General features: G+C 31.0%; 5 protein-coding genes across 6 annotated transcripts in view; 3 read left to right on the top strand and 2 right to left on the bottom strand.

The window, feature by feature from the left end:
• Nucleotides 1–11198: 11198 nt before the first annotated feature.
• LOC113871646 lies at nt 11199–11879 on the bottom strand. The gene has a single exon (XM_027508744.1). It carries the CDS (start codon nt 11877–11879, stop codon nt 11199–11201), a length of 681 nt encoding a protein of 226 aa, XP_027364545.1.
• A 15643-nt stretch (nt 11880–27522) lies between these two features.
• On the top strand, nt 27523–29775 carry LOC113872506 (E3 ubiquitin-protein ligase ATL6). The gene has a single exon (XM_027510107.1). It carries the CDS (start codon nt 27798–27800, stop codon nt 28896–28898), a length of 1101 nt encoding a protein of 366 aa, XP_027365908.1. The 5' UTR covers nt 27523–27797; the 3' UTR covers nt 28899–29775.
• Nucleotides 29776–50713: 20938 nt separating this feature from the next.
• On the top strand, nt 50714–54660 carry LOC113872647 (DNA excision repair protein ERCC-1). The gene is made up of 9 exons (XM_027510352.1): nt 50714–50979; nt 51064–51205; nt 51319–51422; nt 51894–51993; nt 52134–52210; nt 52655–52754; nt 52895–52966; nt 53063–53131; nt 53555–54660. The coding sequence occupies exons 1-9, from the start codon at nt 50777–50779 to the stop codon at nt 53885–53887; spliced, it is 1200 nt and encodes a 399-aa protein (XP_027366153.1). The 5' UTR covers nt 50714–50776; the 3' UTR covers nt 53888–54660.
• A 1172-nt stretch (nt 54661–55832) lies between these two features.
• Nucleotides 55833–58952, bottom strand: LOC113873214 (probable serine/threonine-protein kinase PBL21). Its single transcript, XM_027511252.1, has 6 exons — nt 58637–58952; nt 58143–58387; nt 57067–57452; nt 56669–56801; nt 56371–56460; nt 55833–56247 (listed from the first exon to the last, which is right to left on the bottom strand). The coding sequence occupies exons 1-6, from the start codon at nt 58950–58952 to the stop codon at nt 56086–56088; spliced, it is 1332 nt and encodes a 443-aa protein (XP_027367053.1). The 3' UTR covers nt 55833–56085.
• Nucleotides 58953–69365: 10413 nt separating this feature from the next.
• The window catches only part of LOC113870934 (heavy metal-associated isoprenylated plant protein 34), a 2741-nt gene continuing 700 nt past the window's right edge, over nt 69366–71406 (top strand). The window contains exons 1-4 of one of the 2 annotated variants that reach the window (XM_027507509.1): nt 69366–69740; nt 69877–69952; nt 70249–71238; nt 71278–71406. The exon at nt 71278–71406 is cut by the window's right edge and continues 700 nt beyond it. In XM_027507509.1, coding sequence (XP_027363310.1) covers nt 69711–69740; nt 69877–69952; nt 70249–71238; nt 71278–71406 — 1225 coding nt within the window. In that variant the 5' untranslated portion in view covers nt 69366–69710. Of the gene's footprint in view, nt 69741–69876; nt 69953–70248 lie in introns of both variants that reach the window. The other variant, XM_027507508.1, reaches the window with a different exon arrangement.

Here is a 71406-nt window from a genome sequence, read left to right as displayed (position 1 = left end):
CATGATTATGAATTTTTCTCCGTTAAAAAGGAAGTATATGTGTGATATATGTGCACAACTTAGCTTTATTGAAGTGAGAGTGATGAGCTTGAGAAATGATTGTCGAGATGTACCTTGATTGAAAAGACTTGTAATTGTAAATAGTGGTTAGATTGCACTTGTTATAGACATAGAACAAATAGGGTGGGATGAATTTTCTCCAAGAGATTGTAAAGTACCAGGTCCTGGTAATTGACTAAGCATAACTAACTTGTGTTGCAAGCACTAAGTAACATTGTTGAACTATCACAACAACCGCCCTAACGCATATCATGGTTGATTTAAATATGTATAGTTAGAAGTGACCACACAATTGATAATATGTGCATAGTAAATATGAAATTCCTTGGAGATTGATGTTCCATATGACATTGTCAAGATTGTAGGCACAAAACTTCCAATCGATCAACCACCAGAACATAAAGTTAATAGTGAAAAATTAATTAATTACTCCATAGAGAAATTAAAAAAATATATACAAAGACTTAATATGATTGAGTTATTACTTAAGCATAAGATAGTATATTATTATTATTATTATTATTATTATTATTATTATTCCTTTGTAAAATAGTTTGAGTTGAATATATTCTCCCTTTCTATTTTATTGTGTTCTTTATATATTTATGAGAATAAGATGAACTTTGAAGGCTTAGTGCTACGGTGTATTTCCTATATTTGCATAATCATTATCAAAGAATGGTAGAACAAAAATGGATAGGTAGTCACGATAGACATCTCTAGATTGTCATGCCTTATCCTATCCTCCAAGTGGTAGAAGCCCCTATCCATCCATGCACAATGTATATCAAGCTCACTTATCCTTGCCACTAAGGAAGCAATATCTTGGCCCACTAATGACGAGGCTTGTTATTTCCCGCCCCTAAAAGATTTAGGCTAATTTGTAGGTGTGGTCCATTGGGAGCTATTGTTGACACCTCTTACCTTTTTCCTCACCCTAGAGATAGTTAAATTGATGGAGGCAAGAGACAAAAAAGACTTTACAAGAGTATTTGTTTCATTATGCTTGATGACTAAACCAGTTGATTGTGCCAATGCAGTAATCAAGGAAGGGTAGTGAAAACTTTGTTGACTTCTTGGGATATGTCTCATGTGGTCATTAATAACAGCCCCAACATTTACCTCTGATTGATTCAAAATATAGTATAATAAAAGGCAAGGTTCTTTGGAAAAGGTATAAATATGAGAATATGGACGAATATAAGACATAGCTATCATGGCCCAAGCTCAAGCTAAATTAGAGAGAGAAATGTTCTTGAGATTCTACAAAATGGTGTGATTAGGGTCGTTTTCATAAAATATTCACTCCATTCCTTCTCTACCAATGTCACGGAGAACATTATCCCAGTTAGGAGGGTATATTGAGCATGGCCTTGTAAGCATAGTCTTCAACTGGTGGAGGTTTATGGTGTTCATTGATTATTTCAGGTTGTAACCATATTTATTTTTCCCACAAAAAGATCTTGCCACTTAGGGCTTCAGCCTCTCCTTCCATAAGCATGTTAGCATAGAACTCTCAAACCAATGGCACACAACTCAACAATGCATTTTTTGCTATAAAGGGAAACATTATACTGCTATTCAAAATACAAGTGAATAAATTTTATTTTCTTGGTAACAGAAGTGGGCTCAGTTAACCTATTGCTTCTTTTGTGTGCCATGGTTGAATGTAACAAAATACCAAGATTTTTTTTGCTTTCAAGTATAACCTTAAATCACATAACCTTTTGTTAATCTAACCAATCTCAATCCAAATATTTACTTGCTTCTTATTTTCATGTTAGGTCTTACTGATAGGGAGAGAATGAGTTGAATGTAAAAGAGAAAGGATATTTGAAAATGGTGGTGGGTTATGGCGATGAAGGAGTTGGGTATGGAGATGAAAAGAAGAAGAATGGTGGAGGGATGGGTGATAAGTGTTTGATTTGGGTGGGAGAAAAATGGTGAGTTGGAGTAAGAAATGAAGGGAATGGTGAAAAATGGAGTCACACCATATTTGGCTAAAAGAGCTTTAAACTATTTATTGCACAAATGTGTTCCTCCATCATTGATTATGGCCCTTGGTGTACCAAACCTGGAAAAAATGTTCTTCCTGAGAAACTTGGTAACTACCTTAGCATCATTGGTGGGAAATGCATCTGCCTCCACCCATTTGGATTCATAATCCACTACAACCTAGATATATTTCTATCCATAAGAAAGGAATGGCCCTATGAAGTCTAAGCTCAAAATATAAAAAAGCTCATACCCAAGGATGTTGTTTAGGGGAATTTCATCTCATCTAGAAATGTTCTTAGTCCTTTAGCATTAGTCACACCTCTTGACAAACTCGTGCACATCTTTGAACATTGAGGGCCAAAGAAATCCACATTGTTGTACTTTGATAGTTGTTCCTGTTGCACCAAAATGACCTCTAACTAGCAAAGTGTGGTAGTGATAAAAGATGTTATTAGCCTCCCCATGAGATACACATCTCCTGATTACTTATCTACACAATGCCTATAAAGAAATAGATACTCACATAAGTAATACTTGAGATCTGAGAAGAACTTCTTTTCCTAGGCATAGGAAAGGCCTTCTGGTATGTTCTTCTTCACTAAGTAGTTTGCAAAATATGCAAACCTTGGAGTTTAATTCATAGCCAATAAATCTTCATCTGGAAAAGCCTCTTGAATGTCTTCTTTCTCAGTTTCAAAAGGATAAACCAACCTAGAAAGATGGTATGCCACCACATTTTTAGCACCCTTCTTGTTATGTATCTCTAAATCAAACTCTTAAAAGAATAATATCTATCTGATCAACCGAGGCTTTGCTTCTTTTTTAGCAATTAAGTACTTCAATGTTGCATTGTCTGTATAGACAATTACTTTTGCACCAAGCAAATAAGAACTAAATTTGTCAAAAGCAAACACAACAACTAATAAATCATTTTCAATTATAGCATAATTAAGTTGCACATCATTTAAAGTTATACTTGCATAGTAAATAACATGCAAAATTTTGTTCTTTCTTTATCTTAGTATTGCACCTATTGCAAAATCACTTGCATCACACATAAGTTCAAAAAGCAACTTCCAATTTGGGGCCACAAGAATAAGTGTTGTAATTAGTTTTTTCTTTAAAGTTTTATAGGCATGCAAACAAGTATCATTAAAATAAAAAAGGACATCTCTAACAAGCAAGTTGCTAAGAGGTTTAAAAATTTTAGAAAAGTCCTTTATGAATTGTCTATAAAATCTTACATGACCTAGAAAAGTTCTTCCCTCCTTTATGACTGAAGGTGGTGGAAGCTTTTCAATTAGCTCAATCTTGACTTTATCAACTTCAATGCCTTTGGCAAAAATTTTATGTCCAAGGCTATGCCTGATAATGATTGTTGAATCGCTACCAAAACAACTAAATTTTTTCTAAGAATTTTGAAGTACATAGTTCAACCTAGGTCAATTCACAGAGACACATAGTTAGTTAAATTCAATTTCAAGATTTTAATAATGGAAAAAAAGTTTGGAGATTTTGTAAATTTTGAATCAATTGAATTAAAATTCTAAACATAATTAACTTGATGAAAAACATAATAGAAATTAACAATCCACAGATTCACAGGTGCATGAAATTCTTATTATCATGATATCTCAAGATTTTAATCAGAGTTTGAATAGTTGTCTGATCCAATCATTAATTCAATTGAATAACCTAATTGAACTAGATTCTGAATTAAGTCAAATTATCATTTAATCTAATCTGCAATTCATTATCAAATCAAAACATCAATCAAATCCTAATTTGAATTCTAATTTACAGAAGAGTTAATCATGATTATGAATCACAAATATGAGATTAGAGAATAAGAGAGAAAACTCTCAACGATTGGAAGAAAACTCAAACTGAATTTACATAATCTAAATTTCGTGGATTGAATGAGAGGCTTATCCTTCCATTGAAGCATTATCCATGAGCATGAATGAGAAGAAGATGATAATTCAAAAAGTGGAAAAACAAGGATTCAATGAGAAGTTTTAGAGTCAAATCTAAAAATTCAAAAATAAAATGGCTAAACCTCCAATTCAAAGCCTTAATAGTGTGTTTATAGGTTTTGATTAAAGTAAACTAAACGACCTTAATTTGGGGTTCAATTGTAACTAAAAGCCCAAATATGAATGTTCAATTACAATGGTCAAAATGTAATCACTTATACAAAATTCAATACATCTACCTCAACTTCTAAAAAAATATAAAAAATAAAAAACAAATCCAAATTCAGAATCTAGATATGCATTTTAAAGCCCTAAATGTGTAGAATACAATGCAACTAGGATAAGCCCAAAATGATATCTAAAGAAAAATTTATGGCCAAATGAGTAAACAAAGGTAAGAATAGCCAAAAATATGAAATCAATCGTAGAGAAAAACACAAAAACAAAATTAAACCATAAGAGTGTGAACACTCAATTTTATTCGAGGTATATTTTTATCAAATTTTGCTTTGTCTGATTGGTTATTATCATATTTGCTTATATTTTGATTATTACTATTATTATTTTTTTAAGTTTAATTGGAAAATAAAAATGAAAAATAAAAAATAAATCAAATCCAACAATATTTTAAATTAGATGGTATTAAGTAATAATATAATAAGGAAATTAAAAAAGGAAAATATTTGTATGACAAAACAGTGCCTTGTTGTTGTGCTTCCACTGCCTGTAAGCCCTAAATTGAGGCTAGAATTGTGGAAATTGCCAACAATGGTTGGAGAGTTACAATAGAAATATAACAATATTGTATACAAATAGAAAGGGGAAGGGGGCTAAAGAAAAGGGAGAGTGGGAAGTCGAACAAGAGATTTTTTTTTTTAAAAAAAGAAACACACGCTAAGAGAAAGAAATAACTCTAGTATGGGGAAACATTCATAATTGATTACTAGAAGCATTCATGAAGTAGAAACAAAAGAAGGAGAAAGTGGACCTCCACTGAAAACAATCATCAACTCATTGACTCCAGTAATGTTTGCATTCCTTTACTTGGTATATCATGATTTATGAATTTTAAGTTTTGTAAAATGTATCTGAAATGCATTCACATGTTGCAATTAAGTTATATAATCAACTTTTCATCCTTAATTGTCATATTATTTTTATCATGATTATTTTATTTTTTGTGCATCACTATGAATAATTCTAAAGCAAATGATTTCACTGTACTCCTGATAAATCCATATTTTACCAATATTTTACCTTAGTTTTAATACATTTGATAAAGAAAACATGTTAGAAAAAGCTGAAAATTCATAAAAATAATAGAATATTCAAAATCTTTTCTAAATACATAATTGTTTAGATTTTATGAATTTTCTATGTAGAAATTAATGATTCAATCCTATTTTTGTAGGAAATTCTGAGCTAAATTCATAAGGCTGGAAGATCAAGAGAAAGATAGAAGAAAAGTAGCAAAAATTGGAATTAAGGAACAAGGTCTGGTGAAGCAAGAGTTGGGCGTTATCACTTTTGTTCACAAAAGTGATTGTTCTAGAGCCTAATATTGAAGGATAACCTGTGCGTTATCACTATCGCTGATGATAGTGATCGTTCCAGAAGCCTCTAGGAAAGCAAGCTGAGCGTTATCACTTTTGTTCACAAAAGTGATTGTTCCAGAGAGTCTTCCATCACTGAAAGTTGCGCGTGTCTCCTATTGTTCATGAAAGTGAACATATGTAGACCACGAACCTCTACGTTGCTACTTTTATGAAGAATAGTGATCGTTCTAGTCATAAAGATTATCAGAAAGGCCTCTGCGTGGCTATTATAGTGAAAAATAGTGACCACGCCAGAAAGGTGAGAATTCTATAAATATGAGTTAGCTTAAATCTATTGGGATCTTTCGTTCATTTTTACTTTCCATTCATTTTCTGGTGTTGAGAGAGTCTGAGAGAGAGATTGGGGACGAACATCAAGCTTCAAATCTTGAGGAATCGGATTGAAGATTGGCGTGAAGATGCTTCTTCGTTCATCTTTTTCTTCTCTTTCTTTCTCTTTTCATTTTGTAATGGTTGCTTAAACTCTTTGTAGTTAGGGATTGTGGATCTAAAATGGAAGTTTTGAATTGATTTTGGATCTAAACTTTGAGTATTTGATTGGATTGAGTAGTTGATTCTGTTAATCAAGCAGTTATTGAATAGAAATTTGATTTTCTAATCACAGAGGAACTTTTATCAATAAAAGTTGAACTTGTTTCTCAAATCTAAATCAATTACCAAGATTATTGATTTCTTAGGCATAAGACATCTTGATCTTACAATCTTTTGGTTTCTAATGCTTAATGCAACATTTAATTGAACTAGATCTAAGGAATTAGAATGATTGAATTGAATGTTAGATTCATTGAGTTAAGGAATTAACCTTTGATTAATATATCGTGAAACTGATTGTCATTCCATCTAAATACTTGAAAGTTCAGAACTTTATTGAATCAACACTGAAGTTTTGGTGAAACAAGTCCCTAACTATGTTTTCTACATCTATTAAATACACATTTCATGGTCTTTGTTTTGTTCTGTTTTCTGTGTTTAATATTTGTTGCTTTAAATCTCAAACTTTATCTGAATTTCATTAGGCTCAACTAATTGTGGATTTATGAAGTGATATATGAGAATTCTATTCCCTGCAGATGATATATGGGACTCAAACATAGTTCTAAAAATTTTATAACTTGCTACAATAACACTAGTACACTTGCTAGTCAAAATTACTTATGTTGAGAGAGTGACAAACTCGAGACAAAATACCACCACAACCAAATTCTTTTATCATCTTATTTTGCCCAAAAAATATATATTATAAACAAAACAGCTTGCATCATATTTGAAAATCTTGATTGTTTTATTCTCACTATTTATGTCCCACTTGTGCTGGTTAGTTATATTATTCCATATTTTTAAGGAGCTAATGTTATTAAAATTTTAATATTGAAGTTTTGATCTTGATTTTTAGTTTGTATCTTCATTTATTTTTATTATTATTATTATTATTATTATTGTATCACTAAATGTTAATTTCATCTTTATTATACCTTTTTCATTGATAAATGTACTATAACTCTTTCAATTTTTATGATTTATTTTATTGTAACAATTAAAGGATTTATGAGTACTTACATTACTTTAAGCTTTGTGAAATGATAATATTTTTATTGTAATTAATTAAAAATTAAAATGTATATATATTTATACATTTAATTAAAAATTAAAAATCAAAGTTATAATTAAATACACTAAAATAGAATTCTAACATAATAATTTATATAAACTCTACCTTTTTATGTTATAAATTGTCAAAGTTTGTGTACCAACGTTACCTAAGGCATTGTGCATGGAAAGATTAAACCTTACTCTTAAAATAAATAAATTATATAATATAATTTTTGTTTTTAAAACCTAAATCACGATTCATTTCCACTTAATTACATAATTTACTTATCAATTAAATTATATTTTTAATTTATTCTATTATTTGTAATTTATCTATTAATTAAATTGACTCATTTAATTAACGTAAAGATTTATAATGCTAATGTATAGTGTCTCAACTTTTATGCGTTATATGTACCTGCTACTGTTGACTTCATGCGATGTCAATATTTTAAATTAAATAATATCTTATTTTTAAATCAATTAAATATTTCACACTTTAAAATATATTATTTCAAATAGTTTTGCTTTAATTATCATACAATCAATTTATTAATTAAGTTAAAAAAAATTATCATATTATCGATACAGTAATTTATAATTCATCTTATATTAATTGGTTTACTATTTCATTGATTAAGTTAAATGTATTCTCTTAAACATTTCTCTCCCCACATAATAAATAAGGAACCAATTAATTTATTGATTAAGCTAAGTGTAACAATTTGTGACATTAATGTGTAACAACTCTATTTTTATGTATTATAAATTATCAAAACATATGTGTACGTATGTAATCTTACCTTGTATGCATTATCAATGTATTTAAAAATAAAATCTTACTTCTAAAAGTAATGAATTATATATTTCCTTAATTTAATTAAGGTTTTTTTTACATATATATGTCTAAAAATTTTCCTCTCTCAAATCATTAAATAATATAAAAATTTATTCTAAAATCAAAATAATATTCATTCCATTTATTTATATAATTTATTAAACAATTACAGAATATTTCCTTTTTATCTATCTCATCCTATTAATTAATCAAAATATATTGCATTTTCATATTCTGCTATCTAATTTAATTTACTAATTGATTAAATTAAAATTAAACCACTTAACTAACGCAACAATTTATAGCATTATTGTTAGATCGATGTATTTTTATATATGTATTATTTTTTTTGAATTGTGTTGTGTATGCTTAAAGTGTATGGAGTTTCATAAGTAGGAATATGAATGCGAAAGTTGTATGATTGTTAATTTAAAGGCTGGGTAATTGCAATGTAGAGCGGTTATTGTATTTGATATCATTGAATGTATTAGATGTGTAACATCCTCAATTTCCTATAAAAATAAATAAATAATTGTTTTTTATAGTAAAGGGAAAAATAAAATAATTTTTGTTCTATTTCATGGATTTAAGAATTGAATAACATAAAATTTACATTTCTTCTATAAAAATTTTATAAAATTATACAGTATTTAAAACTATCAAAGGAATAATTTTAAGAATTTAAAGTAATAAATAAAACTTAAATTTACATCTATCAAATTATGAATTACAACAAAATTCGCCAAGCAACATAAATTCTAAAATTTGACATTTAAGAAATATTTACATAACTTGGTCAAAATGAAATGTAATTAGGATAAATATTTCTCAAAACTACTATAGTCCTTACAGAGCAATCTTCCTTATCATATCACTGAATTATGATCCTAAAATAGACCAATCATTTCGATCCTTTCACTTTCATTACCTGAAAAATATTAGAAAGGGTGAGTATCTCCTGCCCTACTAAATCTTTTATATGATATAAATTTTCATAATACATAAAGTATCGACTAACACATTTCTAACATACATTAATTAACAATAACACTTAAAATCATACAAATCCTTATCATCACAGAATACACACCTAACAATTAATCAATCATATTTACAGATATTTGTGACAAGTATTCTTTACACTACTTTGTACTTTGTAACACTTTAAATTTAATTTCAATTAAATAATAATTTCACAAATTCGAATAACCAAATTTTCATAAGATATTTCAAAATAAGAGAAATGTTACAAATTAATATCAAATAACTGTTATAGGACTAGTTCAATTACAACATTTTCAAAATAAAATCTAAGTCCTATAACAGTCCATCCATTCCTTCACTGAGTCTGGTGCTGATCGTCTTAATTACCTGAAAAATGAATATAAGGGTGAGTACTCTACACTATTCAATACACAACTATCATAAAGTCTCACCTTGCTTATACTTCCCGCAAAGTACACATAAACAACATTTTCATTTCAATTTGTCATTGATGCACTCATGGCACCAAACAATCATATATATATGAAATTTACAAACAATAGTCTCGTGCACTCACAGCACGCCAGTAACGCTCATTGTGGCACTGTGATCACAGATTTTACTATGGATGGTCGCTGGTTACCCCTGCCTTACGGATACCACGTGGGCAGTCACGGGTCGCTCAACAAATGTAGTGGTCATAGGTCTAGTCAGGAAGAGAGTGTTTGACCTGTGGTGCATCTGTTCAACAATTGGTGTCACCACCACTCTTTCCTCCCCAAGGTATTTCTATTGTCCTCATCTTTCACACCCCCAGTGTATCGCTGAACCATTCACAGCACATTATAACGGCGCCAACACGCCCCATTCACACACACAATATTCATGCTTACACACGGCACACAGCCTATATTTAATTCATGTTACATGGTACACAGCACACATTTCATCCACAACATACGACACATAACCTTCATTTATTTATTGATCAATGGCATTCCATCACACACAATCACCCTCTTGACCGTCACCTTATTCAACTGTCAGTAATCCACACACATCCTTATGCTTCCATCCTTCTTCTTCACCAAGAGCATTGGTGCTCCCCACGGTGACACACTCGGTCTCACAAACCATTTCTGTAATAGGTCTTCCACTTGCTTCTTGACCTCTGCCAATATCACTGGTGACATCCTATAAGGTGCCACAAAAATTAGGCTTGCTCCCAGAATGAGGTTGATAGCAAATCTATCTTCCTCTCAGGTGGCAGCTCAGAAACATCTTCGAGAAATACCTCTAAGAAATACTTTACTACTGGAATATACTTTGGCTCCACCATGCTTTCGGCCTCCATCGAAAACATCACCATAAAGGCCTTGGCGTTCACTGTGTTCTCCCGTGCACCTTGACTCATAAGTCTTGGGGCCTCGGTCATTGCTGCACCGAAGATCAAGGTCTTCTCTCTACAATCCACTAGTACATGGTTGACAGCCAGCCAATCCATTCCCAGAATTACATCCAATTGCAAAAGACGTAAACAGATTAAGTCCACCTCAAACTCCCTACCATGTACCATTAGCGAACACTCCAGGCATACCCATCACGTCACAATTGGCTTACCCATAGGGATAGTCACCACCACATTACACGGCAATTCAGTTACATACAAATTCAAACTCTTCACACAGTCCACAAACACAAAAGAGTGCATAGCACCCAAGTCAAACAGCACATCAAGTAATCTGCCTTTAATTACACATTTACCTTGGATCAGTTCCTTTGACTGTGAAGCCTCTGCCTCACTCACAGCAAATACTCTTCCAGGGATGCTTGGCTTCGGCCCTGTGCTCCCTCTCGACTCAGGCCTCTGAGCCGTACTAGTACTGTCACTCCTCTTGGCGGCCCAGCACACATCAGCAGTGTGCCCCAACTTCCTGCAGTTGCCACATGTTGGCCCTGGCTGTGGGCAGTCGCTCACCATGTGTGGCCCTCTACACCTAAAGCACTTGACTGGCCCTCTCAAAGAGCTTGATCCTGAACCACTCCTACTACTCTTTTCTTGAGATGAACTCCCTCAAGATTGAGAGTTGTTTGAACCCGAGTATAGTCCCTTGAGAACCTAGGGGGTCTTCTATCTTACCTCATTGGGCTGGTTCTCCTAGTGTCCACCGTCTTCCTTCTTGAGTTAGCTTTGAAAATTCTGCTCTTGCCCACCAGGGTGGGCAAGTCTGTCAGCTGAAACACACTGACCGCAGCTCGGATGTCCGGCCCCAATTCATGCTCAAACTGAGCACACATATCCTCCTCTCCATCACCATGCTGATAATGAGGCCAGTACTTCATCAGCTCCTGGAACTTAGCTGCATATTCCCCTACAGTCATACTTCCTTGCTTCAGTTCAAGGAACTCTCTAGCTTTCTGTTTCCTTAGGTCCCAGGGAAAGTAGTTCCCTAGGAAGATGGTCTTCAATGATTCCCACTGGATATAGCCATCTTCCTGTGGCAGGGTCAGACCAGCAAACCTCCACCAGTCCTCAGCCTCCCCACACAGCAAGTAGGTGATGTAGGTAACCTTGTTCTCCTCACGGCATCTCATTGCATTGAAGATCTTCTCCACATCAGCCACCCACCGTTGAGCTCCTTCGGGGTCAAATCCACCCTCAAACTTTGGAGGATCATGCCTAGTGAAGGTAGATAACCCTCGATACTCAGCCGGCTCTCTGCCTTGATTGTGCACCATGGCTTCCAGAATTTGAGCCATGTGTTCCATGAGGTCATTTGAGCCTCTAGCTCCTCTACCTCTACCTTTACCAGCCATAATCTAAGCTTCACAATTTAACAGTCACAATCCAACACATTAAATCAATAATACATTTATAATTCAAGCAAACAAAACAATTAACACTTATCTTGGATGCTTCAGCCTGATACCCCAGTCCAATTTGGATGAACTGCTCTGATACCAAAATTGTAACACCTTAAATTTAATTTTAATTAAATAATAATTTTTCAAATTTGAATAACCAAATTTTCATAAGATATTTCAAAATAAGAGAAGGGTTACAAATTAATATTAAATAACTGTTACAGGACTAGTTCAATTACAACATTTTCAAAATAAAATCTAAGTCCTATAGCAGTCCATCTGTCCCTTCACTGAATCCGGTGCTGATCGTCTTGATTACCTGAAAAATAAATGTAAGGGTGAGTACTCTATACTACTCAATACACAACTATCATAGAGTCTCACCTTGCCTATACTTCCCGCAAAGTACACATAAACAGCATTTTCATTTCAATCTGTCATCAATGCACTCATGGCACTAAACAATCATATATATATGAAATTTACAAACAATAATCTCGTGCACTTACAACACGCCAGTCACGATCATTGTGGCACTGTGATCACAGATTTTACTATAGATGGTCGCTGGTTACCCCCGCCTCACAGATACCACGTCGGCAGTCACACGTCGCTTAAAAAAGGTAGTAGTCAGAGGTCTAGTTAGGAAGAGAGTGTGTGGCCTGTGGTGCACCCGTTCCACAATCGGTGTCACACTCTTTCTTCCCTAAGGTATTTCTACCGTTCTCATCTTCCACACCCCAGTGTATCGCTGAACCATTCACATCACATTATAACGGCACCAACATACCCCATTCACATACGCAATATCCATGCTTACACACGACACACAACCTATATTTAATCCATGTTACACGGTACACAACCCACATTTCATCCACAACATATGGCATATAGCCTTCATTTATTCACCAATCAATGGCATTCTATCACACACAATCGCCCTCTCGCTACAGCAAAAAACTCAGAGAAAACTGCACTCTGGTTTCTGTAGAATCTCACTACAGCGAGACTGCACCCAGAAATGTACCCCAAACTGTCGCTAGAGTGAGATATTATCGCTACAGCGAGAAGGCGACAGACGCCTGTCTTTCACCTAGGGTCCTCTCGCTACAGCGAAACGTCTCTCGCTGCAGCGAGAATGCCCTACACCAGAACTTAGCATATTTTCCTTCAGTCTAATTCCAGCCACAAACTCATATCATAATAAGGTCACATACATATATTTACATCACTATCAAGTAAATCAACAAACATATGAATATATATATATATAATTTAAAAAACATTACAAAATTGGGGCGTTACATGCTTCATAATGCATGTATTATACCATATCAATTAATGTGTCATAATACATGTGAACCAATTGTACTCATCGATGTATTATAACACATATATCATAACTACATCAACCTACATGTTACAATGTAAGCATTATAATCATACGAGTAATACACTAATCCATATTTGTTCAAAGGGCAAGTGTACCCATCGAGAAATAATATAGGATTTTTAAATTAAGTTTCTGAAATATCGTCCCACAAGGATTCTTTTCCAATTACTAAGAATTTCCTAATTCAATTTTTTAAGCTTCAAAGATACGAGATTAATTAAAAATAAGAATTTATAAAATCAATTATAAAACTAAGAACTAAGAATAAGGAATACAAATGCACGTCTTGGTTGAACTTATTAGAGAGGAACCTAGGGCATATGAGTTTTCTCATTCAATCCTTTATGTTATTTTTCTATTTAACTCTAAATTCAATTTTCTTGTGATTACCAATCATTCATACGAATACTATTAATACCCAATGGTCATGCAATATTAATATTCTTTTCTCTAAATTAACATCCTCAATAGTCATACAAGACATCAATTTAAGAAAACTTAAGGAATCTATGAACTTGTTAATTTAATAACGATTAGAAGAGAAAGATTGGTTTGGTCCACTTAATCCTTTGATCCACTCTACGTAGCTATATAAACCCCTTAGAGTAACAATGCAATGTTACAAACCCTAAAATTCTAAAACCCTAGTTTTTCAATCTTGATTTTCTTACTCGTTTTTTATCACGTCCTTTTTTATTATCTGCTACACCATCATTTACGAGTAGGATTACATCAATTTTGCACTCCAATTCTAGGTAATTCTTCTTCTAATTTTGAATTTTCTGATTAGGGTTCTTAAAGATATGATTTAGAAAAAATTTGGGAACTGAAAATTGGAAAGTTCTTTGAAATTATTGTTTCAAATATATGATTGAAGGTTGATAGGGTTGATTCCATGCTGAAATTATTATTTTTAACTAAGATTTGACACTGCTTTAGGGTTTTCTGTGTGAACATGTTGTTGTCTTTTGTGCTTTTATATAGGACTTACCCTGTGGGATTATTTTTGAGAAATTCGTGCATTTTGGGGATGAAAATTGCTTGAATTCCATTCTACACCAACTTGCAACAATTTCTAAGCAATTAGATGTGAAGAGATAAGTTTTCATATTGAATTTTAAGAGTACTAATGTGATATGCTTGAGTGTTAGAAGTGTGTGATCATGATTATTTGCTGCAGTGTACTAAATTGTTCTGAATTTCACAATTTTGTTTATCATTGGACCTGTACATCTCTTATCATATCACTTTGCATGATTAGTACTCTAAACATGCTGATTAGGAGTTGCATTCAGCCTGAATAGTATTGAAATAGAGCTAAAAAGAGATTGAAATTGTAGCAATATTTTCTACAAATTTATCAAGTTCTGAAACTCAATTATATCATTGTTTTGTGTCTGATTTTAGCTTAATAATGGCAAACATACCAAGAGGAACTCCAAGATCAAAGAGGGGCAGATTCGTAGTTGATCATTCTTCAAGGACTATACCTTATCATGACCCAACATCTTGAGGAGGAAGATTGTACATAATCAAAATTTTGACTTATAAGAAGGAAAACATCCTAAATTTTCTGAACAAATTCAAAAGAGAGGGTGGGAGAACTTCACCACTGTAGCTGGGAAAGGGTCCAAGGATATTACTCAAGAATTTTTTGCCAATGCCTTAAGGACCAAGGGAGACCACCTGTCTTATGATCACACTGCTGTTAGAGGAATAGTAGTGGACTTCTCTGCTGAAAACATCAACAAGGTGCTAAAGATTGCTATTGAAAAGGAAGAAGGACAACAAGATTTTTCTAATTTTGGAAGATATATGGATAAGGATTACACTAAAATCCTCCATAGAATTGGCAGACCAGGAACTACATGGGAACTGAGTGCAAGAGATGAGGCTAGAAATATCTCTACACCCAAAAATATTCTCACCAAGAATCTGCTGCCTTTTGCCAAAATATGGAGTATTTTCATATTCATTTCATTCATGCCGATAATTCATAGTTCTGCCCTTGCTGTCAAGAGAGCTAAGCTTATTTTTGCAATCATTAGTGACTTCTACATTAATGTGGGAGAAGTGATCAATAGCAACATCAAGGCAATCCTAAAAATAAAGAAAGATTCTTTAGGATTTCTAGGATTAATCACTTTACTTTGTGAAGATGCAAGGGTAAATTTTGAAGATTTCCATAAGAAAATCAAGGCAACTCCTCCCATTACAGCAGCTACGATCAAGAGATTTATGCCACTACCCTAGTCACTATTGCCTCACCTGTCCCTACAAAGTACAAGAAGGATTCTCCTTTCAAAGTTAAAGCACAGCTGCAGAAAATGTTGGATAGACAAGACTCTTTGGCTGAAAGATAGAATGCTATACATGAGAGCTATAAAGTTGGGGTTCTACTACTGGAAAATATAATGATGAACATTGGTAAGAAGATGGGCATGATAAAAGAACAGCTTTATGAGTCAGAGGTTGAAAATGTCCAATGCTTGAGAGCCACTACTTTTAACAAACTCCCTCTCTTCAACTTCAACACTCCTCCAAGAGCTGACGTGGATGAAAGTGATGATAGTGAAGAAGAAGATGAAGAGGAGAAGGAGAGTTCAGATGAAGAAGATGCAGAAGAATAGATTAGGAATTTAGTTTTTTTGCTGTTTTTCTTTAAAATTTAGTTTGTGTAATTTTTAGTACTTAGGAACTTTATTTTCTACATTTTTAGCTAGTAATTTTCAGTTGTTCAGAATAATTTTAACTTTTCAGTTGTAATAAAGTACAATTTTAATTTGGTTTTATATTTCTGTATTTGCAGAGTATGTCACTATCGCACAGCACCCCAAGCACATGGATTTTGACACTTGCACAAGCTGCCATGAAAGGGGGTGAATTATGTACCACTTGTTCATGTGTTTAGCTTCACAATGCACTAAAAAATTTCCAGAAAAACACAAAAATGTTAGTTTAGATATTGAGCTGCATTTTTGTGAATACACTGCATATAATTGAAAATTCTGTGAATTCTGAATTTTTTTTTAGTTGTTTTTCACATCCTCACATGATGATCACACTTGTAATTTTCAAAATGTGGTAGTCTTGCAATGTTGTACATATAGTTCTGAAAAAAGTGGATTGTGAGCTTGATTGATTGACATTTCCACTTTAAATTCCTTGGTGAGACTTGAACCTCATGCATAAGCATTTCTTGATGTGTGAAATTAATCTCATATTTTGCTGCACCTCTAGAACCTGCATTGTTTCTTAGTTGAATATGTAATGTGTAGATCTCACATACATGATGGAGGCCTTCTTTGATCATGCTTAGTTAGCCTAAATGAACCCCCTTTTATGTTGAGAATCATAATTCACCACTTTTGAGCCTTTAGCCTTTTCTTTGGTAAAACTTCAACATAAGCCCTGTTGGAAAACCATAAGACCTATCCAAATTAGGAAGAGACAGTTTGACTTTAATCAAAGATGAATTTTAAATTTAAGTTTAAGGTGGCATCTTCTTTTGCATTGCTTAAGGACAAGCAAAGTTCTAAGTTTGGAGTAGGACAGTAGCAAAAATTCTGAGTTATGAGAAAAGAAAAATGAAAAGCAAAGTGTTAAAAAGAAAGAAATAAAAAGTGTGAAAAATAGAAAAGAATTGAAAAAATAAATTTATGCATAAATGATGCATTCATAGTTCTTTAAATGCTGCAAAAGTTCTAAAATTTTGTGCAGATTTGAATAAATAAGAAATAGAATGCAATTTCAAATTTAAGTTTTAAATTTTATTTACTTGGATTGCATCTTTTCTATTTGGAAGTAACCACATTGTTTCTCTATTTGATTGAACACCTACTTGTCTATTAACCTCAATTTCACTTGAAAAAGTCCTCTTGACGTGTGATTTGCTATATATTTGCAAAGATGATTGAGAATATTTGCAAGCCTATGGTAGAGTGTGGTAAAATGATGATTTTTTAGAGCAAACATTGAGCCTAAATATTGCTGAGTGATGAGGGAAACACTACTTGTGAGCTATGATCATGTTTCTTAATTTTCCTCACGTGAACCTTTGCTGAATTACATGAACTCAGATGACAAGCTCTTGTTTATAATGTGCTTAATTCAGTGTGTTTGTCATAGTGATTAAATAGAAAAATAGCTTGATTGAGAATGAGAAATAAGGAAAACACAGAATTGGAAATTGAAAAATTTTGTAAGGCAGCTTGCTGATTGAATTGTGAGAAGTAGATGAACTTTTCCTTTGAATTGATTTGATTTGCTTGAGGACAAGCAAAATTCTAAGTTTGGGGTGGTGATAAATTCACATTTTACTACATTTTTAGCATAGTTTTTGTTAATAAATAAGTAGTAAAGTACTAAATAAATTTGAAAATACCATAAAAATGGCATTGATGTTTATAATTGTGTAGTTAGTTTGGAATTTTAGATTTTATTATAATTTTGGAAAAATTTAGCTTAAAAAGAATTAATTTTTATGCAGAAGCTTGGGCTGAGACTTTGAAGTTGATATTGAAGTGAAGAAGTAGAAACATTGAGCTTAAAAGATCAAAACTCAAGTGATAAATGTTGGGCGTAGCCATTTTGGGTACATAGAGTTAACACTTTGAAGAAGAAAATTTATGAAGATCAAGTGCATAGCAACTCTAAGTGCTGAAAGTTAACACTCCAGCAACAGAATTCATGAAGAGCTTGTGCGTTAACACTCTGACTGCTGAGAGTGATAACGCCTAAGGATAATTTGCCCAGGAATCATGCGGGTTAGGTCCCCAATACATCCTATCAGATAGTTTACTCTTCCCCTATCAAAGAAAAAACATTAGGCCTCATCAAAGGATAAAAAGATCTGGTCAAGAAAGATTACAGTGCCAAAGGTTCTCAAAGATCATTCATCCAAGGTTACCATTACGCTATGTTTCTATTTTAAAGTTGTGTTTATATTTTAAAGCTTTATGGATCCAAATATTCTTAAAACCCTCTTTTATTTTTAGTAACCCATTGTGATATAGATTTGGCTTTATGAAGTTCTATTAGAATTAATAGAATTTCCCAACATGTTTTTCATTCCTCCTTGTGAGCATCCATTTCCTAAAACCCTTTTTTTTCCTTCATATAAATAGATTTTGGTGAATTTTTTGAGTCAAATATAGTACTCTTAAAGGAAAAAAAAAAAAAATGGGTCCATTAGAGAGAAAAATTTTATTTATGTTCCAAAAGTATGCTCACAAGTCTAGAACATAAGAAAATTTAGTTATTGATATGTTTTATTTGTAAGAATAGTATATTTTAGAATTTAAGTATAAATATAGATTCAAATAATTTTTTAAAGCTTTGTTGAATGTTGTTGATATTCAGATTTGTTTATCACTAGCTATCTTTTAGTTACGAAATAATTTTGAGAAGTGATTTAGTGGTTTTCTATTGTTATGAGTGGATAATGATCATAGTGATAAATTTTTATAATCATTTTTATTATTCATAAAGTGTTATTGCCTAAAATTATTTGTTTGGGTAAACCAGTCTTAAATTTATGTATTGATCATATGAACACTTATTATGAAAGAAGTAATAATTTTAATTTTATTTGAATGTATTTAATAATGAGACATATGCATTGAAACTTTTATTATTTAAAACTTATTTGATTTGTGTACAAAGATGATTTTCTGCAAAATAAATATTTTTTTAGAGAAGTTACGTTAAAACCCTATAATCGTTAGCAAAAACAATGATTTTGAAGCACTCAAGCTATCTTATTTTTGTTATACTCTCTTAATTAAATTTGTTTTTTTCAACATAATTTAATTTAAAATTGATCCAATTTAACATTGATTATGTTATATACTCTTTTTTTTTTTTTGTCTCTCTTTTTTTTTCTTATTCATTTCATCTATTCAAATGACTTTAGAGTGATAAAATAATTTTTAATGATAGAATAAAGAGAAAATGGAACAAATATAAGTTCTAGTAATCGTATTAATTAGAAAAAAAAATAAGTAAAATAAATTGACATGAAAAAATTAAGATAAATTTTATTTGAAATTTTAAGAAATAAAGTAAGATTTTGTTATAAATTAAAAATAAATATGAAGAGGTTCTATCTTCTAAATTTATTTTAAATCATAAATAATTTTAAAAATTAAACAAAGATTAAAATCGTGATATTTTATTTCTTTTTTATATAGTTAAACTATTTTTATGCATACAAGCAAACAAAACTATTTTTATGCATAAAAATGTCTTAAATTAGTTTTAATTTTAAAATAAAATATGATAAAAAAATAAAATAAAATTTAATATTCACATTTATTATGTCATATCTAGTTGCTAGGCGAGGGTAAGAGTGATCGACAATGCATTATAACACGGACAATGAGCAGTTCGTAACAGACTTTCAGGCCAAGATGGGAAGTGATTGTCAGTGCAACGTAGCATGTACAAGGAGCGGCTCCTGGCAGGCTTCCGGCAGTAAGGGACATATGAATGAATCAAACTTACACTGGAATGAGACAAATTTAGAAACTGTGTATAGAGTTAAAGATAACTTAGAGGAATTAAACTATTTATTTTAATTTAATAACAATACTAAAAGTGCATTAAATATTACATATAAATGTTAGTTTATAGAGACAGTCATCAATCCTGTATATATAACGAATCATTGGTTTAACTGATTAACTAAAAAAAATGGATAGATCTTCTCAATTAAAAAATCCTTAAAGGAATTGATATTGATTAAAATTATCTATATTAACAAAATACATTTATTAAAATATTATATCCGTCTCAAAATTACAAGTAACTGCAAAAATAACAAAAAAAACATTTATTGAGATAAAATTTTAATTTTAATTTAATAAAAATACTAAAGTGCATTAAATATTATATATATTTGTTCGAATGAAAAAAAAAAAACCGAAGAAATAAATTTAGTATTGTGGGCATGGGCGCATGACGTTTATTTTGTAGCCCTAGTTGCCAGGCAAATTCAAACAGCACCCACACGTCCATGTGGCTCGTGACGCAAACGATAATTCATTGACCCATAAATTTTTGGACTACCTTTGACGTTACCTATCCTATGGATGTTTTTCCCTTTTTGGGCTTCCAAAAACAAAAAGTTCTTGTGGGTATTGGCGCTTGAACGATTTTGACAATGATTGACCAAAAATAGTCATCCCATGTTTAAATTAATTTATTATATTTTTTAATTGATAAAATTTAATTCATTTTATTTTCAAAACATATAATATCATTTTTTTATATTAATATAAATGTTCACTTAAATTATTTTTAATAATTTTATATTAATTTATCATTTAATATATTTTATAATATTAAAATATATAATTGATTACTATGAATTTAACCTCAGCCCTCAGCTCAATCACGATAAAACAAATAAATCGTAAACTAATGCTTTCGTCAACTCAAAATGAGATATCTTACTTTATTGCTATATAATTATCTAGACAAATTACTTGGCACAGTATGCTTATCATTTAATATATTCAAAGTTATGTTAAAAATAAGAAGTTGAGATGGATAAATAATTATGATTAAAGTCCTGTTAATTTGAAAATGTATAATGAAATGGGGATGGTGTCGTAAGAGCTAACTTCACCTTTAGGGTTTAGATATGGTTGCTTCTGGAAGGAAAAGCTGACAAAGAAGAAATAAGTATGGTCTTGGGGAAACGTAGACCTTTTCAACTATATATCATCATATTCTACGAGTGACCACAGACCAAAGTTCAAATTCGAATACCAATTTGGAGATTCAATCATATTAAAAGTCAATAGGATATGCTATGTTCTCAACAATGAAACTCGTGTATCTCTCTCTCTCTCCCTGACTGTTTCAACGTCGACATTAAGATATATTTTCTAATGCGTTTTGTTTGACCATCCACAATAGAAGTGGAAATAGTTAAAAAGAAAGTGGAAAGAAGAAACGAGTTACCAATGGAACGAATAATTCAGTGTCCAATTATTGTGCCCACTACCTCATAATGAACACGGTGGCTACGGTGGCTACGGGATAGGTTCGCCGTTCACCAATATCATACGAGTCCAGCGCCTTTTGGGATTAAAATAACCAAAAACCAAGAGTTGAACGCATTAACTTTCCTTACACTCAGGCACATATTTGATTAATGTAGTGACGCTGAAGCAACGGCAACGTACTGCCAGTGGTCCTTTTCATAATAATTAACAAACCATAAACCCTCTTCTTCAATCCCTGCTTTTGTTTTGTTGTTCTATGCTGCAAATTTTCTTTAAAATAATTAAATAGGAGTTAACACCAAGCTTTAAACGTCTGTTAAAAGTAATAGTTATTTGTTTAAAGTAGATATTTATTATATACAAATATAATAAATAATTTTACATCTGTTGATGTAATTGTAAAAAATAAAGACTTTTAAATATATTATCCGCATATATTTTATGAATAAAAAATATATAATATAAATTTTTTATCAGATCAGTAAGACAAAAAGAAAATCCCTTTTAATGCGGGACAGTACCTAACCTTACGATACATCGGTGGCAAAAGAACAAAGAAATCTACCGTCGATGACTTAAATCTATTAATAGAAATCATTGCTTTGCCAATTATTACTAATCAGCCAATTTTGTTGATATTGGTTGAAAACAAACAAGATCGTTAATGTGCATTAAATTGAATTACTATTACATTAAACTGAAATGAGCGCTGATATCAAGTTTGGGTGGCGTCTCGGTTAGGTCAACTAGGAGGTACTAATACATTAATCATTATTTTCTAAATAATTCTAAATTCTCTCATTCTTCATTCTTACTTATCTTTTTGATTATTAAATAAAAAATTATTCAAAATATTTTAAGTTTTTAACAAAGTAATAAATAAACATTTTTCTTCAATGTTTATTTTATAAAGTAATAATAATTCATATATTGTAAAATATTTACTAAATAATAATAAAATTTAATAAATTATTATTAGATATTATAATTTTTAATAATAATTTATTATTTATTAATTTTTTATTCTATATAATTTCATACAAGTTAAAAAATTAATATATAATTTTTTATGTATATTAAAAATACAGAGTAAAAAATTAATAAATAATTTTTTTTGTTTTTAAAAATTTAGTAATTTATTTCATTTATTATTTGTTTATGAACAAATGTACAAATTGGAAAGTAGTAAAAAATATTCTCAAATTAAGTCTTCAAAATATCATTTTACAAAAATTATTTATAATCATAAAAAATATTGTTATTTAATTGTCAGAATTAAAATAGTGCACAATAGAATAAAAAAATTTGTGAATGATTTAAACTAAAAATAATAGAAAGGAAAATAAGACAATTTTTTAATGAAAATCTATTTGAAATGAACTTAAAACATATTATTTCACATTTGTATCTCTTTATATTCACTTTTAGTTTAACCTATGATCATCAATTACTTATACTAAAGTTACTAACATTCAATGATCATGCAATGTCAATATTCGTTTTCTTAAGTTATTACTTACAATAGTTATGCAAGGTAAAAAGAGAGGAAAACATAAAGAATTTATAAATTTGTCAATTCAATGATCAAAGGAAAGATAAAAACTAAGATTAGTCTACTTAATTTCCTATCTCATTTTACCACATAATTTCATTAACTAAATATGGTATGATCGCCTATCATGCAATCAACTAGAGATGTTAAGAGTAGCCAAATTTTAACACAAAAACATATGTACACTAGGAAAAATCTAATCTTGAAAAGTATCGGTATTGTAATTAAATAGAAAGATTACATAAAGTATACAAATCATGCATTATAGCCCTAACTATGAATTTAACTACACATAACAAAATAGGTAAAGAAAACAAATGTAAAGAAAAACATATTCTTTCAAAAAGAAAATATAAACTAAAAAAATCACAAAAAGAAATAGATGAAAAGAATCTATATTGCCAAAATGCATTTTTAATCATTCGTTTGGGCCCCAAAATAGTATTATTCGTCTTACCAATGATCTTCACTCTCAAATGCATCCAAAAGTTGTCAAAAGACAATCAAGAAAAATTTTCCCAAAATTTCTCTTGCACAAACCATAATAGCTTCTTAAATAGGGATCTCATGTTAAAAATTAAGTATGGTTGTGTTTGTTGTTAAATATAACTTTGTTGATTGCTAAGAATAGTCATGCTTTTTATTAAAAAATTTCTCAGTTATATTCAAAATGCTTTTGTAATTAACTGGTGATCGATTCATACTAAACTATAATAATTAACCAAAAAATTAAGCACAAAATCTTCATCCAATAAAGATCAAGTATATAAAAATAAGTTATAACGGTGTCCCAGAATATTGACTTATTATTATTTTATAAAATTAATAAAAAAATAATAATAATATTTTTACTGGTACAACTTTATCCTTGATAAATATAATTTTTATATAGTAAAATATTATAATAAGTGAGATATTTAATATAATTCTTTATCTTTTGCGAAAAAGATAAATAATTATTTAATAAAACTAATATAGTGGTTATATAATAAATTTATTTATATTTAAATATATACATATATATATATATATATATATAATTTTAAATAGTCAATGAATGAATTAATTTAACTACATGAAAAATAGTAATAAATGTTGTTTGCACTTAGCAACTACCATTCTATGGATAACTTCTATGAATTAAAAAGCAAGAGAGGATAAGTGTTGAAAGAAATAGTTTTGTTTGATAAAGATAATTTATAACTTATTTAAAAATTTGTAGTTTATTGATTTATATGCTTAAAAAAGCTCTTTGTTAAATATAAAAAGAAAAGGAGTTTGTAATTTTAAAAGCTAATTATTTAAAAGTTATCTAAAACAACGTTTAATTTTTAAAAACTAATTATTAATATTTTTATTACATTTTAATTTTTTATTTTTAAAAAAATAGCTTACCAGTTATATGATTAAAATTTGATGTACATATTTAATTTTATTATCTTTTGTTATATTCACATTTATAAAAATTTTATTTTTATAGTTATTCTCTTGTTTCTTCTATCCAAATGTATTTTATATTAAAAATATATGACTTATAATATTTCATGTCTAGATATATCTATCAGGAAAAAAAATTATATAATTATATAATTATTTGATAAAAAATAATAATAATTAATTTTAATATTACATTAATATAACATTGTATTTCTTTTTAATTATTTAAAGTAAATAAATAAATTATACAACTAATTTATTAAATAATTTTAAGCTTATTTGACGTAGCCTAGGGTAACCCATGATGTCAACTGTCGAGCTACAGCGGTTCTTCCAAGTTAAGAGGGACGAAATATTTGCTAGCCAGTAGCCACCACAATCCTATCTATGTTTATTTGAATTTGACCATAAGCTGCTTCCTATCTTTCCTTTCAAAATCAAATTCATTGCTCGACCGAGAAAACCGGCAGGGAAACATATAATAGAAAAATAAGCAACGTTAACTAAACAGAAAAGGAGAGAGAAGATGCACAATTTCACACAATGAAATCATGATATTCTAGAAAGCGGAATCAAACTATCAAATACATTTCATATTGTTATCTACAGTTGACTATCAAGATTTTCCTAAAATTATTCCAAATTACCTTTTCTAGCGAGCCGACTCTTTTCATAAACTTTTTGGGTTAATTTCAATTCATTGCTTTTGATAAACTTTAGCTCTTAACACTACTCAACCTTGGATCAGACCCTCTCTCGGTCCCTTGTGATGGGATCACCGTATTAGTATATTTCATAAAAATAAACAGTTTTTATTATATAACTAGTGCTATTTTTTTGTTACATTATACATACACGTATATAAGGAGGAAAACGTAAAAAGGTTACATATATTTTATAAAGAAATTATAATTTTATAAATATAATTCTGATAATTTAAATCTTTATGTTTTAAATACAAGTTTGATAAATTATGAAGCATTTAAAATAAAAAGTAAGAACTTGGATAAATAAATATCTATTAAGGTTATTTTTAACCATTTAAATTGAAGAAAACCAACAATTAACGTTATTTGTTAAAATAAAAAATCTTAATTTTGATGCATTGTCGTTTATCGATGTAAAATAATTTATACAATTAATTAATTAAAATATTAAATAAATATTTTTTAAATTTTATTATAAAATTCAATAAATTTTATTAATATAATAATTCATAATTAATATAAAACACTTTTATGTTGTTATTTTACATCAATCAAATTCAAACAAAAGTAATGAGGTTGATTTTGGTGAGAAAAATTAAATGAAAATATATTCACATAAATAGTCAGATTCACTCACACTAAGTGTTAAACTTAAATATTTATATCATTTAATAAGTTTTCATAAAATATGAAATTGATCAATTTAACTCCTAATTTAAAGATTCTTAGTAAATGATTAGTCTTAAAAAAATTTACTAAAATAAAACTAATATGTAGTTCATCAAATTATTTAATTTAACAAATTTTATGTTTATAGAATATAAGTAAATATCAAATTTTAAATAATTTACCTACAAATATTTAAATAGTGTAAAATTTAACATGCATGATCATAAAAATAATATTAGATGATTTAACGTATGTAGTATGTTAAACTTAAACACTTATATTATTTAATAACTTTTATAAAATGTAAAATTAATCAATGTAATTATTAGTTTAAAGGTTTTTATCAATTAAATTATTTTTATAAAATATCATTAAAAAATTAAATTAAAAAGTATTTGATCGAATTACTTTATTTTAACAGATAGTATAATTTTAAAATATTAAAAAATATTATATTTTAATAACATATCTACAAACGTGTAAATTTAATAAAATTTGATATACATAATCATAAAAATGATATAAGATGATTCAACAATTAAATTTATTAATATTATATTTAATAAAAAATTATTAAGTGGTGAATGTATCCAAATTCAACATTTAATGTTAATAAATCCTATATATATATATATATATATATATATATATTAAGTTCAGATAAGAAAGAGTGTTAATGCATATTTATTAATGATTTTTTTGTAAAATTAATTAATTATTTTTCATTTTTAAAATAAAATTGATTAAAATAAATTACCTTTATTTAAAATAAGATAAATAAAATATCTACTTAACCTTCAAGTATAAATGATGTAACAAGTTTAATAGTACATTTTTTAAAATTCGGAGGATTAAATGAATATTGGGCTGATAGTAGGGGTTGTTTAGAGTTTTGCTAAATTCCTTGACCAATCAATCAAATGAATTTATAAATGTAAATTAAATAATGAATTATAAATTAATTTTGTTTAACCAAAAAATAATTCAAATTTATTTTAGCATATACATGCATGGATCGATGGGTTAGTGAATGAGTGTAAAAGGAGATGGAACATCGGGTCAAATGGGAACCTCCTTCTGACACTGACTTCACTAATGTCGATTGCAATTATTGGGGGTAATCAGAGAAGGGCTAGTTTAGTGCTCCTATGTTATCCACAGGAATGGGAAATGGTTGGGTGGTTTAACTGATTACATTAATTGGTATGTCTGATAAGATGCATGTTGAACTGTTTACCATTTTGTGTGGTTTAAAATTAGCAGGAGCATGGGAATTAGCACTCTACTTACTTTCCTCCTAATCTTGTTCAATCTGTACTCCCTAATTTCCATTAATATGCTACATCTTGCGGTAGATCAAAGACAGGTTGGTTGGCTAAGTATTGGATTGTCTGTTTTAAATACACCCTCCTCAAAGATGAATATTATTGTGGTAATTTGAGTAAAAACGTGAAGAAATGTTCTCATATACATCATAGATTGTTCATAAATATTGTATTAATTACTGTTTTATTAAGCGAGTAATTCATACGAAATATGAATAGTCTTATCAGCGAAACCTAAAAATGAAAGAATTCATTTTTACTAGGAAAATACATGTTGGTGAAAGAAAACAATTAATTATACTGTAATTTCCTTAAATACATTTTTTATAATGTGTAGTTCATAAAAATAAAATAGGTAAAAATATAAAATGAAAATAAATGTGTAGTTAATAATTGAGAAATAGAGGGTTAGTAAAATGGAATAAAATAATTTACCTAATAAAGAACGTGAAAGTAAATGGAGTATATATTAGATAAGTATCGTTGGCAACGAATTTAGTTTGGAAGTTTCGGGGACATTAACTGGGTACACCGTCTCTGACCACCATCAAACATTACTGAAGCGACGACTATAAAAGGTTAGTGCGGACCCCACTCCCTGTGACTATGTGAGCCTTCCCTTGACTCACACGACACCTTCCCCCAAAAATAACAAAAAAACAAACCTCTCCTCTCTCATTTATAACCTCTCCTCCTTCACGTTGTTCTATTGTATTCATTCAATTCAACGCACACTCACTTTCGCAGCCTCAATTTCACCAACGCAAGCGCCATGGACAAACATGGTGGAATTGCCCCTGTTCTCTTCCTCTTCCTCTTCATTTTTCCCCTCGCTGCAGCACAGCCCAGAAACAATGACCAAAACGATTCCTATTACAACCGATTCAGTCCCTCCATGGCCATTATAATAGTCATCCTCATCGCTGCGCTCTTTCTCATGGGTTTCTTCTCTATCTACATCCGCCACTGCGCCGACTCTCCCTCCAGCAGTATCCGCAACCTCGCCGGCGTCGCGGGACGTTCCCGGCGGGCGGCCAGAGGTCTGGACCCGGCGGTGATCGAGACGTTCCCCACCCTTGAATATTCGGTGGTAAAGATTCACAAGATTGGAAAAGGAACACTGGAGTGCGCGGTGTGCTTAAACGAGTTCGAGGAGACCGAAACGCTGCGTTTGATCCCCAAGTGTGACCACGTATTCCACCCTGAGTGCATCGACGAGTGGCTATCTTCCCACACCACTTGCCCTGTTTGCCGAGCCAACCTCGTTCCGCAACCCGGTGACTCGGCGCGTGGAATCCCGGCCCTCGAGGCCCATGATCACAACCCGCAAGACATCGAGGCCCAAAACGACGCTGTCGAGCCCGCCCCTGAAGATGCGGGCCCAACTACTTCAGTCTCGAATGAACCTGATGTGTTGTGCTTGAACCAGACGCTGAACCGGAACCGAACGAGAGGGTCGCGGTCAGGTCGGGCACGAAGGTTCCCGCGGTCTCACTCGACCGGGCACTCTTTGGTCCAACCGGGCGAAGACACTGAGCGGTTCACTTTGAGGTTGCCCCAGGAAGTGAGGAAGCAGATACTGGACCCGCAGTTGCATCGTGCTAGAAGCCTTGTCATATTGCCTAGAGAAGGTAGTTCGCGGCGGGGATATCGAAACGCCGGCGAGGGAAGTAGCAGAGGGAGGTCTTCGAGGCGGTTGGACCGCGGTTTTAAATCGGACCGGTGGGTTTTCACCATGGCGCCGCCGTTCCTAGTGAGAGCCTCGTCGATTAGGTCTCCGAGGGTGGCTAACAACGCCTCTGAAGGAACCTCTGCTTCTGTAGCTACCCTGCCGGCCGCGGCGGCTGCGGAATCGGCGCGCCCTCCGGTTTAGCTGCCCCTTCTGCCATCACACCCCCCCCCCCCAGTTCAATATTTCATTGTATTTATTAAAATTGTTTTTGCCACGACTTTTTTTACGCTAAGACTTGTAAGATGTGTATAATGAATTAAGCACGCTTAGTTTCTGAATCATGATCAAATGATAAACTCAGCATGAATCAAGGTGATTTTGTTCATCATTTCAGATGTGAGGGGAACAAAACGAAAGTATAATCGTTTTGTGGTGAGCTTTCCATCCACTTCTTAATGAGTGTTCTTGCTTGGTTCCTATTTCCTAGTACTTGGTGGTGTAGGATGTCCCAACTTTGAAGGGAAAATCGCATGCACGAACGTGTTGGGGCTACCGATGGAGAAAAAGCTTTTGTAATTCTTTGAAGTTACAAGTATCTTCAGTTCTTAGGATGAGATTGTCCGCAATTGGAAGAAAAGCAGCTCCGACACATTTTAAATGAATAAAGAAAGGGCCAAGTTTTGTTTACTTGGCACCTAAATTTTGTCCCACGGGTATAAAATCCCACATTTTACATGAAAAAAAAGGGGCCAAGTTTTTTTTTATATCGAAAGTCAAATTCTAATATCAAATCCCACAGGGGTATAAAAAAGAAGTGTGTCCTGTGTGGTGGTTTATGTTCGTAAAGATTTTTTCAAAATTTGTATAAATAAATATTAAATTATATACATTATCTTAATTAAATATAAATTATTCATTCCGAAAAATATACAGATTAATATCGTTTTCATAGGTAGAATCACGACGACGAAGACTGTAAAGTAGATGCCATCTATGAATTATAACCTGCAACGTAGTGGAGCTTCACTAATACGTTTGAGGCATGAAATTGTTGAACTACTAGTTTTTGTCCAAAATATTAGTCGCAAACTTATAAATTCATTTATATTTATCTATTTATTAAGATAAAAAATATACATTAAAAACTATAATTAATCTTTTTATAAAAACTATATTTTAACTTTTTAATTTACATCATTTTTTCCTCAGTAGTGGATCAACTATTACTACTTCAGAATTAACACAATGGTATGAATCAAAATAATAATAATGAATATTAATTTATACATAAATAAAAAATAAAAAATATTATATAATCAATATTACTTTAAAAATAAATAATATATAAAAATATTTTTTCAAGTAAATAGATAAATAAAAAAAAGTGGTGACAATAAAATTTTACAATCATATTTATTCTTTATATATATATATATATATATATATATATATATATAGGTATGATATTATTACATCGGTATAAGTCTAAAAATTTTTACATACAATTTGAACATTTCATTTAACTTAAATTTAATAGATTATAATTTATTACTTTACTGACCATTAGATTTAAGTTAAATAAAATGTTTAAATTGGATGTAAGAGTTTTTACACTTACATTAGTGTAAGAAAATCCTTAGCTCTTATTCTATTCCATATTTAATACAGATCATAATAATAAAATCCATAAAATTATATCACTTTATTTAATATTTAAGATGAAAAAATATAAAAATAGTAAAATTATTATTTTCATTTATTTTATTTTTAATTAAATTTTTATTTTGGTCCTGTTAAAGAAACACTAGTTTTCAGGTCCTTGCTCCGAAACGGTGATGTATATCTGGTAATCGCTGATGTGGAAAGGATATTTGCAAAAGGCACTCCGATGCTGAAGTAAGGATTCGGTTCTGAGTAATAAATAGTATTTAATAATGAAAAGTCAACTATTTACCTATATTTTTACCTTCCTTATATAGGCATTGTAATGAGCTAATGGACCTGTCAAGCTAGTTTTGACTTTAGCCCTTTATTTAAAATAAATAATATCTTGATTATTACCTTAAATTAAGTTTAATTACCTCTTAATCCTGACGAAGAGTATCCAGCCAAATTAGGTCGAATAAGTACTCGGTTTTCTTTTTCTACAAGTAGGACTAAGTTAGTCCCTATCCAGTACATGTTTATATCTTGGAATTTAAATATATATATATATTAAAAAAAATATGTTTTCAAAAAAATTATGAAAGGTATATTTTAAAAATAAAAAATTTTATAAATTTTTTTTAACATATCTTTTATCAAAAATATTAAAATCATATTTTATAAATTTTTCATTTTTATGAATATTAAAAAATATGATGTACGAGTAAAAATGAAAAGAAATTAAATATCATATTTGAACAATTCTTGACTCGCCATTTCTTTTAGAATAAAAAATTAAATGATTAAGATAAAATAAAATAATACAATATAATCATTTATCATATCCTATGTTTAATAAATATTAAAATAATAATAATAATAATAATAACAATAATAAATTATTCTATTTTGACCACAAAATAAATATTTAATAATTAATCAAATAATTTTTTTAATATATATTTAAAAATATATAACAAAAAATTAATAAATCATAAAAGTTTACTAAAATATAATATTTAATAATATTAATATATTTAATTATATATTTTTAATAAAAAATTTATTGTATATAAATTTTTATTATGTAATATTAAATACATTAAAATAATGCTAATCATAAAGAGTATTTGGATAAATAATTTAATTAAATATTTAATGTTTAATTAACCCACAACATTAAACATGTGATTAGAATTGAACTTTAAAATCGTTATCATCACATTTAAATATTCTTTAATAGCTGAAATACCAATTTTACAGGACAGATTTTAAAAATTATAATATTTTTATTTATAATAATTATTGTATAAATTATCGATAAGTATGTAGTTATTATTATAGGAGTTAACATAACTTTCATCATATCATTATCTATATTAGTGTAATGGTGAGTGTTAATAACATGTTATTATCAATCACTATCATTCTTTATTATTATTTTTATACAATAATTTCAATTTTATTTATGTAATATATTTTATTTTATAGGTTAATAAATTCAAAATAATAAGTAAAATAAAAATAAAATTTATTATTTGAATAAGACTGCTTTTTTAAGAAATTTAAAATAAAATAATAAATGATATCTATTAAAATAAAATGAAAAACTTAATTTTAAGAGATGAGTGAATGATTTATCTTTCAAGAGAGTTATATTATTAATATGATGATTTTAATTTTAAAATTATTTTTTAAATTACATTTAGTAATTTTTTTATTTTTATTAAAAATTAATAAATAATAATAGTATTTAGTCTAATATAAAATTTTATAAATCTCTTATACTCAGGTTCATTGACATATTTGACCGTTAAATTAAAGCTAAGATCTTATAACAAGAGAGACTAAAATCTTATGTATAATGATTGTTCTATTTCTGCATATAACTATAATCAATTCATTGCATACAATATATACCAACTTCAATATTCATTTGAAGGGTAATACTGGTCAATTGGCATTCCTTGTAATGCATTGAGTTTGTTGTTCCTACTTTGTTACCTAATCATCATGTATCAATCTCTTATTTCACTTAATTCACGTCTTTGTTGTGGACTCTCTCAAGAATAAGCTGAACCAATTTATATTGGTGCATCACATAGTCAACTGCATGTCACTCTACAACTTCAAAGCATATCAATAGATTTACAGTTGACCACAATAAATGTCTTTCTCTCATGTCATATGAAACAACGACATCAATAGCTTCATCCTGGTATGGTTGCCACAAAAACTATAATTTTAGAATAATTATTTATAAATAATATCAAAGAGGTATAAAAATAGTTAACAATTATAAAGATATATTAACTAGTATCTCATGAAGTCCCATTTGATCTAATGTCAGTATAACATTGCCAAGATCCCTATATGGAGTATTGGTTAGATATTAAAAGTGTCTCCATTTGAGTATAGATAGAAATATTACTAGTTTACTAAGTATTGGAGTTAACCACTGAAGTTGATGTCATACCCATACTTGCAACATTATTAAGCACTTACAAATTTATTTAGCATAATGTCGTGAACTATGATCCAAATCTCTATATAGAAGAAAGGCAACATGTTGAATCCCAATTATACATTTCAATTTTATGAACATGCACCAACAATTGTAAGAATGTTTCATGTACTATTGAATTGTTTTTATTCAACATTAGAATATATCTCACAAAAGAAAGTACATATCCACGAGCATGTTCTGTTATTCTAATATTTGAATTAACAAGAAGTCAATCAAAGTGTTATATGATCTACTTTAATATTATTTTCGAATCTTCAATATCATTTGATTCGGATTGACTTCCAAGTAACTATTCACATATATCCTATAGTGCTAAAATATTTGAATTAGTAGAATCAATAATTGTTAGACCATTTATTTGCCGTCTAAGTAACATAGCAATATTTTTTAATGATATTATGCATTCTTCATAAGTAAAATGGAATGTATATGTTTCTAGTGTCCAACTTTCAATAAATGCATTTACAAGGTCATTATTTATATGCATTTGACATATTTGTGCAACATGATTAAATTCAATATTTTGTAAAATATCATTTATTTTAAGTTTCAGTGACATTTTAGATAACTGACAGAGTCATAGTATTCTCGTTACCTAAAATTAAAAAATAGTAATTAATTTGTAAACTATGAATTAAATATGTATCAAAATAAAAAAAATTAACTATAAAACAAATTATATATTTCTACTTGATTATACCCACACATATTTAATTAATTATTTATTTATTAATTTTTATTAATCAAAATTAGTATTAAAAAAACTAATATTACTCATATATAAAGTATATTAATTCTTAATAAAAGGAATTAAAAAAATCAAATATTACTTTTACTTTGTCTAAAATTATTATTTTTATATTATACAAATATTATAATTTCATCATTTAATACAATTATTATATGGTATTCTTTATACATTGTTTCTTAATAAAAGTAATTAACAAAAACAAAAATGTCATATACTAATAACGATATCACGTTTATTGTTTCTTAATAAAAGTAATTAACAAAAACAAAAGATGTCATATACTAATACCGATATCACGTTTACTAATTTTATTATTATTGTTTTAATATTATACAATTGCTAATATTAAAATTTCAGTATTTAATCACATTATTATATTCTTTCAATTAAATTAATTCTTATTAAAAGTTATTAACAAAAACAAAAATTGTTCTATACTTATTATTTTTTTAAGTTTACTAATATTATTATTATTTTTATATTATAGATTGCTGATATTAAAATTTCAATATTTAATAAAATTAAATAATATTATTTCATTATATTTATTTTTAATAAAATTAATTAAAAATAAAAAAGTGCTATACTTATTATTTATTATATTAATTTTTTCCAAACACTTTTTTTATATCATACATTTCCTATTATTAAAATTTCAATATTTTTTAATATTATTATTTTTATTTCTTCTAACATAAAAAACTTTAAACTACATATTAACTTTTCACTATTTAATACAATTATTATTTTTATATTACGCATGTTCTAATATTAAATCACTAAATAAATAAAATTTACAATCAATAAAAATATAATAATAAATTATAATTAATTAAAATAATTTTCATTAATTAGAAAAATAAATATTTACTCACATTTTTAATATGAACACATTTTGAAATTTGTTTGTGTGAATTTATAGTTGCATCAGAAACGATGTAGATAAATTTTTAGTGAAAATAAAATTTTCAAAAAATTTATGTAACTCTCTAATAAATATTTATAACTTTTTTTAATTTTTTCTTTTTTTTTTTCTTTCCTCCCTTTCTAGTCTTCTTCTTTCCTAACCTTATTTCCCCTTTTCTTTCCTTAGTTCTTGTGCTATCCACGCATGAAAGTGGAGATTCAAGTTATATTTATAGCCTAAAAAATTGCCAGTAATAATTTTTCATTTAAGCCTCAAAGTTTGAAGTCTTGTGAACATGTTTTTGTGCTGGTAAAAATTGCCAGTTTTCAGTGACAGGACATGTTTTTGCAGAGCAAGAGTTTCAAGAAGAGAAAAAAAGCCAATAAAAGTCGCTACTGACGATTTTTCAGGAATTTTTGCAACTACTCCAACCATTGTTAATGGCAGCTTGATGTTGGACGGGCAAATATCGCCAGTGATAATTTTTCAGGAATCTCTACAATTGCTCCAACCATATTCATGACAAAAATTGTTAATGACAATTTTACAGAGACTATATCTATGTAATTTTACAGAAAATTTCATATTTAGGTAACTTCCCAACTTAAATCTCATATTAAAATTAAAAAAAAAAAACCCAACGCAAATACACAAAAAAATATTGTCTTAATAAATGAGAGAATGAATTTTAGAAAATTATTGAGTTAATTCTTGTCTTTGTTTTTTCAATACTGATTATAATAAATAAATAAAATAAGTATTTAATGAAATGATTATAAACTAAACTAATTTAAAAAATTGTTTTAAAATTGTATTTTTAAGATTAAAAAAGCCCAAATTATTGATTTAGCCCAACGATAATTAGAATAACTTAGTTAGCAATTTTCTACAGGTAACAACTTTGGGTGGGAAGGTGGCACAACAGGTTCGTGGCTGAGTCTGACGCCGTGATAGTCCTGAAAACAACTTTAAATGAAAGGATGATTTATTTGACTTGGCCTCCCTATAGACTTGAATTTAGCCATATCCAAATTCATTCTTATACGTTTGCAATTAAACATCCAAATATTAAAAATAGTTTTTGTGTGTTTTAATTCATAATAAATATATTTTCTTGATGACTCTTACACCGAGAACGTTGCATGCATTGGACCACGAAGTTGTCCTAGTTAATACAAATGTAAAATTTCATATAGCGAAATGATTTTAATTTTCACCTCTCGATAAAGAGAGAGCGTTCTATCTTGGTTCTGCATATTATTCTCTTTTCGGGGTCCCTCAATACCATATATTCCATTTGTAGAAGCGAAATTGCATGGGATGAGTGGTGGAATCAAATTCAAATGTGAACAAAGTGATCATATAAAAATAACAACTCACTGCTCTAGTATATAGATAATGGATACTTGTGAATGCAGAAGAAATTTTTGCTGCAGAATCATTCAGAAATAGATAGATTTACATTCGAGGATGAGTATTGGAATAAGCGTGAATAAATTTTTACGTAAAATAGAACATAGACAAGTTAAGAGGTTTATAAAAAAAATAACTAATACACCCATTTTAAATAACTTTTTTATTTTATAAATTTTTAATTTTAAATTTGATTCATGCACTTCTATTTTATTTTTCAAATAAGTTATAAGCCATTAATGTTTAATGAGACTTTTATGTTAATATTTGTTAAACCATATACAGTCATCTAAAAAATTAAATAAATTAAAAAAAACTAAAAGAACTTATTTAACTGGTGACATAATTAAATTAGTTTCTATAATTCACTTCAATTGTTAAATAGTTACTATAATTTAATAAATATTAATCATTGTTAACGATTAAGATTTTTTTATTCTAAATTATGGGTATTCTTTCGTATAAGTTGCACTCAAAATGCTATTTTACAACGTAAAAGTATGCATTAATTGAACTAACCATTGTTGGTGAATTAAGAGCTTTAAATCTGTTTACAAATATGTAACTTAATTACATATTTTTTAAAAATTTAATTAAGATATATTAATAAAATGTTTTTTACCATAACTAATTGTGAATTGCATATAAGTATAATTGTTCATTTTTATGATTATTACTTTAAAACTTATATTTAAACTGTTGTTTGATTAGTTAAAAATATTAAAAAAAATTACACTAACAATATATTAAAATTGAACTATTTTTTAAACTGTACACTCTTATTTTGAAAATTTATAAAATTATACAAACATTCAAAATAATCATACTTTTTTTTGTCGCTTAACAACTTGCACCAATCCTAAAATTTTATAAAATATTTTGTTAATGAACATATATAACTACTCATCAGCTCATTATTCCAACTTCAATATTATCATTTTTTGACATTATTTATTATGTATTTTATTTATCTTTTTTCTTTCTAATTTCATTCTTCTTATTGCGGTGTCGAATCCCTAAATATGTCAAACAAAAATTCCTATGAAGTTCATTTTTCCCTTCAATTTTAAAGTGACTTTAAATTTTTTTTGTAAATTAATTTTTTAAGTCATAATATGGTTTTTCGTGTTAATAATATATATTTTTATCATGAATTTAAATTTTAAAAAATAAAATTTATTAAATTGAAAGTATAAAATTATATAATTTATATTTTTAATTAAAAATATATTAAAAGACGTGTCACTTCGCGGAATCTCCGATTCCGAGATCAATTGTCAGCAAACATGTAAAAACAAACGCGTGTTTGTTTAAGAACAAATTTTTTAAGGAAAATTATTGATTATTTAAAAATTGTTTGGTTGCCTCTGAAACTTCGTAGACATTTGGGCCCCCACCTTGTGTGAACCACCGCAGTGGCTGCGGCCATTAAACGTCCAACAAAAGTGGTTATAAGTACAAAGGAGCTGCCAAGTAAGACACTACACAGCAAAACGAACCTCAAAGCCTCTCAATTCCTTGGTAGATAATAGGTGGGGACCAATTTTATCAAAACCACTAGTATGTTGCACTAATGTAGTGAATAGTGATTTAAAACTATTAATTACTTATATTATTCTTATATAACATTTATACAAATATTAAACCACACTAGTCAAGAGTTAATAATTTTTCCATAATTCATTTTAAATTTTCAAATCATCATAAATGTAATTTTTAATTCTTTCAATAAACTTTCATTTTATTACAACGTTAATTTATTTTCTTAATCTCTTTCCTTTCTCTAATATCTCTTTTTTTTCAAGATACATTTAATTAAATAATACAGAACAATAAAAAGTATTTTTAAATTTTTCAAAATTATCATAATATAATAAATATACAGGGAATAGAAAATTGACCAACAAATACAATTTCTCTTAATTAATTGGACGTAGAGGTCATCCTGTACTGTGTCACTAAGTTGGTGAACGGTGATGGTTCCTCTTCATCTTAACTGGCCTGGTTTCGCTTTCAAACTTAATTAGCAATTACAATAGTTATTGGCAGCTACAAAAGAAATAGAATTCTTTTTAGTATTAATAATTTCTGGCGTTAATTCCCTCAATTTGTCTTCCATAATGAAGCGAACAATGAAGAGTCCTTTTTCTAATTCAAAGTTGCCAACTTCCTTTCCGCTCTTTTCACCAGTATTCTTGAATAACATCAATCTCTTCAAGTTTTAATTTAACTTACACTGCACATAGAAAGTGAAACTGTTGCGCTGAGCCACCCACCAATTGCTAGCCTTTATGTATCTTTCAATAGCCACCAACCCACTAATAATATGCTTTGCAGACATAGGGATAACGTGAACATCTGGACAAAACTCTCATCTATCATAGGTTTTAGCAAACACTTAGGCTTGCATTAAGGGAGGAATAAACCAATCATTTCCATGACACAATATTAGACTTATAACACGAAATATTCTGTTTTCTGTGACATTTTGTAGATATCTTTCTGTCATGATAGATACGCTGATTGCGGAAGCTGGGATGGGATGGGAAAGAAAAGGTTTGTGCAAAGAACCAGCTAATCCGATATATATGTTCTTTCTGAATATATAATATAATATAATAAAATGTAAAATTATATCGCTAGAAAAAAAAATGGGTAAATTTTCATAAAATATAAGTGAATAGATGATAAATAGTGAATGCTATATAAAATGATACATACGCTTATCTTATTTTATTCATGAGATGTGAACATTTATATCTACTCTTTAGACTTTGATCCTTTGTGTTGGAGCATGGAGGACAAGAGGAAGGTGGATGCTTCTGATCTCCTAGCTAAGCTGCGTGTTTCTCAAGATGCTCTCTTTGTTGAATATTATTACAATACGAGTCTCCATCCGATATAGCCCATAGGGGAATAACAAGCAAAGTTTTCAAGGTACCTTTTCTTATAAAAAAAGCAACCACTCATAGTGATTGAATTTGAACTTTGAAGGAGAATCTCATGAACATAAGGCATTAGAGCCATGAAGAGTCCCGCACTAGGTTACCTAAATATAATATAATTTTTTATTAAAGGGAAAATCATAGCATTACCAATCTTCCTCTTTTTGGCCGTGAACGACCAATCTTATCACACAATTTCGGGGCTGCATTTTTAATTTTTTTCCATTTGCATTTTTTTAAATTTTTTTCATAAATGTCCTTATTTAATTAGAGTTAAATCTTTTAAAATTAATACAGTGAATTGCAGTGGGATGATGAAATATACGTATGAATTATTTTTAATCCATCCACTTTTTCTAATGAGTGAGTACAAGTTCATCAACAAACCCTCCTAAAAATTGTTCGATCATTGGCTCCAAAGACCTAAAGGATATCATGGTCCTATCATACGTGATCATGTTGTTCCATAAATATATGTGCGCGTGCCTTGCCAACAAAAGGTGTAGATCACATATATTCTCATTGTATTTTATTCATATTTACAATAAAAATAAATATTATAAAAAGATAATAATTATATTTAATTATTTTAATCTAAACATAAAAAATTTAAACTAAATTAATGTCAAATTTTAAGATTTCTTACGAGAGTAAGATGAATCAATATCTCAAAAACAATTTCTACACCAAACAACCAAAAAGGGGAACTTCTCTTTATGATAGATAGAAATGAATAGTTATAAACATAATTTAATCCCAGAGATAGTGATAGAGAAAAGAATACAAAAGTGGAAGTTAGCTTGAATGCAGAAGTGATAGCAGGCCCAAAAGAATAATTGTCAAGTCCATTTGCTATAGAAATTAAAGATTCTCATTTAAAATAGAAATTACATTTCTGTTAGTCTATTTTGCCACATAGGTATTCTGTTATTGCATCATTATGTTATTTGCATTTTTGTTTTTGCAAATTTCTCCTGTTGTATTAAGCCTATATATATAGCATGCAGAATAATAAATAAAGAAGAAAAAGAGAAATTTCAGTTTATTTATTTTTGTTTGGAGTAACTTTGGCCTTAAACTCAAGAAATTTTAGTGTGTTCATATTAGATAGCATCCGTGGAAAAATTATCGCTTCAATGTAAGCAATCTCTCATGATTGATCAACCTAACTACTTACAACACAAACTAATGGTCAAAGCACAATCTTTTAATATACAAGAAAGACATCAAATACACATAATACTAAGTGAAAGTTTGTGGAAGGAGTGGAGTTTGATAAGGGTGTTAAAAGTACAACGATGTAAAACTGTCAAAAAACCCAATTGGTGGGCTAGGGCCAAAAAGCCTTGTGGGCCAAAAAGTCCCATAAATCAATAGCCTTATGGGCCAAAAAACTCACTGGTCACGGTTAGGGTCAGGGATTTAAGGGATAAAAATTTTCAACAATTGTAAGTTTTCAACTCAGTTAATTTTATAATTAACTATTAATCATTAGTGTAGTAAACAAAATAGAACATCAGTCTATCTATAAACAATGGTGGAACAAGTTAACAACAAGATTCTAACAAATTCAATTTCTGACAATGCAGTAACATAATTTCTATAAATAATCTAGATTTACATAAATCCATCTATAACAAAAGAACATTAGTCCAATTGCAAACAAAACCAATTTCAAGGATTCTTTTGTCTTTTCAGCACAAGTAAGAAGCATAAAACAACAAAATACACAAAGCCAATGTGCAAGACTCATCATTATCCATTATATAGTAATATTGAACACATTAAAATTATCAATTCATCTTTGTCATTTTCTCTCTGAAAGAAACAGAAAAAAGGTGAAAAAGTAATTGGTAAAAAAGAAAACTCAATAAATTAATTCTTGATAGATTCATACTTCACCTGCTTGTTAGTCTTTAACATCTTGTTGCATATTAGACTCTAGTGTTTTTGTCTCATCATTATCTAAAACTCAAAAGCAATAAAAATAAAATTAAATAAATTATATTTGTACAAATTATATAATAATCATAAAAGATTATTACAATAAATATTATCACTTGGACTTTCAACAAAGCCATGCAACCAATTCCTAGTACAAATTAACATTTGTACATTTTCTGGAAGTGTAGAACTTCCATATTTAGTGAGAACATGTCTACCAATGCTAAAAGCATATTTTGATTCTGATGCTATTGTAGTTATTGGAATACTAAGCACATCTCGCGCTAATATGGTGTCAGAAATCTCTTTTTATTATTTTTTTTAATAACGAAGCACATCAAATTCTTCAGTGTGATCATAATCAACTTGTGACTCATCCAAATATAAATCCAATTTACTCTTACTAGTAGTAGACTTATTTTCATTTTGAAACATTTTAAACTCCTGCAAGATATAACATAATAACTATCTAAAAAAATAAAAATAAGAAACACATCATAATACATTGAACAATTTTGATTTCTTTGACCTATTTTTATTTCCATGTGACTTTGGCAACAAATTGGATTCATTGGAAGGTTGAGAGCCACTTGTAGCATTAAAACTGTTTGCATATTCTTCATAAAGTTTATCAAACTTATCCTTCACATTATTGACCTTTTCATAAGAGGTTAAAGGATCAAGTTTTGTGTAGCAAAATCTTAAAAAATCAAGCTTCAAACGAGAGTCAAGAATAGATCCAAAAGCTAACAAAATACAATAATTCTTCCAATATTTTTCAAATTTTCCTTTCATTCTTACAGCCATATCCTTTATAACATCATCTTCATTCAATAAATATTCATTCAACAAGCATTCAATCTTCCAAACTTGCATAAAATATAAGTTTGAGGTCGGATAACAAGAACCAGAAACCATATTTATAGTCTCATAAAACGGCTCTAAAAATTCATATAATTTCTCCCCTTTCCTCCATTCCTCATATGATGGATAATATTTATAATTTCTATCAACTACCTAAAGAATATCAAAAGCTTTTTCATACTTGATTGCATTCTCAAGCATTAAGTATGTCATATGTCGAATTCCACCTAGTAGAAACATCTAATCTTAACCCAATTGTTGTGTCTATTCCAACATCTTACACACAATCTTGAAATTTAACCATCATTCCATAAGATTCTCTCACATACTTAACACTCTCTTTAATTTTAAAGAGTGTTTTATTAGTTATTTTTAGACCCTCTTATACAATCAAATTAAGTATATGAGCAGAACAACGCACATGAAAAAATTCTCCATCACACAACAAACTATTCTGCACATGAAGATGATTTTTCAAAATATCTTGCATATTGTCATTGGTAGAAGCATTATTTAAGGTAATAGAATTTTATTTTTTTTTATCAATTCCCCATTGCTTCATGTCACAACCAGGCGGTTGCAATGATACGGCGAAAAACGTTTTCAAAAATACCAGAGGAGTCGCCACCAAAGTTTATTTTAAGAAAACTTTGGAAAAACTTTAAAATAATATGATCTTTGAAACAAAAAATGAGTTCGGGAATCATTTACGTATAAGGAAGGTATTAACACCATACAACATCCGTTTAAAAAATGATTACCTTAATTAATTGTGCAAATTTATTTTAATTTTAAAAAATATTTATTTAACCTCTAAACAATAATAATAATAATAATAATAATAATAATTATTATTATTATTATTATTTATTTTTTAAAAAGAAGATAATTATTTATTAAAATGTTAATGGATACCTTAAAAAAAATTATTTTGACTTGACGAGTCCGGTTCCCGCTCCTACGTATTCCCGGGTGTAATGGGAAACTCAAATCCACGTAGTGTTATCTAAAAATTATGAAATTGATTGATTTAAATTAAATATAATAAAATAAAATTTATTTTGAAATTAAAATTATTTTTATAAAATTATAATATTTAGAATACAAGATAACACGGTTATACATGTACATTACGGAAAACAATGTAGATGGTGAAAGAAGATCACAGAACTATATTACAAATCGATAAAAATATTTTATTTGTAATTGAAGTATTTAGATTTTAATTTAGATTATGATTAATGTTGAAAGAAAATTTAAGATAGCGTAAGCTATACATAAATCTCATATAAGTTGTTGGATAATCAAAGGCAATGTAAATTACACATCGATATTATAGAAATTTGTATAAATAAGTAAGAAAATATTTAGTTATTAATTTTTTTTTAGAATTAGAAATATGACGTAAAAAAGTTTAAAATATGAAATTAATTTTTTTCTAATGAATGGAGTAAATATATTTAAATTATTAAAAATAAAATTATTTAATAATAAGATTTAAACTTAGTTTGATAAATTTATGTTGTATAAAACCCAAGATAACGTTGGTACACATATGTTTTAACAATTTATAATGCATAAAAGTAGAGTCACTACACATTAACATTATAAATTAGTGTGTTAATAAAATAAAATTTCTATTGATTGATCATTAAAATGGTAATTATAGGGAAGATGATTATTAAGATAATTTTTTCTAATTAATTAAAGATAACATATGATAAATTAATATTGCATAAAGTTTTGGTAACATAGGTACATGTAGACTTTATCAATTTATAAGACACAACGGTAGAGAAGCTATACGTTAATGTTATATATCGATGCAATTATATCATTTATTATTTATTGATTATATAAAAATAATTTACTATTCATAATATAAAAGAAAATAATTACAAATATAAAATTAAATCACATCATTCACACAAAATATAACAATCCTAAAAAAATAATTAACATAAAATTGACGCAAATAATGTAATATCATAAAAAAATAAGAACTTATTATTAATGTTAAAATAAGATAATTTTAGAAATAAAAAAAAGTTTCAAATAAAAATAATAAAATATATTTAATTAATTTTATTTTTCTTTGTTGTTTTTATTTGGTATAATCAGCATCATTTATGGATTTAATATTTTCATATTTTGACTTTAATTTATTAGACTTAGGATAATTTATTGTATTTTTGTTTGTTTTTTATTAAAAATTTTCAGATTTCATTTGGTCTCAAAAATGAATAAACCATCGTATAAAAATTTCATTGAAATTTACAGTGTGAAATAAGCCCCAATGCTTGCCCATCCTTTTTGTCCATTAAGAATTGACAAATTGGAACTTTGCCATTAAGTTCCCGTGTAACAAGATGTAGCCAACGTGACACAGGAATATATAGTAGATTAGATTAATGGGATAAAAGATAAAAAAAATCAAGCTGAACCCTTTTGTACGTCTTTACTTTTCCAACACCAGAATGCTAAAGCTAATATTCATATATCATCCAATATTGACTATGCTTTTCAAATACGGAGAAGAGAGAAAGAACGAAGCACGACAGGAAACATTTCAAGCCTTTTTGATATTGAGCTTCAAAGCAAAATGAAGATGTCGTGAGAAGGAGGATGCACGACAAAAAATTAGAAGACCCTTTATTCCCTCGGTTTAATAGTAGGTCTACTTCTATATCTTCTTTCTTCTTTTTTTTATTAAACATTATGAGTTAAGCATTTCGTACATACGAAACAAAATATATTAAGATCAAAATCTTGTAAAAGTTTTTGAATAATCGAGCAAGAAAGAAATATTTACTTGATTTCCTTTGCTATTGTGTTTGCTTTCTGTTCATTGCTTCTTACTTTCTTTGTATTTTTTCTCTTGTTCTAGATCTTTTGTTGCTGTCTTCTGAAAACTTTTGTTGTTTGTTCTTTGAAAACTAGTTGCCCCTTTCAAATTTTTTTGCTTTCTCTTAGAGAAAAGAAAACCCCCCTTCTTCAACCGAATCTCTTGCGTTTTTATACTGGTCATTTTTAGAGATTTTACAAAACACCAAAAATCTTTAGTTTTCTTTCTCATGTTTAGAGTTAGATGTGCTGGGTATACATTGCAAAATTTCCGTTTCTAGGGCCAAAATTATTTTCCAAATTTTATATATTTTTTGTGAAAACAAAAGTATAAAAATTTAAGAGTAAACGTGGAAAAGAAAAGAAATGGTATTCACACTTCAAGCAATCAAATAAAGTGGCTTCTAATTCAACTTCAATGTGAGGTAGTTTCATTTGACAAAAAATAAGAATCTTACTTACTAATCTCCAATTCTCATCAACAAAATAAACAGTTAAGCAAATATAACCCTCACTCGTAACTGTTGTCCAAACATCGGAGGTAAGACATACTCTATTAGGAAAATTACACATGACTTCTTTGAGTTTTTCCTTCTCTCTCATGTAAATTTTTTTAAACATCTGACGCAACAGTATTCCTAGAGGGCATTACAATATTAGGATTCACATAATTGATCCACTCTCTGATCATATCATACTTTACAAAGTTGAAAGGAAGATTATGTTTAATTATGGCTTGTGTAAGAATGTTACATTGAGTCTTTTGGTTAATATTTCTCTCATCAAAATTTACATCTTGAGTAGGAATTGCATCTATGTAGTTGAACTTTGAATGTTTTTATAAACTGAAACATGTCGACTTAAATGTGAAGTTCCATAATGATTTTTTATCTTAAGATTTTTTTCAATAGCATAATCATGGCCACAATATTTGCACACAACTCTTTCAACTTCATCCTTATCTACACCAGTTTTAGTGAAATATTTCTAAACATTTGAAAGGTGTTTCTTAGGTGTCTCGACACTTCTAGATAATATAGAAGGAGTTTCAGAAACAATTTCGTCATCTATATTCAAAGTCTTATTCATAGAATCCATAATATAATTTATAGTTCATATGCATTAAAACAAACATAAGATAAAAATTAGAACAAAAACATTTAAGTATTATTTAATAAATGTAATAAAACAAAATCTATTATAAAAACTATATTGGTAGATTATTATTTTATGAAATTACTAAATTTCTAAACTATATATTAATAGTTTTAAGAAAAAATGATAAAGTGAATTTGGGATAACAACAGGTGGATTTAGGTGGGCATATGACTTTTATATTTCATGTTTTACACACCAAAGTAACAGTAAAAAATCCAATACAGATCACTTTCTACTAACCTTGGTGGCAAGTGGTGATGTCTCTTTATCCAAAAGGGTAAAAAATGAAGCAACCTAGAAGAAGATCTATCTCCCTATCCTTCTTTAGTCTTTATGTATCTCCCAAAAATCAGGTTTTCGAGCCTCTAGTGGTTCATTGAATAACAAAGTAACACCTGAAAAAGAAATATTGTTCAGCATATAATTAAAAATGAAATATAAATTCATTTACATTTCTCTGTTGTGGTTGAGTCAGTCTTTCTGAAGTATATAAAAACATTTTATATTTTTGTTTGTTATTAGAATCAGCGACATAAAATGATTAATTATTTTCAAATATTAAAATAGATAACAACTAGTTGATTGGTTGAATTTGATGGTAACACAGTATAAGCAGAGTAAGATATAACAACTTGTGCGTTTTGTTGTTTTAAATTGCGTTGTTATCTATGCTCTTGAAACTGTACTTGAAAGTATAGGGTAACCAAAGCATGTGAATTGTTTAAATTTTAAAGAAAGATAAACTAATTATACACGTCCTATCCTATCAACTAGTACAAATGGATAAGAAAAGAGAGGAAGTGACCAAGACAACAACATGTCCATTTTTACCATTTATCATAAACTAAGGTGTGTTTCGAGTAATGTTTTTATAAGCAAATGCTAGTCTTGAGTAATATTTAAAAATATTATTAATGTACTTATGCAATGATTTAATACACTTTAATTTTAATAAAAATTTTATACTTCTCATTAACAACGACCCTATTTTATATTATAATCCAGAAACATAAACTATACGGCAGGGGACATTGGCACAGTGGAAAACCAACAATTGTGAATGTGATATGTAAGTAGCAGGGACTAGTTGGTTTTTGTGGCAATAAACATACTTTCCCTCTAAAAAATTAAAAAATAGGCATTGCTTGTTACTTTTGCGTCTTTTTACATTATCCTACAGGAAAGTGGTCTTCTCACCTTTGACTCAGTTTGTTTCAGCTGCAAGCTCTCTAGATAGCTCAAACAAAAGTTTTTGCTGCAAATGACGGATGATTTCAGAAAAGCCAATAGGAACAAGTCACGTAAATAATCCCTAGAGCCATTGCAACCACTAGTACGACCAAGCCACCAACTAGTGAGGAAGAAGTAGCAGCTCCAATTGCTTTAGATATTGATCTTGTTTGTTGCTCAATTAGTCATTGTGGAGCACACCAGAGCTTAGGTGTTTTGTGCTGCGAGAGTTGAGAATAATGAGAAAATTGAGATTAGGGTTTGTTGAACAAAATTTGAAAGTATTTCCTGGGTCAGGGCCAACCCATGGGTATCCCCACCCTGACCCTGTATGTTATGGGCTAAATAATTAGGGCCAAATTAAATTGTTTTAACTAATATTAAAACATGGCTTAATAAATTATTTTAGACGATACTACAACGATGGCAAGAGTAAAAAGAAACAAATCAACTGGAACATTTGGATTTAGGAGGAAGCTAAGCCCTTGAAAGACTACCCTAATAATTGTAATGCTCTATTTATGTCTCTTATTTTAGTTTCTGCAATATATGGATTAAGTCCTATTTTTCTACCTAATTTTATCAATTAATTGTTAGGATTCAAGTCCACAAAGAGAGCCCAATCCAATAGAATAGCCTCTTGAGTAAGAGATTCTGCGTTAAAGTTCCTTATTTACTAAATGTGTGCACATTTACTAACAACAGCAGAATATTTCACACCTATAAACAAAAATTTATTGAATTAGAGAAAATTCAAATTTATCCTCATTTTTAATACATTAAATTGTAAAACACAGGGAAGAGAGCATTATATTGTAAGTATATAATTGTAAAATTAGTTAGTGTTTATTCTTGTCAATTAATATAAATTTAAATTAAAAAGTTGATATTCTACATTAAAGTAAAAAGTGTAATAGTTCTCAATTAGTTTTTTAAAAGGTAGTGAAAAGAATTATATTTCCATTAAAATTACACAAACAAATGTGAAAAATCATTATTGATATTTATTCATCACGAATAATCAAGTAGTTAAAAGCTTACATAGTTAGTATATTGAAATATAAGATTATTATTGTATCGAATAAGGCACCATTCGATCATTTTTAGTAAAACAGATAACCGAACACCCCTTCGGCCTTACCTCTAGATAAGGGACACCAACATCCTTTCGGCCACACCTTTGGACGAGGGGTACCAACACCTTTTCGGTCACATCCCTGGATGAGGCAGTACTAACATTCCTTCGGCCTCTCTTTTGGATGAGAAGTACTAATACCCTTTCGGTCATATCAAAGTAAATAACTAAACCCTCACTTTAGTCCCTGAGAGAATTTGAGTCCAGCATTTTAGTTCATAAGACATTTAAAATATCACGTTAGTCCCCAACTTCCTTCTTCGTCATTTATTTTAGTCTTTGACGTCAGACCCTATTAAGAAATCGTGATAGAAGACTGAGTTGTCATGTTAAGTGCTATGTTAGAATTCCACCTGACAGAAACGACTTCATTTTTGAAAGCTGTCGTGGCACCTCTAATAGTGAAACAATGTCGTTGTAATTCAAGAACCCAACTAAATGACCTCACCCAGAATACGAATCCCACCTTCCTGACCAATTGTTGTCTTCTCTTCTTGTATTGTGGCAAGATTTGTTAATATAACCACTGCCTTATCAACCATTCTAGCTGCGGGTTCTATTAACTCTACAAGATACTTCACAGCACCGGCTTGCACGATCCGATCCTTGTTTTCATGAAATATTGACAAATTAAATAAAGCAGTGGCATCATCTTTTTCCCCCCAAGGGGTTCTATTCCCTAATAAATCAACCAATGGTCTAATTGCCCCAGACCTCCTTATTCTTATTTTGTTTTCCTCAATAACCGATAAGCTAAAAAGTGTGGCAGCTGAGTTCTTCTTGGCTTCTGGACTCCATGTCTTAAGGACATGAATCAAAGGTTCAATGCCCCCAACATTTGCAATTGCAGTTTTGTTGTCATCACTGATTGATAAGTTAAAGAGTGTTGTAACAAAATTTTCTTGGATTGTCGTATAAGTTGATTGAAGTAAATCAACTAATAAGCTAATGGCACCAAAATTTGAAATCACTATTCTGTTATCCATATTGTGCTTAGAAAGAAGCAGAGTTATGTTGTTGCATCTCTTTTAGTATCAAAAGAATTTCTCTTTAACTGTTCCACTAACTTTTGAATTTAAAATGTTTCACCCCCAAATACAACGACAAACAAGATGTTGGGCAAGGTTCTGGGTGAACTTAGGTTAAGGTTCTTCTTTGACACAAATGAGGAATTATGTGATTAAGTTAGGGCAAAAGGGGCTTGGATCACAACGACATTGTTTCACTATCAGAGGTGCCACGATAGCTTCCAAAAATGATGTTGTTTCTACCAGGTGAGATTCTGACATAGCACTTACCGTGATAACTCAGCCTTCTGTCACGATTACTTAACCGGGTCTAACGTCAGGAACTAAAATGAATGACAGAGAAGGAAGTTGGATACTAACGTGATATTTTAAATGTCTTAAGGACTAAAATGCTGAACTCAAATTCTCTCAGGGACTAAAGTGAGGGTTTAGTCCAAAATAAATTAATAAGTTAATAACTAGTAAAGAAAAGATTAATTATTCAAGCAATCAGGAGGTTAATCTAAGATTGACTCATCAAGCCCATTAGCCCAATATTATACCTATAAAAAGAAGGTAAAAAGGATAGGTAAAGTGTTGACTTTAAAATATTTAATAACATTTATTGCTCTGTCATTGCAGGTACCCTCCCCTCTACGTATAAGGAGAATCTGAAATATTCTACAAAAACGTCATAACAAAAGATAAGAACAGAAGTTGCAGTGAACAAATGTATCTTCACAGGAACAATTATATATTTGAAATTGCACATTTAGAGCAATGAGACTTTATTCTCAAGAACCTCAATCTTTTATATTTTCTTGATAATAACTTTCAAAATTTAAATTCTAGAAGTCTGTTATAATCTGAATTACGAAAATTAAATTTTGAAAGCATAATCAATCTACACTTCAAAAAATTAAAATCTAGTACTCAAATTACAATAAATTTTCAAAAATCAAAGTTTGAAAGCTTGTAAATCAAACTTATATACTTTAATTTTCAAAAGTTAAGTGAGCTTTTGGAATTTAAATTACGAAATTTGGTTAACAAGCTTCCGAAATTTATTTTCCAAAATAAGGAACATAGGATAATTCCTGAATTTTTGAAAAATAATTTACAGAAGCATATTGAATAAGTTTCCAAAATTTAATATTCTAGAAGCGTTGATGACAAGAGTCCTTGCTTGTCTGAAATCATTTTTTTCCAATGAAGAGTAATGATAAACTATATGAAATTGGTAAATAACTTATCTTATTTGAAAGATCACAAAAAAAATGTTGGTGAAGAAAATTGAGAATAATTTTTTAAAAAATTAAGTCGTTGTAAAAAGAAGAGAATGAGATAAAAATGAAAGAAAAAGAAGAAGAAGAAAATTGAAAGGACAAAAAGAGAAATACTTTATAATTGTAATAAGGGTATTTTTTTAAGACAAATTTTACAAAAAAAATTAATACAAATAAAAATAATTGGATGCAAAAAGCAATGCTCTTCTGTGTTAAATTTCATTAAGTTACCGCCATACTTTAAAAGGCCCATGATCTTGACATGGGCCGAAGAAGATCTTTGTTTTAAGAAGGCCCAAAAATGGCAATAAGGAACGCCATTACAAGCCCATTTGACACCAGTACGGCATTTGCAAGTAACAAGAAACAAGTCCGAGTAACCACTTCGCGCGAATTGAAGAGATTGGTGAGCAGAGAAAGGAAGATGCAGAAGCAGAATGAAGAAGCTGATGAAAACAAGAAGAGTTCGGTTGTGATAAGAATACCTTCTTATCAAGAAGTGGTTGAAAGTTCGCAGGCGAGATCCACTCCACCTTCTCTCTTCGTTCCCTCCCAAACCTTTTCTGAAGCTTTCGCCTTCGTCAAATCCTCTGAGTTCTACTCTCCCCCCCCTCCGTCTCTCTCAAGGTTTATGCTTCTTCATTCTCTTACTATCTTTGTCTTCTTCCTCGTTTTCATTCTCACCACTTTGCTTTAATTAATTTTGATTAGGGAAACTGGTAAATCGGACGCTCCATCTTCAACGTCGACATCATCTGCTGCTGCTGCTTCTGCTTCTGCTTCTGCTTCGTCAACACTACCGTCCTCTCAAATCACGCAAACTCGCAATGCAATTCTTGTGAGCCACAGACAGGTCCAATCAATATAATTTATATTTTTATCGTGCATAATATTAAGAAATAAACTGATTAAAGTTTTTCTGATATTATTATTGTCTCGAAGTGAAATTTATTTTCTGATTTGCAGAAGGGAAATCCCTTACTCAAACACATTAGGAACGTTAGATGGACATTTGCTGATATTGTTTGTGATTACTTGCTCGGTCAAAGCTCTTGTGCTCTTTATATCAGGTTATTTTGTCTCTGCTTCTTTTTTTTCGTTGTTGTATAAACTTGCTTGTTTTTCTGGTAATTTTAGGGCCGTGCCACACCGGATGTGGTGAAGTTTGTTTATAACGTTCGTTGGTGTCAAGTCGAATAAACGGTGCTTTCTATTGTAAATTTTGTGAGTTAAAATGGGGTTGGGAAAAACATTTGCTCACTTGTTGAAAATTCATATCAAATTGCTAATCAACAGTGGATCTCCTGGAGCATGATCTGTCGGTATTACTGCGGCATGTATGTGCAATAATTACATGTGACTATGTGATCTCTCGTATACCTAGGGACGTGGAACTTTCTGGTTTATTGTCCTGCTTGTTGTCAAGATTCCTTGTCGCCTGTGTGTGGTTACTTAAATATTTGAGAAGTCGTTATTGTTCTGGCAGTTGGGTTTAATAATATTTATGCATCAACTTGACTTAAGTGGATTGTTTGATGCAGTCTTCGATATCATCTGCTGCATCCAGACTACTTATATTATAGAATAAGGGAGTTGCAGAAGAATTTCAAGCTTCGTGTTGTTTTATGCCATGTTGATGTGGTCAGGCTCCCTTTTATATTCTTATTCAAACCTTTATAGCATATGTTTTCCAATGATCTCTTGAAATTTATACTTTAAATGTAGTTGTTCAATTGTAGACGTCAAGTAGGTGCCTTAGTGTTTTTTCTTATTGATTGCAGGAGGATGTAATAAAGCCTCTACTTGAAGTTACAAAAACAGCTTTGCTTCATGACTGTACCCTCCTATGTGGATGGAGGTGCAATTGACTTTCCTTTAACTGCTTGTGAAGTATACTGAAGACTTTTTTCTTCTCTCAGTAGCGTGAGAGTGTTGCTATTATCTACTACACAATAACAAATTTCTTATTGAATTCCAGTTAGATCATATGGATATTGAACCTCCTATTAAGGAGGAGAGTTTGTGCTAGCAATTTGATGAAGAATATTAATGTGTCTAGCTGTTTTGGTTTTCATCTTTTTCTTGTTTTAGCTGACTCTATTACAGCATATACATCCTGAAAGGAAAAAAGCTTATTGTAATTTCTTGTGGAACTTTTGTTTTAGCAGAACTTGTACCATTTAAAGGGGGCTTGGGATTACTCTAGCATGCATATTAATTTCAGTATATGTAGTAGCACCTGACAAGATTCCTCTTACCTGTCTAATTGATTTTATATTGTTTCATTCTGCTGTTGTTATAGCCTGGAGGAATGTGGCCGTTACTTGGAGACCATAAAAGTCTATGAAAACAAGCCTGCAGACATTATTCAAGGCCAAATGGATACAGACTATCTATCACGGGTGTGGTTGTGTTTTTTTTTCCTCCCTACACATTAATTTATTATGGTTTTAGTAATTCCAAAACCAAAATATTAAGGTTGCACTTCATTAGTCTGAACATGTTCATCAAATGTGCTGAACCTATTTACTTTCAAATGTAGCTAACACATTCCCTTACAACAGTTCGGCATGTTAACAAGACTGATGTAGTCACCCTTGGTACCACATTTGGGGTATGTATGTCATTTTTTAGTACACATACAGACACGCATATTGATTGAATTTATTTGTAAAAGCATTTCCATTAAGCTGGATTCTTGTCTTTTTAGTCTCTCTCTCACATTATGGGTGCATCCATGGAAGATCTAGCTCGTTGCCCTGGCATAGGAGAGCGCAAGGTACAATTGAACTGTGTGTGCATGTGTGTGTAAAACTAATAACTGTGTTGTAGTGATTGATGTTATCTGACTCAATTATGATGTCAGAAATTCAAATTCAAACCTTAACATAGAACTTCGCATTTATTTTTTTGCAAAACTGGTTCAATCCTTTAACCTGATACTGGTTCAACCCAGTGCTCAATCTGGTTCGTACTGGTTCAATTGTACATCAAATGCAGTAGCATACATGGTCTTGTTTGCTGACCAGCTCACCAGTTGAGCTGGCTGAGTCAAGAAAAGTTCTATTTACCACTGGTAAAAGTGGGATAGGATGATGATTTGAACTTTTTTTGGTGGCTGTGGTTGCACAATCAGGTGCCATAGTCCACAGTGATATAAACCAAAAGAAGCCTGAATATTTTGTACACTTTCTGACAACAGGTCAAGCGCTTGTTTGACACTTTTCATGAACCCTTCAAGCGCATGGAATCCAGCCGGCAACCAATTCCTGAGGCCTCTTTCCAGAACAAGCCAGCTAGTCCAGATATATCATTCAGGAATGATGCTGAATTTTCCACCTTGATTGAAGACAATCAGAAGGATGTAGATGATTTAAGCAAACGTAGGAAGAAAGAACCTGAATTGACTGTCAAATCTGCCCTTTCTGCAGCTTTTGCCAAATATTCTGACAGAGTTGGAAAGAGGAACAGCACTTCACAAGTGGAGGAGAGTGAAGAATCAGTTGTTGTCAGAGAATCAGAAGCTGAAAAATAAAATTATTATGAAGTTTTCACTGGTTGTTTAATAATATTCGCTCAAGCAAGATACATCTCATGAGACTTATATAGGCTTGATTTATAATCTCATCAACAGAACCCAAAGTACACTTAGGAGTGTGACTAAGAAAACAGCTCTGATAATTGAAGAGGTAGTTAGTTAGTAGCAATAGAACAGCTGGACTGTTCTCAGCTTAACTGAATTGGAAAGAAGGGGTGCCATAGGGTATAACTAGGAATAGGGTGAAGATTGGATTTTGTTTTCAGTTGTTGAGAGAAGTTGGGAGGGAGAGTTATTGCTCCCGAATGCCCTCAGTTGAGGGATATTCTTGTCTTTGTACAATACTTTAGAAAAAATGGTAGAATCTTGCCTTAAGTGGTTTGGGCATGTATGGAAAAGATTGGTAGAAGCTCCAATTAGGAGAGTAGATCAGATGGATGGTAGCCTTATCGCTGGAGATAGAGGGTGATTGAGAAAAATTATCGGGGAAACCATCAAGATGGATTTTAGAGGTCAATGTATTGTCTATGGACATGATTCACAATAGAATACTAGTGTCATTTAATCCATCTAACTAATCTAACTTAGTGAGAAAAAAGGCTTGCTTCTTGTTTCTGTACATTCTGTCTAACCTCATCTTGTTGAATGTGAGATCACATTGATGCATAACTGTTTGGGAGGGGGGCGGGGAGCTTAGTGAATATAAATTTCAATTATTCTCATTACTTGCCTGTTTTCTGAACTAGTATCTATCAAACTCTTACTTTGGTCTAGAGGCAGTCAGGGCTACTTTTTATCGATTGTGGAAATTGTCCCTGTCCCCGCATATATTTTTACGGTATTGTTGTGGTTGTACTGGTTTGGAAGGGTACCAGTGCTGATGTAGACAGATTTCGGCTTGAGATCCTGTAGGTTTCAATTTTACTATTGAATACAATACAATAAGTACATAACGATTACTTAGTATAAGAAATTTGTTAAAACAAAAGTATATGAATTTTAACCACGTTAGGGCCACTTATCATCTATCTCCTGTCATTTTCTGTCCACGATTTGGATGCATTTATCCACGTTATCAGGATGGCACGACAAAAGTAATTTCTGCATGAAACGAAGAAATATCCGACAGATTGTTAAAAAGGACGTTTCATTCCCAAAGATTCTCAATGCGTTACAAATAGTCAAATACTCTACGGGTGATAATTTCTCATAGTTCATAAGTGTGGCTCTTCCCTTGTTGCTCTGGTTGATAATATTAATTTATCTTGATCTTGATTCTGAGGGACGGTTGCAATGATGATTTTGCTGCATCTTTTTTTGTCGTGGAAATATCAGTTGATATGACTTGCAGGGATTCCCCTTGTGCTTGCGTGATTTTTGGGGAATCCCTCGCATTCAGCCAGGGAGTGATATAGTAAGTCCATGATACAGATCAGCATTATTCCATTTTCTCCTTCACTTCTGTAAGTTCGTACTGCTCTTTATAGAAAAAAGTGAATTAGCTTTCAATATAGTTGGCCAATGGCACCTTTTGCTAATGGCTAAAATTGAGCTCTTTGCCGGATTGAAAGAAGCTAGACATAATCGATCTCATGTGAGTGGAAGCGCAATATTCTTCCATTGGCCCAAAGTGATTCGATATATTTGGACGAATGGTAGTTTGCTTTCAGGCGATGAGTTACGGGATTTAAGAATTTGAACGAATGGATATTAAGTTTCATCATATTACAGAAGCAATGTTCTACACATATCAGCGATATAATTTTTAGGAAATTCATATGCGCTTAATTTGTACCATGCGTCTTAGTAACTTTGTCATCACAAAACCAATCTAAAAAGGTGTTAACATTCCATGTAGATATTAAAATGATGAAGAAAAAAATATCTAGAATTGTACGTTTTCATGAGTGAATGCAAAAGATTTTGTCCTTATTGGCCTCAAAGGAAGATTTGAATTGTCTCTCTCCTGCATTTTCTTCCTCTCGTTTTCGCTGTTGGCGGCAGTAGGAGTGACGGAATTCCGGTGACCTAAGTTGCCAACTTGATGACGACCAATGAAGTGTGATATTGTGCATTTTTTTTTTCTCCTTAATGTCTGTGGAAGCACTTTTTCAGTTTAAAAGAAGGAAAACCACTTTATTTCCAGGCGGCTGCTACTCTTTTCAAACAGAATATTGTAGAAACCCAATGCACACTTAGTGACTTGGACTCGGTGTTTTTTGTTTCTGAAATCTCAGGGAACTGGATGAACTAAGAGATGGGTTCCTAACTAGCGGTATCAGTGATTGTACAACATCTGTCATGAATGGTCTGTAGTCAGCTTCTGGTTGTATGCACATTGCTGCAATGGCAGCTATCTGTAAACCCCGTAGTAGCAGAAGGCAAATTGTTATTTGATGGAAAAATATAATTAGTTCAGGACATATAGTATAATGATTCGAGTAGGAGATAATCACTGATTAAAAGAAACCAAGTTCAACCTGAATTAAATCCTTCTTTGAGTACTGTCCACGTAGTGCTGGGTCAACCATTTCCACAACCTTTTCTCTGTTTGTCAACCTTGAAAGAGCCTGGTGAACAACAAGGATCATGTGTAACAAAAGAAAATATGATCAGTCTTACAAGCTCATTTCCCAGAATCCATAATTAGAAATATGGTATTTGTTACAGTTTAGCTTCCTCATTAATATTCCGAAGGAATAACACTCGGCATTCTTTTGTCTTTTGATTTTAAACAAAATCATTTAGAACATTTGCATGGTGCAAGTATTTACTGACCCAAGAGACAAGGACGTGTTCTCCTGGGGGCCGCTTGATATCAACTGGTACTCGTCCTGTTAGCAGTTCGAGAAGAACCACGCCGTAGCTGTAAACATCAGACTTTGTAGTAAGCTTACCCGTGGAGGCGTACCTACATGATGCCCAAATTCAAGGGACAAATTAAACTTATGCTATAAATTAGGAAGCAAATTATAAAAATATTATCATGAATGGCGAGCAATGAGATTTATGCGTCATAATGAAATCACAACGTTTAAAAAATTACAGGCTGCATGATAGGGACGTGAGTTTGACCATGTGCATGGTTCTTTAATAGTAATATTTTTTTAAGATTGCAAGTTATGTAGTGGGAGTGGGTGAAGAGTGAAGATAAGGCAGGGTGGTTTCAAACTCACTCTGGTGCAAGATATCCAGTGGTCCCCAACACACGGGTGGAAACCTGACCGTTCCGTTTCTCTGATCCCATCTTAGCCAATCCAAAATCTGACACCTTGGCACGGAAATTTTGATCCAGTAGAACGTTGTTACTCTTGAAGTCACGGTGGATCACTGGTGACGCTGCATGTTCATGCAGGAATTCCAGTGCCCTCCCACAATCAAGGGCTATCCTCATCCGGGCCCACCAATCCAACGGTTCAGTTTGATTGTTGGGGGAGTGTAGATGATGGTGCAGTGTACCATTGTGCATGTATTCAAATATCAATAACCTGTGGGATTGGTCAGCACAATAGCCAAGTAACTCCACCAAATAAGGACTGTGCAAGCGGCTTAGGAGATCGACCTGCAATAAATGTCATTTAGTCTTCCCACCCATGTGCTGCATTTGAATAAAGCTCACCATATGAGTTGGCAAGCGGCATGGACTCATCCAAAGATAAGGGCTTTGCATTCCAATTTCATGGTCCCAATTTTGATTGCAAAAGGCCAGAAAATTCGTTTTATAAATAGGAAATGTCTTACTCCACGTATTTTAAGGACCTAGTAATAAGAGACTAAATTTTTTTATTCAGTAATAGTGTACAATTCAAATTACTTGATAACTTCAATTATTTAGTTTTATGAAGGATTTTTTTTTTAATATTTAACATTCTCTGACTTTTAAATCAGTATATTCTTGGCCAAAAGATGCTGAAAAATATGAAAATAATTTATATCCCTGTCAAATACCATTCACTACTCGAGTCAAATGCGATGTCATAAAGGCATAAACTAATATAGGAGCCAGAAAGTATAATAAGGTTGTCACGTGATAGGTTGCAAGACTCCTTCCACATTAGCATAAACTATTCATTACGACATAGAAATTTTCTTTGGCAACCAATAGAAGCTTCAGCTTAACAAAAGACAAAAACAATGTCTCTGAACAAACCGGATCTAATGCAAGTAAAGGAGACATAAAGAGAGATAGAGCAAGTAACAACAAGAGGATATATATATCAAACCATTAAATGAAGTACACTCACACACTCACCTCTACTCTGAAGGCACGCTCCCCTTGCTTGCCGTCACTGCACAGCAACTTAATTGCTGCCAAAGTGCCATCACTTAATACTCCTCTATACATCAAACCATACCCTCCATTACCGATCACATTTGCTTCACTGAATCCATCCGTAGCAACTTCTAGCTCCCTGTAAGTGAACACTTGGACTCCTCGAATTTTAGCTACTGGGGTCCTGCTCAAATTCCCCCCATGAAGGCACCCACCTTTCACATCTGCAATTAGTGTCTCCAAGCATTTTATGAATTAGCTTCTGAATTTTTAAGACCAATAATAAGTTTAAGGACACGTTTGAATTAAATTGAAAGAACAACTAATGATATACTAGCGACAAGTTCATGCGATCATCTACACAACAAGCAATTATAATTCACAGCTAGAAATTAGTAACTAGGATAAGTTTGCAAATATAGTAATTACAAGAAACTGTTTGCAATTAGTTGATAACATGTGCCACTAATTACCTGGGCTAGAATTAAAGTTGGACGTTGTTGAAGCAATGAGCCTGCTGCTTGTGTCATGAAGCACTCTGCTGTCTTCTTCACAAGTTCCACTCTTGTTGGAAGATTTTTGCCTACGGATCAAGAATATGACCAGAAAAATCAATAATAGGACAGTAACTAAAGTGACAACTGCAATGGTTAGGAGAATGGTTTTGGAGGTGAAATGGATATGGTTATGTTTATAGATATGTTTTTCTGAATGTAGGTGGTGCTGTGTGTAAGAATGGTTCTTAGTTGGTGGCCCTTGAGGTACAGTGGTTGTAGGATTAACTTCCATGAGTGACAACTGAAAGAACCAAGTGGAAAAAATGAAAATAAATGTGTTTCTGTTTGAGGTGAAAAAGGTTGGGATGGGAAGGTAGAGAAGAAAGAGATGGTGAGGGAGACTCAGTAATGGGTGTTGTTTATAGTAATAAACAAAACAATGGGGATTGCAAGTATTTTCTAGTTCTGAGCCTCCTTTCCTAGGAGGGTAGGTCATGATCCTTTCTTTTTCTCTCTCTCTCGTGAATATTTAATCAAGAGGTTTTGGTGTACTTCATTCGTCTCTTCTTTTGTTATTTTCTAAGGAATTGTCTCTTTCTTTGTATTAGAAAATCTTGGAAGCTTTTGCACCATCTTTCAGTCTTGCTCTCCCTAGCTGTAATAATTCCCTAATTATAGATTATCTACATTCTGCTTTGCTGAAACAAGAATGTGTTTGTAGCGTGCCTTTTTTTCATTCCTCTTTGGAAAAAGAAAACAAAAAGATAATTATGGTTTTGGCTGGCTTATGAGTCACTTTGTATCTGCTATTGCTGCTGAGAGTGGTCAACCACTTCCACCACTAGGGAGAGTGAAGAGGAAGAGTTAGCCATGTAACTGTGCCATCTAGCAAATTGTCATTTCCACATGTCATTGCCAATAAATAATAATACTACAATCGCCACCTGCAAAAACTCAAAATTGCTTAAACTTGTGCATGCTTTCTTATCTAATAAATCATTTTCTGTTATGTATCATTCTATATGGTTTATTTATTATTCATTTGGATCTAAAGAATAGCCAAAGGAAGGGACAAAAAATTTCAGCATATTTTAATTGGATTGCCCCGATATTAAAATCTCCTAAGAAAATTAGAACATGTAAGACACAATTCAATAGTTATAATATGACTGAATCTGAACCAAGAAATAAAAAAAAATTGCCATTTATGTTAAATGGATATTAGAGGACCTAGTTTTATACATAGCATATTCTTCTTATAATGATAATTTTAAGTATTTAAATATAATTACCATTATATATTAATTTTTGTCTTTAAGCCTGAGAGTCATAATTTAGCTGCGTGAAAGCAAGGAATTAATTCCTTACTGTTACTGGCAGTACGAACAAGAAGTCACAGCTCCCTGACTGTCACGGAAGATTGCCAATCATATGGCTCGAAATCACATGCCTTTCTGTCGTCCAAAAAGTTAAGTCTCCAAAAGACCACATCAAGAAACATTCTCTTTCAAGGTTAAAAGCGTTGTTAATGTTTTTATTACAATTCGTTGCTACAACCTGGGCCTCAGGATTATTTACTATATCAAACAAGAAATTCATAAAAAAAAAGACTTCCCAATAACATTTGCTACAAACCCAAGTATCCAATTGGTTCTTTCTCACCTACCACTGTACTTTCCATAACTAATCACTGCTCTTCCCTCGTTTTCTTTTCATTAATCTCAATATTACCCTTCGCTTTGCAATAGTAGTATTCATCAAGATCACATTTTGTAGGCGTAAAACTAAAATTATCAAGGGAATTGAATATTTGAGGGGTAATACATAGCGTTCCTCTCATGGTACGTAAGTGGAACACTTGGAAAAGCTACTCTCGCTTGGGTATATTTGATGCTTTGTCTAGAAGTGGGGAGGGTAAAACTTTCAGTCCTGGTTGGCTATATGGTTTTAGAAACTTGGTCCTATTGGGTAATCCGGCAATTTTTCAACGAAAAGATAAAAGATTTTATATTAAGGTTATATATGATAAAATCAACTAAAAATTGACAATTTATAATTTTTAGTTGTGAAGCTAATTAAAATCTGTAGATTTGTAATTGAAAGTTTATAGTTGTAATTTATAGAATTAAAATTATTTGACATTGTATAATTAGTTTATTTGTGTTAAATGACTTAAATGGACATGTAATATTATATTAATATAATATTAAAATTAATTATCACTTATTTTATTTATTTATGATTAATTAATTATAAAAATATAAAAATAATATATATATATATATATATATTTGAATATGAAATATGCTAAGTCATATTTTTTAATATAAAATATATCAGGATAAAAGAGACAAGGGAACAGATAAAAAAAATAGAAAAAAAAAATGAACTGAACTATTTAAAGGTGAAAAGAACATGAGACAATAAAATTATTGTATGTATGTGAGATTTTAATTATAAAATAAAATTTATTTTTCTAAAAATGAATGGTAAAAAAGTAATAAAAATATTGGTAGTTAATCTTTTAAAATCAAATACTACTTTAGATAACTTTGTTAGCTTTTAAAAGATATAAGTTCTTTTTATTTTATATGTACCAAACAATTCTACAAACTTATTAATCAAGTCAATAAGGTACAAATTTCTAAATAAATTACAAACAACCTTTATCAAAGATAGCATAAGAGAAAAGCTCCAATATACTCTAATTTTCTTTTAAGTGTATATAAGTCAAATTAATTTTAAATGGTTTGCAAACTTAATCAATTTTAATTCTAAAATAGATATACCCTTGTGCAATTTTTTTTTTTTAAAAAAAAAGCCTTATCCTTCGATTGTACCATGATCAGGTCAATACCAAGGGGGCTTTTCTTTTTTAAAATATTCTCTCTCGATCTCTATTTTATTCTTAACTTATCTGTAGTCTAGTATGTGGCCAAGTTTGGGTGTTCAAGTTAACAGGAATTTTAGTGGTGAAAATGTATTCTTCAAAAACCTAATATTGTAAGACTTTGGCCACACTTAACGTCTACGTTTTTGGTCAACTTTTTGACAACCAGGCTGACGTGTGGTGTAGGCAATTGTTACTCCAAGTCTTGTTCATAGAAGAAGCCCATCTCGATGGATCCGTGATCGCTCTGGCCCAGTTTGGACAACCACTACGACCCATTTTTCTTTGGTCGTTTGGTAGGTCCCTTTTAATCCCAGTAGCAGCACTTTTAGGAATAGGAACTCTCATGAATAATTCAACAAGAATTTCCCTTTTATTTGGGGGAGACAGGTAAGGGAACGAAAATAAAATAATGAATAATTTCTATATACGTTCTATAAATAGTGGGAATTATTTAGTTTTGTTCAACTCTTTACTTGCAAATATTTTATTCCCTCGTTGTAATCATTATATATTCCAACCTTTTTCTGGAGACTGTGGTAACAGAAAACCTGATTATTTTCTCACATGTACTTGATAGTAAAACCTTCCTAAATTCATCGCTTTCAACATGGCAGTTAGTGACAACAGTTGCCATTTATTTTCTTATTTGCCTTGTTACATTGAATCAATGGTTTCCTTACCCAATTATTTGTTTTAAAGGAAAAGGACATCAAAGATCATTGGCATGACAACTAACACTTCCCATTATGATAGAGTACATATAGGACACTAAGACAAATGCAAAGTGCAGGCCTGAGCTTGATTGATGACAATAGAAGTAAATAATCATCCCATTTGGCCTATAATAAATAGTTAGTGATAAGAATAAGAAAGTTAGGTAAAATGTAAGTATTTAATAGTTAAAGCAAATGAAACTTTTTGAAATATCTTAACATTTGCTTATTCATTGTAGCAACCACTAAGCAACATCAAGAGTTTTGGAGTCTCTAAAACTACATAAAAAAATTTAATTGCAGTCGCATTTGTCTACACTTTTTTGCAATGTCAAGGTTTTTTGGACTGCATAAAACCTTGATCATGGTCTCTCATTAAGTTTGGTTGAAATTGAATTTTCTTTAAATTTAATTCAAATGTCAAGCTAAATTCTGGGGATGTACAAATGCACTAGACTCTCCGTAGCCAAGTGGGTACATGAGTCTAAATAAATAAGAAACGGGGATCCCCCAATAACACAATAGAAGACCAATGTGATGAAAGTATTAGAATAGATTTCAATGGATCTCAAGAATTGTTGTGCTTATTTTGGGACAAGTTTGACAAAATGTTTTCTTGTTTTCCTGTAGTATTCTATTGATAGAAGCAAATCTTACCAGGGATAATCTTAGTAACTAGCTGTTAAAATTGTGTGTAGTTACACTGAGTGGATGATATTAACAATTTGACTTAGACTCGGCATTATAGTACTGGTTCAGTTAATTTTGTATTTAGAAGCATAATTTACCTTGTGTTCAGAAATTTTGAATAGTGCACTTCATCAGGATGCTAGCAATTAAATGAAGTTTGAATGACAACCCACGAGTGGGGAACAAATTAGTCTTCTTTTTCCTTTTCCTTTTCTCTCTTTTTCTTCTCCTTTGTTGGCTGATGCTTTCATGTTTTGGCTTGTTATTCATTACAGACAGGCACTCCTTATTTATTTACCGCTTCCAACCCCTTTGGCAAAGTATCAATTCAGTTGTTGATTTTAGTATAATAATATGTTTCATTTTATTTCCCCTTTTATCTATCTGATACATTTTGATTTCCTCTCAATTGCTATAATCCAATAAGTCTATGACAACAATGTGGGATTTTTACTATGTGAGAACGTCTGGTTTTGGTGATGGTGATGGTATTGGTAAGTGAGAAGGGGGAATGAATGCGATAGTGATGTTTTAACATGTCTGCAGATACTAATGTTTCTGAGTCATTTTATTACTCTTCACCAATCTCTGAGAATGACATTGATGCAGTTTAAAGGTATTTTAAACAATGAGTGTCTGCATGTAATGTTTCTTTACACTTCAGTTGAGGATAGGGATGAGGATTATTATGTTATCGTCTGTTGATTTCTGATTATTGTAGTTTGGCAATTGAACACCAGCTAGTTGAATGTGAACTACCTTGTAGATAAATGCTAAGAGAGGTAAGATTCTTATGGATGATGTAATGAATTAGGCCCCGAGACTACGTTGGGCTTTGTTATTGATATGTTATTTAACAATGTTATTGAAATGTCAAATTATTTGACACCTGAAGTTATCCCCGAATCTCGGTTGGAACGACCATCAGATATGTTTCAGTAAGAAAGATTAAATTACAATAATCTCCCTTGAGGTAAAGCAAAATAAGAATAAATCCCCACTACTAACTTGGAATTTTATGATTGTTTTTTTGCTATTTGTTGTTTCATTATATAAACCTCATGTCGTCAAACCGTGTTACTTTTATAAGGGAATTAGCATATGACAACGGAGTTTGTGAGCAAAATAAACGTGGGAAATGAAAATCACATTATAATAGAACATACTGGACTAGTTATTACTGTTTATCCTCAGATAAAATTTTTAAAAATCTAATAAAAATCGATTAGTGGTTAATTACTTGGAATCTGTGACCAATCTGCATGGTCCTCGTATCATTCTTTCATCGTGCTTTTGTTTGCTTGCATTAGAAATATTTTAATAACTTCTCCTAATTTGTATATATATGTGTGTGTGCTTCCACTTGATTTATCAACCACTTATTTTTCCTTAACCATTTCTTGTTTATACACTTGCCCTCTTTTCAATACTAAAACAAAATATTCTTGTACATGTCTATCTGGTTGCTTAAATATCAACTTGGGCTAAAGAATGCACTGGTTGACTAGGGTCTACTCTAGTCTTCTTGTGAACAACAAGAACATCCTTCGACTTCACGCATGGAGTTCTAGATTTCTGATGCAAAAAATTGAGGCATTTATGTTTATTTTTCCACTTTCTATTGAAGAATAAAAATTGTATGGTTGTTGTAAGAATGAATAGTGACAAGAGAGGTTGAACAGAAGGATGTGTATTTTGATTTTTCAAACGAATGAATCATGTTACGTTGCATCGTTGTTCGAGAAAGCAAGGTAAAACACGAGTCAAAGTGGTCAGAGAAGGAGCATTAATGTGGCATTACCTTTTTTTCTGGGTAGTGTGTTGGTTCGTATCTTACATGAAGTAAAACTCACTGCCTATGTGTCTGGCCCTGCTCCCCACACACACTCCCAAAAGAATAAAAAGCCACAACAAAAGTGGGAATATAGAATATCAGCCGCGACAACCAAGTGTAAAACAACAGTTTCTTTCCCACGTTAATATTTTTATCACATTAAAGTTGAATTTGGATCGAACCCTGTCAGAATTTCGAATATTAAGGTAAAAAAATAAAATAAAAAAAGGTACCGAAAGCACAGTCAAGTTTGTAGTCTCAAATCTCAAAACCTGAAGTCTTAATTAGTGTCCTAAAGCAACAAGAAGCCAGTGAGCCAGTAACTATCCTGTCCTTCTCAAGGATTTGAGTCTTTGTGTAGGGATTGCTGCATATTAAACAACAACAATATAGTTGTGACATTCTTCTATTTTAAATAAATCAAACTATTTATCATATACTATAATAGATTATATTATTATGCTATGAATTATATTTTTTACATTACAGATCCATTTTATAGATTATTTTAACTTACTTTCAAACAAAAAGACACGATCAAGCTTTGTGACCTGAAATTTGACTGAGGTTGTGGGCAGACATTATGGTCAAATGGTCATATACATGACAAAACTAGAAAGAAAGTGTTCTGAGGTTGAGCGTGCGTAGTGAGTAATGGGTCGGGTATGGGTACCGGTAGGGGTAGGGGTGTGTTAGGAGGTTAGAATGGGCAGAGATGGTGTGAATGGGATGAGCTTAGCAGGTAGCAGAGGCAATAATTGAATTGGGGGCAAAGCCAATCTCATAAAAGCATTTGTATATGTGAAGTGATTACCCAACAACTCCACTGTACCAAACCGGGCCTTTCGGTTTGGGGTCCCGACCCCTTAATTTATCTGTCAAGTTCATGAACTAGTCCCTGCCTTTCTGGGGCACTTGTCCCTCTATGAAAGGTAGTTGATTCCTTCTGATAAGGACCTCACTTCAGTTCTAATACCCACCGCCAAATATCCGTCACTATCCCCTATTTCTGATTAAAATAACCCCCAAATGTTGTTCTCTTGGTGTTATGTCAAATCTTATTCACTAATAAAAAGTAATCTTCATTAATCAATTCAACGTGACCACGTCCAAGTATACTGTAGCAGTGCTTAAGTTGGGTCACGAGTGTTACTTCCACTATCGTCGTTTCAACTTTCAAGGTTTGCTAATACGGACTTTGAATCATGTCAAATATTTTATATATGCACGATAATAGATCGGTTTATGGATACTACTAGTTGCGTGAATTGTTTTAGCTAAGGTTTGAGGAGCTTAGGGTCCAAGTAGAAGTCAGATTTTGCTTTGTACTATATTTTCAAACTCAAAAGAGTAGTGTTACTTACACACATGCTATCCTATGAACTGTCCACTCTATCACCATTGGCCACCGACCAAACAAATATCTCCAATTGGAGTGGTCGACGGAGCTAAGATTTTGGGGGCTTAGACCCCAAAACGATTTTTACTTTTATATGATATGATATGTATGTGTTTTTATTCCCATTACTTAAAATTTTGGATGTTCACTTGTTTGATAATGAAGAAATGCAACCCTTATTGGCTTTTAACTACATTTTAGGTGGGATATTATGATTTCCTTTGTGGCATAATAATAGTTAGATAAAACCTTCTTCAAAAACAATAATGAAAATAGCAAATTATGCTCATTATCATCAACTATTGGATTGTAACATCTTGATTTTAAAGCACATCTTCAACAAATTTCATGTGCTTGTTTAAACATATTTTTGAAACATACGTTCAACATATTTTTCTGATTATGATTATTGTGTATTTTTTAATCTTTTTAATATTAATTACGTATTTTAAAATAAAGATATGAAAAAGTTGAACCATCTAATATAATCTTTAAATTTCTTTTAATCATATTAAATTAAATCAAGTTTCATATCATATTCAAATCAAAGATTTTTCTTTACAAATCAAATTAAATCGAATCGTGAATATCACTAATTGCTAGTTTCTATGACTTAATTATTTTGCAAATACATGTCAAATTATATATCAATTGAGGAGGTGAAACATCAATTCAACATCGACATTTAGATTAATCAGGTCATTTTCTGGACAGAAAGGATTAATAGAAAACAGCTTTAGACAGAAGCTTCAATCCAGTGAATTATTTCGTTTCGATTGAAACATCTATATGCTAAATTCTAGCTAATTAAGCAAAAAACATTACAACTGTTGAGTTTACCCTGTGATGGGCTTCCTTATCCCTTACTGTGGCTTTACTCTTGCTGGGCCAGGGCCACTTACCATTTTGTTTGTTGTTAAGGAAATCCCTAATTATACACATTCCGTTTTAGCTTTAAAATATTGCATTTAGTTATACAAAATTAATCAAAAATATTTCTTAGCCCTTATTTAAATCTTAATATGTTATTGAATGTACCTCAGGGGTGGTATGCTAAAAGCCAACGCTGTCTTTGGGTTGCACACGATCGAGGTATATATATTGAAGGAAATGTAACCAGACTTTTAATAGTGGAGGTTCTGGAAGAGGGATACCAAGATTATGTGTCATTCCTCTCATAATTGTCACTGATTGAGATATTTCATTATAGTTATAATGTATTTTAATCTTCCATTTATCCAATAGTTACATATTTATGTCACTTGGGTTAACCAGTCCTTAGTCAAATAACTTGTACCTGGATAATTTGGGAATATGAGTTGGCTGACAGATAAGTATTTATTAGGTTGTTCTTATTAGTATGTACCATCAATAATGCAACAAATTTCCTTATTTGGGACTGTTGAATAAAATAAAGTCTTTAGTCAAAATAGTATTTGCTATTTTTTTAAATAAAAAATTGTCATTCACTCACAGAAATATAAAAGTCCAGTAATGTGTTATATAAGACACGAGTAAAATCTATAACTTCAAAAAGAGTTTGTATGTGTTGATGAGAGTGGCACCACACCTAATTAAAGGATCAAGAGGCAAAATCACCCCACTGAAGTGGATAACTTTTGAGAAGCGAATCTTCTATTCCTTTCATACAAGTTGATCACAAGATCTTCAAACAATGGAAAGGGGTTGCCCATTAACTGTTCGGCCATGATAAGAAAACAGAGTTCAAATCATACAAGTGTATAGTACAACAACAACTAAGAATGATAACCATACACTAGTTAAATATTCAAGTAATAGGAATAAAAAAAAAGTATAATGGAAAGTGGAGCAAATTATATGAAAACAAACCAACCCGTAGATCCTAAGAAAACAAAGGCATTTTGATAAACTTTGGATTTTTTTGGAAGGTGTATCCCATGGTGGTGGGGTTGTGTTTTGTAAATTAGAGATATCTTTTACGGCAATTTTTTTAAATTTGAAAGGATAAAAAAGATGATATGAGGACAGCAAATTTCCACCAAGTTGGACTTTTAATGAAGACAAACAATGATTTTGGTTGCAAAAGCAGGGTCCAAACTCGCAGATCATTGTTCAGTGTTCTCTCATACTTTAAAAAATTGTGCATTATTTTAGAGTGTAGTGATTGGCTGTATTGTATGTCAGTACCATCGGGATGAGTTTTGAGAGGTCCCTATGTTCGTTGCTTTTACACACAAACCCAAATCTCGTCTTTAAATTTCAGAATCACTATTTACCTTGACTGACAAGTCTTCTGGTCCATGCTGTCTTGCTTCCTTTGTGAAACTCCAAAACATGTTCTTATTGCACAGTCTTGTAACGGGACATTAATCGATAAACTCTAGTAACTTGTAAGAACACAAATATACGTTACAAAAAGTAATAGTTTAATAATCATTCCCCATAAACAAATAAAAGCAAAACCACATATTTCATTAATTGAGTTGCCCCAGGTTGTTTTTGTAATTTTAAGTTCCAGACTTTAGGAACATGGTTTTATTAAACTTTTAAAAGAAAATTTTTGTTACCTATAATTACTGTTATATTTGATTGTCCCTCGTAGAGAATAATATGGTTAAAATAAAACATTTAATCCAAGTTTGAAATGAAAATCGAATAAAACAATATTACCTCATCAAGACTTAGATTCCAATCACAAATTATAACGTGACTAGAGTATTGTTAACGTAACGCGGCTCAAGATATTTCTTTGAAGAATTGAACTTCTCAAGTAGTTACTTGACTAATGAAGTTGACAGAGAGAGAGAGGGGCCTCGGTTCTGCCTTCACGCAAGGTCACACACTACACAAGTTGTTACAATCCTTTTTCTTTAGTCTTGTTTTTTGGACCAATTTTTTAATTATCTCTCGTTAAAAAATTTATTTAACTTCATGATGAATTAAATTTAGCTTAATTTTTGGGAAAATTTATTTGTGTTTTTGACAAAAATAACTGATTTTTTCTCTTAAAAATAATGTATGTGAATTTGTTTAGAGGCCCATTTGAGGAGGGCCAGCCCAGAAGTTGATGGGCTGAAAAGGATGAAATTCTAAAAAGAGAAATCAGTCACGTTGTCTTTTTTATTTAAAAAGAGAAACAGATATTAAAAAGATATTTGGTTCTAATTATTTAGTGCAACAATGGCAGTATTAAGCTGTCAGTGAGACCACTTTGAAAGCATCACGAGTTCTCATTTATATATAAACCATAAAACATAAAGCCAACTCATAGTCACAGAGAAGCTATCTTAGTTCCAAGCTGTTTATTACCTTGCAGCTTCCGCAATCACCTTCTCTCTTTCTCTCTAAAATGTGACTTTGTTGTACGTGTGAATGAGCCTAAACAGTACGGATATTTGAGCAAAGGAACAAATATAGAAGTGTCCAATGCGTACCAACAATACCCTTTACTCCCTCTAAAAAATAATTCTCAAAACACTAGTCTCACACTCTTTGTTCTCTACTCACTTACATCTCTGTGTTCTGTGAAACCTGCAAGGATGAGTAAACAAGACATGATGAAAATTCAGGTGCACGCTTCTTACTAGTTCTGAGTCTTGTGTTCTTTAAGTTAAAGATAAATCTGTTTCCTTTGTTTTGTTTTTTTGGTCCCTGGAGTAGAGTTTTTATGCAAACTGATTTGTGGTGTGTTTATTTCCTTTATAGAATTGCCTTCTCAAGGTCAATATCCACTGTGATGGCTGTGAGCAGAAAGTAAGGAAACTGCTTCAGAAAATTGATGGTACTTCCTTGGCACGCTTCTCCTACCCACCCTCCTTTTTTATTTTTTTAAATTATCATTTAATGTTGATTTGCTTCATATCCAAACAAACTTCAGCATGATGCTTAACACCTCCCCCTCCCCAATGTTTTGAAACTATCCTTCATTTGATGTTGATTTGCATCACGCGTTACAAGTTTCCAACTTTACTTTGTATGTAGTGTTGTCTTGGTTTGTATGAGAGGGATTAGATTTAAGATTTGACAGTTTACTTTTCGGTTTTTGTGGTAAAGCATAATGGGTTATTTGTTGTGCAGGGGTGTATTCTGTGAACATAGATGCGGATCAAGGGAAGGTGTTGGTATCAGGTCATGTAGATCCAGCTAAACTCATAAAAAAGCTGAAGAGATCAGGGAAGCATGCTGAACTTTGGGGTGGGCAGAGAGGCATGATGTACAATCAAAACCATGCTAGCTACCCTCAGTTCAAGAACTTGCACATAGATAACAGTAAAGGGGGGAAGGACAATAAGTCTCAGAATCACAAGGGTCAGAAAGGTAATGGAGGAGGAGGAGGTGGTGGTGGTGGTGGTCAACTAGCACACTTCCAAAATATCAAAGGAGTGTCAAAAGATCTCAAAGGACCCGCCAAGAATCAGAAATCTGTCAACTTCAACTTATCAGAGGATGATCTTGGTGAGAGTGGTGATGATTTTGATGAATTTGATGACTATAATGACTTTGAAGACGACCTTGATGACTTTGATGAGTATGATGAAGAGGATGAAGAGGAAGAGTACGGTCATGGTCATGGTCATGGCCATGGTCATAACCATGGCCATGGCCAGGGGCATCCTATGCATCATAACAAGATAATGGGCATGATGGCGCCTGGCCTTGGGCCACAAGGGCCTGCTGGTATGATGAATGGGCCTGGAATGAGCATGAACAGCCATAAAGGGAATGGGGGTACGAAGAAGGGTGAAGTCATTGATCTACCTATACAAATGAAGGGCAAAGGTGGAAACTACAACGAGGGTAAAAGTGGCAATGGAGGCAAAAAAGGCAATGGAGATGGGGGTAGAAAAGACAAAGGTGGAAAGCAAAAGGGTGGTCAAGGTGGTGGTGGGGGAGATAATAATAATAGTAGTAACAAGAAAAAGAATGGCAAAGCAAAAAATGGTGGTGGTTTCCTTGTTCGGTTCCTAGGCTTAGGAAAAAAGAGCAAGAAAGGAGGAGGAACCGACACAAAAAACAAGAATAAAAACAATGGAGAAGGAAACAACAAAGGTAAAGAAGGAAAGAAAGGTGGTCATGGTAATGGTAATGGAGGAGGAGGAGGAGGAGGAGGGAAATTGGACAAAATTGACTTTGACTTCCAAGAATTTGATATCCCTCCCCGGGGTAAAAATGGCAAGGGTGGTGCCACAGGCAAAGTTAATAATAACAATAATAATGGTCATGGTACCAATAATG

This window comes from Abrus precatorius, unplaced genomic scaffold (assembly GCF_003935025.1).
Source record: "Abrus precatorius isolate BTA unplaced genomic scaffold, Abrus_2018 Scaffold7, whole genome shotgun sequence".
NCBI classification, from domain to species: domain Eukaryota; kingdom Viridiplantae; phylum Streptophyta; class Magnoliopsida; order Fabales; family Fabaceae; genus Abrus; species Abrus precatorius.
This window is presented reverse-complemented; position numbering and strand designations above follow the sequence as displayed.

Bases quoted from the DNA above. Each gene is read 5' to 3' on its own strand.
- LOC113872647 (XM_027510352.1), top strand. From the start codon at position 50,777: ATGCAGAAGCAGAATGAAGAAGCTGATGAAAACAAGAAGAGTTCGGTT. The intron at 51,423-51,893 runs GTTATTTTGTCT...TGTTTGATGCAG, and splicing joins TCTTGTGCTCTTTATATCAG to TCTTCGATATCATCTGCTGC. The intron at 51,994-52,133 runs GTCAGGCTCCCT...TATTGATTGCAG, and splicing joins TTTTATGCCATGTTGATGTG to GAGGATGTAATAAAGCCTCT.
- LOC113871646 (XM_027508744.1), bottom strand. From the start codon at position 11,879: ATGGCTGGTAAAGGTAGAGGTAGAGGAGCTAGAGGCTCAAATGACCTC.
- LOC113872506 (XM_027510107.1), top strand. From the start codon at position 27,798: ATGGACAAACATGGTGGAATTGCCCCTGTTCTCTTCCTCTTCCTCTTC.
- LOC113873214 (XM_027511252.1), bottom strand. From the start codon at position 58,952: ATGGAAGTTAATCCTACAACCACTGTACCTCAAGGGCCACCAACTAAG. The intron at 58,388-58,636 runs GTAATTAGTGGC...CACTAATTGCAG, and splicing joins CAACTTTAATTCTAGCCCAG to ATGTGAAAGGTGGGTGCCTT. The intron at 56,802-57,066 runs GTGAGTTTGAAA...GGCATCATGTAG, and splicing joins ACTGGATATCTTGCACCAGA to GTACGCCTCCACGGGTAAGC.